Source organism: Botryllus schlosseri, chromosome 11 (genome assembly GCF_051294905.1).
Source record: "Botryllus schlosseri isolate E-star chromosome 11, Bs_hap1, whole genome shotgun sequence".
NCBI lineage: Eukaryota > Metazoa > Chordata > Ascidiacea > Stolidobranchia > Styelidae > Botryllus > Botryllus schlosseri.
In genome coordinates, this window is record NC_137246.1 from 23880555 (window position 1) to 23941502 (window position 60948).

At 41.1% G+C, this 60948-nt stretch overlaps 2 protein-coding genes across 3 annotated transcripts; one reads left to right on the plus strand and one right to left on the minus strand.

The window, feature by feature from the left end:
• Window positions 1-23008: 23008 nt before the first annotated feature.
• LOC145449411 (transmembrane protein 255A-like) lies at window positions 23009-26817 on the plus strand. 2 transcript variants are annotated; one of them, XM_080327767.1, is made up of 7 exons: window positions 23009-23115; window positions 24249-24394; window positions 24488-24550; window positions 25509-25598; window positions 25692-25816; window positions 26308-26464; window positions 26544-26817. In XM_080327767.1, exons 1-7 carry the CDS (start codon window positions 23070-23072, stop codon window positions 26742-26744), a joined length of 828 nt encoding a protein of 275 aa, XP_080183893.1. In that variant the 5' UTR covers window positions 23009-23069; the 3' UTR covers window positions 26745-26817. The 2 variants fall into 2 exon arrangements, with proteins under 2 accessions (XP_080183893.1, XP_080183894.1); XM_080327768.1 differs by lacking the exon at window positions 24488-24550.
• Window positions 26818-27439: 622 nt separating this feature from the next.
• Window positions 27440-58369, minus strand: LOC145449409 (uncharacterized). The gene is made up of 14 exons (XM_080327764.1): window positions 55970-58369; window positions 55543-55646; window positions 49913-50048; window positions 47312-47428; window positions 46938-47148; window positions 41223-41376; window positions 38708-38808; window positions 35630-35768; window positions 33486-33623; window positions 32988-33124; window positions 30794-30971; window positions 29713-30218; window positions 28837-29128; window positions 27440-28529 (listed from the first exon to the last, which is right to left on the minus strand). The coding sequence occupies exons 1-14, from the start codon at window positions 56055-56057 to the stop codon at window positions 28473-28475; spliced, it is 2358 nt and encodes a 785-aa protein (XP_080183890.1). The 5' UTR covers window positions 56058-58369; the 3' UTR covers window positions 27440-28472.
• Window positions 58370-60948: the final 2579 nt, after the last annotated feature.

Sequence of the window (60948 nt, forward strand, 5' to 3'; positions counted from 1 at the left end):
GAAAATGCCGAATTCCGTGAAGAAATGACAACTGCCAAATGTCGTGTTTTTCTCACGAAAGAGGTTCTTCGTTTATTTAGTCTGGTACATTTGTGCGATTTCAGTAACTTTTAACCATGTAGCAGCCGGGAGGTCACGAAATAACAACTTGCAATAGATTACAACGCCCCCTGCTGAAAAGTCCAGGAATGTGCCTAGCTACAAGTCCGCAAGGGAGCAAGCGTAAAATCGAATAAACGTGAAGAGCTAATTACGATAGCTTCACGACGTCAAATAAAGACCTCACACTAACAACGACTGACCACCACTGGCACGAAAATACGACACAGTCATCTGCGCATTTCAAAAGTCATGTATGCAAACCTGCGAAGGACTCATCTAATCAAAATATGCAACACATGTTGCGCCATCTCACGGGTGAAGATTTTCGTTTCGCAGCAACCAGAAGGAGGAGACGCTCTTTACACTGATTGAAACGTACGAAGAACTCATGGAAGTCGAATTTTACTGAACATGCCCGAAGCGATACGCGTTATAAAGTTACAATAAACACAGTCTCACAGGGTTATGTAAATCGAGTTTAGAAGGACAGCGACGTTGAGACATGATAGTAACTTAATTGCCGTCCGAATGGGATGGTTTCTGGATAACGACGCTGTGTAAGTGTGCAATGATATCTGAGACTTCGGACACTTCAAAGTCGAGAGAGATAAGCGATGCTTCGACGAATTGCATCTGTTCGCGCGTTCCTAGTGACATCAGTTCTACTCCTGTTTTACGTACTATCGTACCCGCAACGACAGTTGATATCTGCGTTCCGACCGTCCGCAGAAAAGCGTCAGTTGCCAGGGGATTATGATGCATCGCGTGTTATTATCCCGCAACATCGAGACAAATCCTCGCAATTACGAAGCGGGAAAGAGAAGAGCAGATATATGAAGAATAAGGCAGCTCATGACATTTACGGTGCCTCATGCGGGTGTATGAACAACACAGCTTACTGCCACGCGGACAGACTGAATGTGACACTCAAAAATTATTGCTTATTAAATCCTCGAAGATTCGACTGCGTGGATCTGATCAAGGCCGAATGCAAAAACTACGAGGATGTTTGTGGGCTGGTAGCGCAAACACCAACAGTTCGCAAAGGGATTTTTGACAAAATAGACTGCTACAGTCTGACTGGAAATTGCTTGAAAGATCGGGAAGTGATATGCCAAGAACAACCTTGGATTGCCGGCTGCCATGAACTTTTAAGCAATGACATCATGGTAGCGGTAATTCTGGTCGATAAACTTGGATATACTCAATTTACTTCTTCTGTGATGAAGAAAATTCATAGGATAGACTCCAAAAATATTTTCATATTCACTAATGGTTTGAGCCGATTCAAGAAGGTGATATTGAAACAATGGTATGGTAACGACATTACTGTGATATCGCAAAAAGTCAATACATCACAAAGAATTTTTACTCTCTCACTTCAGCAATTTCTGAAGTCAAGTTATAAAATACTTCTCGTGCTCGACAGCGAGACAGTTATTCAACCGCATTATCAGAACTTCATCTCATCAAACCTAGATGTGGCGAAGTCGGATTTCATATCTCTTTACCATTCTTCAGCGCTGCATGATTTCAAGAAAGACTGTCCCAAATCCAAAAAAGAAGGCCTGTGTCGAGGTCTAACTGTCGATGATATAGGTATCGCATTAACACGCAGCTTTGCAAATGTAGCTTTGCATTACAGCAGGAGCCGCACGCCTGATTCGGCTAGTGTAAATTGGGAGGAAATTCGTCGTAGCAAGGGCATAGTTGGTAAGTACCCTTCCAAGTCGTTGACCATGCGCATTGGACAATCTCAACAAGACGAATTCTATTGCGGGCTCAATGATGTACCGTACAGGTTCGACAGGTGCGCGTTTCCGAGATGGGTAAAAGATGGTATAGAGTTCTATTTTGATCGTTGTACGAATCCAGAGGAAGAGTTCATACCCGGTTATTCTATACCCAAGATAGAGAAAGAAAGACGACTGTGGGTTAAGCCTGCTATTTCTTATACATTATACGGAAGCGAACCCAGATACATCGACGTTGCGTTGCAGAACGCACTCAGGATATTCAGCATATATCCCGGGTGGAAAATGTGGATTTACATGGACGGAACTGTCCCAAACACTGTGACAGACAAACTATGCGAGTATGACATACACATGGTGGATATGAGCCAGTCGGAGATAACGTGCGGTCGAGCATGGCGATTCCTAGTCGCGTCCGAACCAGTGAAAATGTTCGCCGTTCGAGACATCGATTCCTTGCTCATCGAAAGAGGCAAAGCGGCTGTTGACGAGTGGGTTAAATCCGGTCGTAAATTTCATGTAATGAGAGATCACCCGAAGCATTCGAGTTATGCAATCAACGCTGGAATGTGGGGCGGAACTGGAGACGCTTATCCAGGAATGAAGCAGCTGATAGAGTGCATGAAGCTGGATGAAAAGAAATACCAAGACACGCGGATTTTGAATGCGGCAGTGTGGAAAGTCGCAAAAAACTCAGTGTGGGCCCACGATTCGTACCCAAGACCTGATTTTGGAGAATCTCATCCATTTCCAGTTGAAAGGGGACGTAAAAGGGACTTCGTCGGCAGAGTTGTGCCGTACAAGAGAAATAATAGATGACAGCAAAGGTCTAATCGAGTTTGATACTATAGCATGGCCAGCCACTGCCTCATCAAATCTTTATATTTGTTACAACGGACATATCTACATTTCGAGAATTATGTCAACCAATACTGCTATAGAATAAGATGTTAAATTCGAAGACAGGATCCGCCGTCTTCGCAATTATAGTAAGGATTTTTGAAACAAACACATTTTAGCCTAGCTCTTTGCTTCCTTTCGATTGACGTCAATGCCTAGCCCACTTGCATTTTGTCGTGTTCCCCCATCTTCTCAGTTCACTGCGACGGTCTTTGGTGAACGCGTTTTCGGTAGCCATGTGCCAAAATAGTTGTATTCCGCATTAATGGTATAGTCAACATTACCGTGAGTGCGCACACGCAATCTATGGGAGTTCCACCACCGGAACGCTACATGATGTAGATTGCATCGATGAATTATTTGTATCATAATATGACGTATTTCAGTGCCCTTTCAATAACCCCAGACTTGTGATGGACAATCATCATTTTGTCCTGAACAGGCATTACAAAAACACCATGATTTGCTATTCTATTACATTCCTCATATGCTAGATGGATTTAGTAGATCGATCTCCGAGCAATACATAAAAAATTCACGTCGCTATTATTGTATAACTTATACCCAGGGTTGCCATACCGTCCTTATTTCTAAGATTTGTCCTTATTTTGAAGAGCGACGTCTTAGAAAACTCAACTTTCCTTTCTAAGAAATGTCCTTGTTTTCAACTTGCGTCCTTATTTTGTCTTATTTTCAACAACTACAGAAATTCGACCATTTTCCTCTGGTATCTGTGTTGCAATATCTGCAATTGTGACATTAACCTGTAGGCAATAGGAAAGACCGCTATTTCAACTTATATTGATACCCCAAACACAAGAAGTGTGTTATAATGATTAATTGGAGCCATTCGATGAATAATTTTTTCACAAGTCGATCAGTCAGCACCAACGACCATAGACTATAAGTCAGCTGCTGCTAAGGGTACCTTGGAATTTCATCCTGTCAGACACCAGCAATCATTCCTCAACAACGATTGCACATCGCAATTGTTCAAAGCAATATTCCCCGATTCTAACATCGCAAAGAAGTTTGCTTCGACCAGGATCTAGCTAGACTACAGGCAATGTTACTGGAGTTCCTGCTCCATACAGTCAAAAGTGATTTTGACTGAACTTGGTGTGCAGCCTTTTTCCATAATGGTTGACGCCCCTCTAATCACAGCAAGATAAGAAGTTTGGTTTATCACCCTATGGGGGCCCAAGACCAACGTATTTTATTTATTTATTTATTTTTTTTTGGGGGGGGGGGGTAGGGCTGACCAAGTGCTGTTTCGGTCCTGAGTAAAGGTTAACCTAGACCCGAGTGGTCGTGAGATCCATGAAGCACTTTCTAATAACAAGGAGTTGCTGGGGCAGGTTGTTTCTGGCGAAAAGTATGGAAAATGATATCGCACGCCTCGTATAAATACGAAGTATGTATGAAAACGCATTTTAATGCTAATCTAATTTTTCGACTGTCCTTATTTTTGGATCCATGTCGATGGCAACCCTGCTTATACCGGCTAGTACAGCCGCTAGAAGATGGTGATTTTCCAATCTTGCTTGAGAAGATATTCGGGCGACGAACTCGAACTACATAGTTTCCCATGTGGCCATTATAACATCTAACAGCGTTGCTTTGACTTTGTTCTCATTCCCTTCCCATGGACTTATCTTTTTGAGGTGAGTTGTGCAAATGTCCCTGATACAGAAGTTTTTAAAAATTCTGAAAGATTTAACGAATTGCTGACGAAAAACGTCTCATTTCTCCTTTCTGCTATTACCACCCGAGTGTCAACTTCGTGCATGCCGCTGCCGCGACAGAGGAAGTATTACATTGAAGTAAACTGAAGGTGTAGACATGTTTCGGTTTTCATTTTTATTGGATAGTATAAACAAAATCAGCTGTGGCGTTCCGCGAGGGTTTCTCAAGGCAGCAAGTGTTCCGCGGGGCACAAACATCACGGAGCTAGAAGGTGTCGCGCTTCAGAGGAAACGCACGACGAGATCGTAGCTGCCGTAGTGAGTTGATCATGCCGGGGGCTACAAGAGTTACGCCTAGAATAAGCAGAGACTCCAGCGACAGAGTTAATAGTTAATGGAGGGCCTCGGGGAATGTTATTGGGTTGATATCTTCCGGATTGGGTGCCTTGCGCGTTACTAAGCTGCTGTGTAATGAATTTTACGACGTAAATAGATTTCAAAGTTGAGTGTGATGTAATAAGGAATGTATGGAAAAATGGCTTCTCATACAGCTCGGGCATTCACGGTGGCAGCAACGCTAGTTTTTGTTTATCTACTTTCGTACCCTGATAGTCAGTCACTAGTCGCGTTGCGGCCGTCTCCAGACATACGCCAGTTGTTTGAAGAAAATGCTGTATCACGCGACAACCCACAGAAGCAAAACCTGACCTCACAACAACGAGTCAGGAGAGTAAAAAAGGGTCGCACCAACAATAAAGCAGCTCATAAAATTCCCAGGGCCTCGTGCGGTTGCATGAACAATACTGCAGCCTGTCACGCGCAAAGACTGAATGAGACTGTCAGAAATTATTGCTTATTGAATCCTAGAAGATTCGATTGCTTAGATCTGATCAAGGCCGACTGCAAAAATTATGCGGATTCTTGTGGGCTGGTAGCGCGAACACCAGCAGTTCGCAAAGGAATTTTCGACAAGATAGACTGTAACGATCTTACTGGAAACTGCGTGAAAGATCGCGACGTAAGTAGTTATATAGATCGGTCGCAGATCGTAATGGGTTCTTATGGGCGGGGTGGCGAGCTAACGAGAAACCGGGGGTGGCGAACTAACGTTTTCGTCTTATGGCGGGGGTGGCGAACTAACGTTTTCGTCTTATGGCGGGGGTGGCGAACTAACGTTTTCGTCTTATGGCGGGGGTGGCGAACTAACGTTTTCGTCTTATGGGCGGGGTGGCGAGCGGCTGGAAAACCGGGGGTGGCGAGCGGCTTTTATGTCTTATGGCGGGGGTCGCGAACGGCTATTGTGTCTTGTGGTCGCACGGTAACCCTTTTCAGCATAGGGATCGGTCGCAAGCGGCTCTTATGTCTTATCGCGGAGGTGGCATACGGCTATTGCGTCTTATGGTGGGGGTGGCAAGCGGCTATTGTGTCTTGTGGTCGCAGATCTCTGGTGATTCGCTGAATGAACCTTTGTTAATGTGTATATCGTGAATTATTATATATGATGTAGTTTAGTCGTGACAAATGACCGATCGTGTTCTAAGTCTTTCCTCGCTATTGATTCCCACGTAACCTGAATAGCACACCGACTTTCAGATCGGATTATTCGCACCTTCCGTACCGCTGTTTCGCACCTACAGAATAGTCTGCTGTTCACAGTCGCAACAAGAATCACAAGTATACACATTATACATTCGTTGAATTTATTACTCTGAAATCAAACTCTTCACAAAAACACGCACAATCGTATCATTCACTTTTTTATCATCCCCAAAATTATTCAAGTATTCCTTGGCTGAAAATCCTTGTGCTCTTTTTATCAAAAATGCAATAGCATGATCTCCACACACATCCGAAGTTTTACTCTGTAGCTGTTTCCCAGTCACGGAAAATTCATCCGGCTCCAGGAATTCGATTATCTGAGGTTTTAGTGGGCCGAAACCTAGTGAATCATGAAAATGAGTATCGTCATCTCTGTATATACACACCCAGTGAGACCCAGGCAAACTCGACTCGTCGTAATTAATGATGATAGCGAATTTTCCGCTATAGTTGGTTTCTTTGGTAATTGGTCTACTGGATAAGTTCCTAGATACAGACTTCGCGTATCAGGATGGTTATAGAGAATATCATTAATCTCAGACAGAGCCGGCGTAGACGGTGATTCCAATACCAACAACATGCTAACACTCCAAATAGGTGTGAAATAGTTTGCAAAGCCCCGCAATCGCTGACAACATAATGTCTCGGTCATAGCCATCTTTTGCGACTTGGCGCTACAGACATCGGTCGCTCAAGCGTTGAAATTTTCGTAAGCAGTTTGTCACAGAACCGGATTTCACTGGTAAAATTTAATAAGTAACGAATAACAGAACCGTCGCAGCGGGTGATTGGAATACCGACAAATTATCACTTATTTCTGATCCAACCCTAATCCTTTGGGAAGTTGACGCTTATTCAAAAAGGTGTGAAATAATTGTAAAACCCTACGTCACTGACATGACAATGCATCAGACATAGCGATCTAGTTATAGCACGGGTCGGAATCCATTCGCGAGATGTTCTATAGGCAAATTGAGATAATCCGAGACCGAATATTTTGACTTTGGCGTAGTGTGAATTGAAATAGGATTGACAAACATGACTACCATCTTTCCAAGTACCATTTCGATATTATACACACATTGATTTGAAACAAGTAATGGAACATTACAACTCTATTCACGATCCGACTTTCGGTTTGTCAAAGAGACATTTCAACATCTTACCATACTCAAAAGAATTATTCATAATATTAACCGATGTTAAAAATATAGTTTTCACTTACTTGATTATATTACTACAACTTGTAAACTTTATTAATTCATCCTGGTGAACACGAATAGTGTTGCTCGCTTGTAATATTCACATATTGATCTGAATAATAACAACTCATGAGAACCTACAACTTTATTAACGAACTAGTTATTTTTTACGAAACTGGAAATGCAAACTCTATTCGTCTCGACATCTCAACATCTTACAACACTCGAAAGAGTCAATTATGAAAACACTGCCAAGTAAATCCGTTGTACTGTAAAAGCGATTGATAGTTTTCACGACGCGACAACTACAAATCAATGCTTGCGACTTGCGACTAACATTGAGTGTACGAGATTTGAATATACGAAAAATAACCGAGAATTAATTTTTCGCAGATGAATCCGTATACTTTAATGTAAGCTATCATAAGACAAGTAAGTCCTTTACGATGACATTGATTCACAATCCGATATTCTCATTATACACATTTTGAAATCCCATCATACCCATTTTCGAAATCAACTCTTAACGAAAATACGAATAGTCGTGGCAACTCGATTATAATCAAAGTAATTCATGATTATACAGATTGTATTACACCCAACACCAAAACAAAAGGACTTTTTAGTTGATTAAATTCATATCATTCGTCTTCAACTTGTGTCTTTTCTAGATTGCACGGACCAATTCGTTACGAGCGAGTTGCAACCAAAGTTAAGAAATCTTTGTGAAATCTTTGGATGAATATAGCTAACACAATCACTTATCGCTGTTTCAAGTATTTCACAGGTGTGTCGCCTATCTAAAAGTATGCATGCGTTCGATTCCCGTACCGACTGTCGCGGTATTTATGAATTAAGGTAAAGATGAAGCACCAGTGTCGTTGCTGTCGGAATTCGTGACGGCGAATTGAAACATACACGCATTACACAGTGTGAAAATATCACTTTGGATATCGAAGGGTGATTAATACTTAATCCGTCCACACTCTCTATAGAACGCGCTAAATGTAAAATATCGTGAGGTTACACTCTAACACTTTGATCATTACAAAAGCAAATTGGTATATGTTTGCTAGAAGCATCCTGTTCAACTAGAAGTGTCTAGTACACAACACTCGTAATATCAAAGAAATACTTGCTACACTGTAATTCACTTAACGTGTTTTGCATTGTTGTTCATTTGTAGTATTGATTGTTTTTGAACCCCCAAATAATAATTCCCGACATGAAACCAAACCGCTGAAAGTCGTTACCATCACAACGAAACAATTTGTACGATGTTTGTCAAATGCATCCTATAGTTAGGTGTACTAGAATTATTTGTGTAACACATACGCCGACAATGCAATCGAAAATTTTTCCGTTGTCATTCGCTAAAGTAAATGTCATCACAATACTCATCAAGCTGTCATACTCATCATCCAACTTGTAACAGTATCGTTTAACTACCGGGTTGCATCAGTTTGCTATTTTTGTCATTTAGTGACTGCTGAACATACCAAACGATACACATTCACTTACGAAATACTGTGTTGGTCGTAATTTCCATCATCGTGATAATCGAAGTACATTTGTTTCGAATTCGTAACAGCCGACTATGACACGACGATCTTTGGAAAAGTTATGCTTGGAAGATTGGTTGTATATCACGAAAAATAATTACCACTCATATTGATACTGTTATCCCTTGTTCGGTATTTTCAAACGAGTAAAATTTATTACTTGAGTTACTCCGCTTACTATATTCAAATGTAAACACAGCTGTCTTTCAACATCACAAAGACATCGATATAAAGTATACAATCAAACGCAACAAGTTTTACTTTTGTAGGACACTAATTATTATTCCACGCATCTCATTTCATACTAAGTGTATATGAAAGATGTTCATGGTACACGAATATATTCGCTCATGCTACGAACATACGCAATGATTGGTGACGCTTTCACACTATTTCGATTTTTACTGTAACAAAAACAACAACAACAATTTTCACTCTCTTGACTTACGAAAACAACAGACGAACCTTCATTCAATATTTTGTTTTTGTCAACAAGTTACTTTTTCATGAGACCCCCACTACTCTTACAAAAGTACGAAAGATATTTACATCACACAAAGTAATCAACTTTACTCGATATTCTCACATTACGAAACTAAAGAATGGTTGGTTTGACTCTACAAACTGTTTCGTTACCTCAAGACCTTTATTGTCTGAATGGTTGTTCATGTGTCTTAAGAACCGAATAGTTCAACACAGCACTAGTACCAACAGAAACATCAGAGTTGTTTACACAAAAGTTTGTACGTGTACAGTATGCGAATACCATGTGTAAGTCCAGCACAATTGCGGTATCCATCCGAGTTTAGTTAACACAAATTTATTACAACGGAGCCACGTAAACTTTCGTGAAAGAAAAGCATACTCACTTCCAGAGGGTTATTTCAACGCCATAGCAGTACTCCAACAACAAAGTACATATGTTTTCTAGTCACCGTCCTTACATATTTCACATAGATCAATCTACTTTGCTAACGAAAAGTGCTGAGTCACCACATGATTACCCTCACAACAAAACAGCTAGAAGATATTATCATACAAAAATATTCCTAACCCTTTGCGCCCCAGTGACAAATCATACAACAAACATTTTTTGTGAGGTGAATTGCTGTTCAGTGTCAAGTCTACCTGTTGAAACGTACATTAAAACAACACAGTCACAATTCAATTAAAACCACGAATCTATTTTCATTTCCTCGCAAACTGTCACATACAGAAAAATAAATTTAATTTCCCAAAACATACTTGTAACCAATCGCTTTCATTAAACACACAACACTATAATAGTATTTACTTTCTACAACATAGACATTCCGGTGTAGTCAAGAAATATTTTTAATAATCAAAATCATCGACTTCTGTTTACGGTGTTAGTGTGTGCATGTTATACATGTGGGCCCGTGTTAAAATGGACACGACACGACTGACTGTAAGGAGATAGAAGTCTATCGCATAGATTTACATGTGGTCTTCGCTACGGTTTCAAAAAACGAATCATCTCTTTTGCATTGATCTAGACCGAGCAAGTTAGTTAATGACCATGATTGTGTTTGTCATATGTGAATGATAGGGTTACTGTCAAATCTACATACAACAACCTTCTGGTACTCAAAATAACAATTTCATTCTCTCCCTTCGTAGTCATATACCGCCAACTCGGCTTTTTTGTTCATCGACAGCGGCGTTTAACAAGACCAACTACACTGAACCCACGACGTTTACCTATGTAAAATTACCACTTTCACTTGACAGTCCGTCGTTTACCTGGCTAAACATATCATTTTCCTTTGGAGATCTGATGTTTACCCAGAGTAAGAAACCTTTTTCACTTGGAAATCTATTTTTTCCCTGGGTAACAAACCTTTTTCACTTGGAAATATATTTTTTTCTCCGGTTAACAAACCTTTTTCACTTGGAAATATATTTTTTCTCTGGGCAACAAACCTTTTTCCCCGGGTAACAAACCTTTTTCCCTGAGCAACAAGCCATTTTCACTTGGTGATCCGTCGTTTACCTGAGTAAAAATATCATTTTCCTTTGGGGATCTGGCGTTTACCCAGTGTAACAATACATTTTCTCTTGTTCATCTAGCTTTTCCTAGAGTAACAAAACCATTTTCATTTTGAAATCTGACAAACACACCTGACAATTTGATATTTTTGTATATTGTTACAACGGGTAGCGACAAAATATACACCAACAACAACTCCAATACATTTGTGTAATCGCATATTCACTTGTGCTGATGCAGCCCATCAAAATCATCGGTTACCCACATACAATGTGCTGTTGTACATCGACGTGTATATTTTGGAAATCGGACAATAGGCTGCGATAGTTCTGCGATGTCCGGGTTCGTGCTTTGGATTTTCCAGAGTCAAAATGTCTGAATAAAACACCTCCTCGACGACGGTTGGTATGTGGATAACGGTGTTCGGAAAACGGTTGGATTTATGTCACCCATCGCGATAACAATTCCTGGTCGAGTTTTCCACCGGCATGTTTGCTATATTGTGTCTTTATTGGTCAATGTATGTCTCGACATTCAGTTTGAAATCGGAAATGATAAAGTATGTAACCGGATCCGGATATCAACTCTGAATCGATAAACCAATGAACAATATTCAAAGTAAACATGTTACACCTGTGTTTCCACGAAAAAATACCATCCAGACATACGTCGCGCTTGTTTGCCCACACCAGTATACGCGCAAATGGAGGTGTGTGACATTGCATGCAATGTGTTGGTATACAAGCATCGATCCACAGACATTATCATAGCCGGTAGTTTTGATGTAGATCGAATGTCACCCGATAACAATGTCATACCAATAACCCACATTGCAATGACTCTGAGTCAATCTGAAGCATGACATACAGACACACAAACATGGACCCGTAATATGGGTTATTCGCACGATGGTGAAAGTGAACTATACAGCATATATCAATAGAGCGTTCACACTCGAATATGCGAACCACGCACAATCATATACCCTGGTTTTTGTTGGATATGTACGAAACCAATAAATCGATACATTTCTTTTGCCTGGACATCAATAATACAATCGCCATTCAAATACATCGCTCGAATGTGAGGTTCGTCTGGTGTAAAACCCATGTCAAATAACACCAAAGTGTGCCTTCCGTGTTTTATTATTTCCACCGATGCTTCTTGTCTGTGTCGTAACAGTATGGTGCAAGGAGTTGTAAAACGGTAAATTGTAAAACGGATTGACATGACCAACCGAAACGACGTCAATAGCCTTGTGGTGATGACAGTGTCAAAATGCTACCGATACGACGAGACCAACCCGATCTCTTGTGGCGATGACCGTTTCGAAATGTTGCCGGACGAACTGGACCCTTACGATGATGTGTTTTATGATTGTGTGTGTGAAATCGCGAGGTAGTGTTCTATTGTGGTGTACGATTGCAGTCTTCATTCCACAGAAACATACCTTATTGGATCACAGTATCAGTCCGAGATTTTCAGAATCACTGTTCACGATATTTATCTGGAGTCGTTATGTGGGAGTAGCGACATCCTTGCATCGTGACCGAAAGACTGATCACAATCATTTCGAGCACCGTACTTCGATAGTTCACATTGGTGAAACGCTGCAGTCTCAGCGGAAAACTTCGGTCTCGACAACACGATGGATATTGACCCATGTATCCAATTGATCTGGGACGTCTGTCCGGAGATAGGGTCATGACTATCTTGTAATGTTAAAACGCGATAAAACCATCGAGTAAATCAGTGAACGGTGTCTGTATGTCATGCTTCAGATTGACTCAGAGTCATTGCAATGTGGGTTATTGGTATGACATTGTTATCGGGTGACATTCGATCTACATCAAAACTACCGGCTATGATAATGTCTGTGGATCGATGCTTGTATACCAACACATTGCATGCAATGTCACACACCTCCATTTGCGCGTATACTGGTGTGGGCAAACAAGCGCGACGTATGTCTGGATGGTATTTTTTCGTGGAAACACAGGTGTAACATGTTTACTTTGAATATTGTTCATTGGTTTATCGATTCAGAGTTGATATCCGGATCCGGTTACATACTTTATCATTTCCGATTTCAAACTGAATGCCGAGACATACATTGACCAATAAAGACACAATATAGCAAACATGCCGGTGGAAAACTCGACCAGGAATTGTTATCGCGATGGGTGACATAAATCCAACCGTTTTCCGAACACCGTTATCCACATACCAACCGTCGTCGAGGAGGTGTTTTATTCAGACATTTTGACTCTGGAAAATCCAAAGCACGAACCCGGACATCGCAGAACTATCGCAGCCTATTGTCCGATTTCCAAAATATACACGTCGATGTACAACAGCACATTGTATGTGGGTAACCGATGATTTTGATGGGCTGCATCAGCACAAGTGAATATGCGATTACACAAATGTATTGGAGTTGTTGTTGGTGTATATTTTGTCGCTACCCGTTGTAACAATATACAAAAATATCAAATTGTCAGGTGTGTTTGTCAGATTTCAAAATGAAAATGGTTTTGTTACTCTAGGAAAAGCTAGATGAACAAGAGAAAATGTATTGTTACACTGGGTAAACGCCAGATCCCCAAAGGAAAATGATATTTTTACTCAGGTAAACGACGGATCACCAAGTGAAAATGGCTTGTTGCTCAGGGAAAAAGGTTTGTTACCCGGGGAAAAAGGTTTGTTGCCCAGAGAAAAAATATATTTCCAAGTGAAAAAGGTTTGTTAACCGGAGAAAAAAATATATTTCCAAGTGAAAAAGGTTTGTTACCCAGGGAAAAAATAGATTTCCAAGTGAAAAAGGTTTCTTACTCTGGGTAAACATCAGATCTCCAAAGGAAAATGATATGTTTAGCCAGGTAAACGACGGACTGTCAAGTGAAAGTGGTAATTTTACATAGGTAAACGTCGTGGGTTCAGTGTCGTTGGTCTTGTTAAACACCGCTGTCGATGAACAAAAAAGCCGAGTTGGCGGCATATGACTACGAAGGGAGAGAATGAAATTGCTATTTTGAGTGCCAGAAGGTTGTTGTATGTAGATTTGACAGTAACCCTATCATTCGCATATGACAAACTCAATCATGGCCATTAACTAACTTGCTCGGTCTAGATCAATGCAAAAGAGATGATTCGTTTTTTGAAACCGTAGCGAAGACCGCATGTAAATCTATGCGATAGACTTCTATCTCCTTACATTCAGTCGTGTCGTGTCCATTTTAATACGGGCCCCACGTGTATGACATGCACACACTAACACCGTAAACAGAAGTCGATGATTTTGATTAATAAAAATATTTCTTGACTACAAGTATGTTTTGGGAAATTAAAATTTATTTTTCTGTATGTGACGAAATGAAAATAGATTCGTGGTTTCAATTGAATTGTGACTGTGTTGTTTTAATGTACGTTTCAACAGGTAGACTTGACACTGAACAACAATTCACCTCACAAAAATGTTTGTTGTATGATTTGTCACTGGCGCGCAAAGGGTTAGGAATATTTTTGTATGATAATATCTTCTAGCTGTTTTGTTGTGAGGGTAATCATGTGGTGACTCAGCACTTTTCGTTAGTAAAGTAGATTGATTTGTGTGTAAGATGTAAGGATCGTGACTAGAAAACATATGTACTTTGTTGTTGGAGTACTGCTACGGCATTGACATAACCCTCTGGGAGTGAGTATGCTTTTCTTTCACGAAAGTTTACGTGGTTCCGTTGTAATAAATTTGTGTTAACTAAACTCGGATGGATACCGCAATTGTGCTGGACTTACACATGGTATTCGCATACTGTACACATACAAACTTTTGTGTAAACAACTCTGATGTTTCTGTTGGTACTAGTGCTGTGTTGAACTATTCGGTTCTTAAGACACATGAACAACCATTCAGACAATAAAGGTCTTGAGGTAACGAAACAGTTTGTAGAGTCAAACCAACCATTCTTTAGTTTCGTAATGTGAGAATATCGAGTAAAGTTGATTACTTTGTGTGATGTAAATATCTTTCGTACTTTTGTAAGAGTAGTGGGGGTCTCATGAAAAAGTAACTAGTTGACAAAAACAATATATTGAATGAAGGTTCGTCTGTTGTTTTCATAAGTCAAGAGAGTGAAAATTGTTGTTGTTGTTTTTGTTACACTAAATCGAAATAGTGTGAAAGCGTCACCAATCATTGCGTATGTTCGTAGCATGAGCGAATATATTCGTGTATCATGAATATCTTTCATATACGCTTAGTATGAAATGAGATGCGTGGAATAATAATTAGTGTCCTACAAAAGTAAAACTTGTTGTGTTTGCTTGTGTACTTTTTTTATCATTGTTTGTTGTTGAAAGACGGGTGAGTTTACATTTAAATATAGTAAGTGGGACAACTCAAGTAATAAATTTTGCTCGGTTGAAAATCGACTCGTTTGAAAATACCGGTCAATGGAGTAACAGTATCAATATGAGTGGTATATTATTTTTTCGCGAGATGCACCAATCTTCTAAGCATAACTTTTCAAAAAAATTCGCCATGTCATAGAGAAGTAGTCGGTTGTTATGAACTCGAAACAAATGTAATTCGATTATCACGAAGGTGGAAATTACGATCAACACAGTATTTCGTAAGTGAATGTGCATCGTTTGGTATGTTCAGCAGTCGCTAAATGAAAAAAAATAGCAAACTGATGCAACCCGGTAGTTAAACGATACAGTTACAAGTTGGATGTAATCTTGATTTACAGATGGCAGCTTGATGATGTAAAGCTCAGCCACTCAAATGTGTTCATTGCATAGTATTTGACCAAAAATCAAATATCATATGGAGACTTCGGTTTCATTACCAAGCGAGTGAAAATTGTTTTCTGCTGGGTGGATATGATTTTCATTTAGAAAAACGATATAGACCGATTAAGCGATGTTGTTTCATATCCGTCGAGTGAGTAAAATTTCTTTGGAGTTCGGTTTAGCTAGTTAATTATCGGTGCTTCAATCCCGTACAAGTAAGGTCTTTTAGTGACTGAGTATTGTGATGACATTTACTTTGACGAATGACATTAGGAAGATTTTCAATTTCTCTGATTGTGTGTGTGTTTTACAAATAATTCTAACTATAGGACACATTTAATAAACGTCATGCAAATTGTTTTTGTGATGGCAACGACTTTCAGTAGTCTGGTTAGATGACGACAATTATTTCAGGCGATTCAAAATAATTTAATAATCAAGTTGTGGTCGAGCATTACAAAATCTCATATGTCAAATCAATGTGTCGAACCTTATGTTTACATCATTATAATTTTTAATATAACGCCCGCGTTCGATTGTAAGAAATGAATTCTCAACTACGTTGGTCAAACTTTCAAACCTCGTATACTCAAACATATTATGTTAATCTCAAGTTGTGCGCACCGAGTAGTAATTACTTTAGGTTACAGAATAGTAACGACTTTTACAGTTGAATAAAAAAATACGAGTTGGCGGACTATGAATACAACTGAACTTGCTATGGATTTCGGATTGTGGTGATTACTCGCGTAGTCTTGGCTACTTTTCATAAGGATACTGTTGAGTTGGTTGGGGAAGTTACAAACGGATTTACTTGGCGATGTTTTCGTGGTTGACTCTTTGAATATGGTAAGATGTCGAGATGTAATACTATTTCCGTACACTCAATTACAACAAAACATAACCAGCATTCGAATAAGCCGTAAGCTACAAGTGGATTTAAAACTTGATGCTGTTTTGTGGTTAACTCAAGTCAGTGGTCATGTTTGTGTCGATTTCAGGAATGATCATGACGAGTTGATCGGGTTGACCGTACAGAGTTGCTGACATTCCAACATCTTTTACGCTGTAATGTACGGATTTTATTGTGATAAATTATTTCTCGGTTATTATTCAGACATTCAAATCTCGTATACTCAAAATATAATATGTTTATGTCAAGTCGTATATGTGTCGATTAGTAAATAGCTTACTTTGTCTTCAGAATAGTAACGACCTTTACAATTGAATAAAAATTATCGGTCATATGAATACAACCAGGATGAATTAATTCAAATTTGTGAGTTGCAGTGATATAATCAAGTAAGTGAAAACTAGATTTTTAACACTTGGTGATGTTGTGAATAATTCTTTTGAGTATGGTGAGATGTTAAAATGTCGCTTTGACAAACGAAAAGCCGGATCATTACTTGTTTCAAATCAATGTGCGTATAATATTGAAATGAGACTGCGGGAAAGTTGGTAGTCATGTTTGTCAATCTATTTCAATTTAGACTATGTCAAAGTCGAGATATTTCATTTTGGATTACCTCGATTTACCCATAGAACATCTCGCGAATGGATTCCGACGCCACACTATAACATTTTTGATATGAAGGACTCAAGGGTTTTCAATCAACAATACCTAGATTTTTTGGTAATGCTAGAGTTGGCCAAATGATAAGTTGCGTGTTTTTGTTAGGCGTTTGATTTCTCAGTAATAAATACAATTATTGTATGTGCATACTTGTGATTCTTGATTCTTGTTTAGTTACTTGGTATTGATTCTATAGGCGTGAAACAGCGCAATGGAATGTGTGAATAATTCGATGCGACTGAAGTTGGAGTTAGCAATATTCAGGTTACGTTCGAATCAACTGATCGCGGTAAATGGATTTCTCAAAGGCTTAGAGTTGTACCGGATCAACACATTCAAATACGAATCAACTTGGTTTGTGTAGTGAGTTTCATTTCAAGTTGACAAATTGACACATTGATTGAATATTCTCATAATTCTTAGCGTGCAACTAAAGTCAGCCACTATTCGAGAGGCGTGAAACATATAGCGACCACCAGAAAGCGTCAAATTGTTGGTTTTCGAATCACCGTCTACGCCGGTTCTGTGACAAACTAATTACCAAAATATTACCTTGTGAGCGGGTATCAGGGATTGCTATGTCTGAAGCATTATCCGGCGAGTGGTCGTTGGATTTTAAAATGATATCACACCCTTTTGAATAAGCGTTCACTTCACAAAGGATTAGGGTTAGAGCGGAAATAAGTGACAATTTGTCGCTATTCAAGTTACCGACGCTGGCGGTCTGTTGTTCGTTACTTATTAAATCTTACGAGTGAAATCAAGCTCTGTGCCAAACTGCTTACGAAAATTTCACCGCGTGAGTGATCGATGTCTGTAGCACCAAGTCGCGAAAGATGGTTATGTCCGAGATATTATCTTGTCAGCGATCGCGGGGTTTTGCAAACTATTTCACACCTATTTGAAGTGTTAGTTTGTGAATGCGGCTATTGTTGATATTCGAATCGCCGTCTACGCCGGCTCTGGGATAATCTAATTACTCAAACATTACCATGCGAGTAATTCCTAGATTTTGCAAACTATTTTCACGCCTTTTTGTTGAAAGTACGACATTCCGCCCGCAGTCTATACCCGAAAGTACGAATCATCACCGCGTCCATAAGAATAACGATCTATCATTGTCGTACTCGCCGTAATTTGGAATATACACATTAACTAAGGACCAATCACATGACTATTTACTTGATACATATTCAACACGAAGTACGACATGTCAACAACGAAGCCGCGTGTGACCGATCCCTATACTGAAAAGGGTTACCGTGCGACCACAAGACACAATAGCCGCTTGCCACCCCGGGTTTCCCAGCCGCTTGCGACCCCCGCCATAAGAAATAAGAGCCGCTTGCCACCCCCGCCATAAGACGCAATAGCCGCTCGCCACCCCCGCCATAAGACGAAAACGTTAGCTCGCCACCCCCGCCATCAGACGAAAACGTTAGTTCGCCACCCCCGCCATAAGACGAAAACGTTAGTTCGCCACCCCCGCCATAAGACGAAAACGTTAGTTCGCCACCCCCGGTTTCTCGTTAGCTCGCCACCCCGCCCATAAGACGAAAACGTTAGTTCGCCACCCCCGCCATAAGACGAAACGTTAGTTCGCCACCCCCGCCATAAGACGAAAACGTTAGTTCGCCACCCCCGGTTTCTCGTTAGCTCGCCACCCCGCCCATAAGAGCCCATTACGATCTGCGACCGATCTATATAACTACTGACGTATTATGCCAAAATCAGTCGTGGATTGCCGGCTGCAATGACTTTTTAAGCAATGACATCATGGTGGCAGTGATACTGATCGATAAATTTGGATATACGCAATTTACTGCTTCGGTAATAAAGAATATTCATAGAATCGACTCTAAAAACATTTTCATATTCACTAATGGTCTAGGCCGCTTCAAGAAATCAATATTAAGGCAATGGTATGGTACTGATATCACTGTGATATCGAAAAAAGTCAAGCTATCGCAAAGTATTTTTAGCCTCCCACTAAAGCAATTTTTGAAATCCAGTCATAAAATATTGGTCTTGCTGGATAGCGAGACAATAATTCTACCTCAATATCAGGACTTCATCTCATCAAGCCTAGATGTTAAGAAGTCGGATATCGTGTCTCTTTACCATTCTTCAGCCATGCATGATTTCAAGAAAGATTGTCCCAAATCCATAAAAGAAGGCCTGTGTCGAGGTCTAACTGTCGATGATATAGGTATCGCATTAACACGCAGCTTTGCAAATGTAGCGTTGCATTACAACAGAAGCCACGATCCTGATTCAACTAGTAGAAATTGGGAGGAAATTCGTCGTAGCAAAGGCATAATCGGTAAGTACCCATCCAAGTCGTTAACCATGCGCATTGGACAGTCCCATCAAGACAAATTATATTGCGGACTCAATGATGTACCATACAGATTCAACAGGTGCGCGTTTCCAAGTTGGGTAAAAGATGGCATTGAGTTCTACTTCGATCGCTGTACGAATCCGCAGGAAGAGTTCATACCTGGTTATTCTATACCCAAGATAGATGAAGAAAGACGATTGTGGGTTAGGCCTGCTATCTCCTATACATTGTACGGAAGCGAGCCCAGATACAATGACGTTGCGTTGCGGAACGCAGTTAGGATATTCACTGTATATCCAGGATGGAAAATGTGGATTTATATCGAAAACACAGTACCAAAAACTGTAATAGAAAAGCTGTGTGAGTATGACATACACATGGTGGATATGAGCCAATCGGAGATAACGTGCGGCCGTGCCTGGAGATTCCTAATCGCGTCCGAACCGGTGAAAAGGTTTGTCGTGAGAGATATCGATTCCTTACTCATCGCAAGAGGCAAAGCGGCCGTGGACGAGTGGATTCAATCCGGCCGCAAATTCCACGTAATGAGGGACCACGTGAAGCATTCGGGTATCGCAATGAACGCGGGGATGTGGGGCGGAACTGGAGACGCGTATCCCGGAATGAGGGAGCTTATAGAGTGCATGATGCTGGACAAAAGCAAATACCAAGACACTCGGATATTGGTAAGATGGGTGTGGAAAGTCGCCAAGGACTCAGTGTGGGCCCACGATTCGCACCCGCTGCATGACTTCGGGGAGTATCATCAATTTCCCGTCGAAAGACTCGGGAAAGGGGATGTGGTCGGAAGAGTTGTGCCTTACAAGAGGAAAAAGCAATGATTGCAATGACACCTTGTCAATTTGACAGCACTGTGCTGAGATTCCTGATTTAGGAAACTATTTCCACGATATCGCATGGCTGAGCCACTACGGATTGCGTGAACCCATAAAAAGATCTGGTTCGTGTGAACGCGAACCTTTATAAAAGATTCTTTGTTAACACCAACATGAAGACGAACTTATGGCATCATGTGACGTCAGACTGCTAATTCAAACACTGATTTCCAAAGTCAGAGCCTCGAACGAAATTCCAAATACCAGGCTATTAAATACTGTACCAAAAAGATATCTAAATTTACTTGTGATTGTCCGAATTATTTTGCGCTTAGCGCAATCTCGGCTACAGCTGCAGTGCAGTGCACAGTGCACATTTTCATGCTCCTTGACTAAACTTTGTTTCATTGAAAATAATGTATCTTTGTCTCATTACATAGATATGGGTTTAGCTTCCTGCTCAGGGATGGGCCCTTTTCGCATCGAGGCTGTCCTGGGCTGCTTAAATATCCTTCGACTCCAAAATAGGAATAATTTTGTACCATTGGACCCAAGTGTTACTTCGGTTGCAGAAAGCATAGCTAACTCAGCCATGCACTGCGTGGGAAGTTAGGCTCGTGATCTCGCTCTATACATCCCGTTTCCGCGCCAAGCAAGTAATGATAAAGGTAGTGATACAATCTATAATTATTATTAATATTATTAGCAGCCGCGCAAGGCGTGATATTTCATGCAAAATTCTCGTGAATCGAGATAATCCATGGTGATGCACAAGATATATCTTCGTTTACAGGTGAAGTTTCTTCCTTGCTGCCAACCAGCAAGCGACACGAGTTGAAAATTCAATGAATTTTTTGTCAAAAATGTTTAAGGTTATTTTGAAAGTAAAGAAATCCAAGAACAGAACCTACTACTAAGTTCTCTAACTTCTTCTGTGAGCGCGAATTGTTAAATTAAATGGTTCGCATGCATATCGAGAGTATGTATCCCATCCCTAATAACCACCGTTCTGTAATATACTACACAGATCATTGCCATACATGCATAGCTATATCTGTTATAGCAGCGTAAATAGTCCAATTGATACTGCTCTTGCAAGTGTTGTAAGTGTTCCTATATCATGCAAATCGTGTTAGAGGGTTGGAGCCATATGCGAGCTTGATCTTTGCGCGGATACATGCGTATCTTACATTTATATCGACGTTCCTGTTCGTTATTGTTTTCAATTTGCCTGTCTGCTTCGCTCGAGTTCAATACGGTAATTTCGAAAAACTGAGATCTTTCTGTCAACATTTTGCCTTAGTTTTGCTCTGAATGAAAATGCATAGCCCAACGAAAATGTAAGTGACTTTATACTCGATACAGGTTATATTTCTGTTGAGAGCAAGGGAAAGTGATTCAGTCTTGAATATATGAATATTTCAAGCCAGTCTCCTAAACGCATATCGTTGGGTTACTTGCATAAGTTTATCGTTTGTGTCCACATGAAACAGGGCAGTGAATGCATTCATGTTGTACTAGCTTGTTCATTCTTGAAAATGGCTGGCCTGTGATCTGTTGGGACCAAATTCTGTTATAATCACATAAGTTTGTGACAGCTAACTCATCGCTCGCCTTGTCCCACTCAAATTTACGACTTAAACACTTGGGCGTGATATGTATTACATACGGCACATTCGATCGATTGCATCATAACTACACGGCGACTATTTTTTGACCTAAGAACGGAAGATTTTGCATTTTTTTACAATTTTGGTATTTGAATAACTTGTTGGTGGTACAAAATCTGAATACTGCTTTCAAAAGTACGTTCATGATAAACGTTTATTGAAACTCGAAGAACTTGACGCGTGCCACTTACCAAGAGCTACCGGCACTGGTATTAAAAAACTTAATTTTGACAGAATGTTGCCCACAAGTATTAAAATTGGGCATTGTTGTAACTGGGCAACTGTGCTTCTTTTCGTCATTTCTGGTTGGTACTGTGTGCCAATACGAAGTAGCTTGGCCTGAAAAAATCCTCTGACGTAAAAATACCAACTTTCTACGTGAAAAATCTTTGCTTTAGCGTTGTCTCAGACGGCACTGGCTGCCAAGTTCGGTGAACAGCTGTCTAATCTTCAAGCTTTGTAGCTTTTGCAAAGGGATGTCGGCCGCTAGGAAGGCCTCAACCAACTTGCTCTTAAAATCTTTGAACTTGGAATGAAAGACTGTATTGATGTCTTTGCGTCGGTAGTATCCCCTACTGTTAGCAGTGGTTGATGCTTGCTGGCGACCGGTAACTTTCTACTCTAAAACGCCTGTCACAGTTCACGAATTGCGACTGCGCCAGACACAAAACAGTTGGATATTTGGGTGCCTGCGAAACTCTCTCGGAAACACTCGCATATGAATGCCATCAATCGGCCGGCTGTAACGGCAGGCTATAAGCTGTAAAATGCCATATGATAAGTTCTCCGACAGTGCAAACATCTTCGATACCAACGAAATGTAGGTTTTGACTTTGTAAACAATTTTGACAATTTTTTTGACCAAACACTACAATTTTGTGAAAATTTTGATTGTTTTTTGCATAGTCAAAAAAATCGCCCCAGTGCAAGCGAAGAAGGTCTTGTCGTCGTTCTGTGACATCACAATCCAACTAGTACAATAGACAGCGTTATTTCCCGGATATTGATATACTAATCATATTCTAGCGCAATTTGCGAAAATGGAAAGCAGGGCGAATGAACAGCAGGAAGTCGAACTTAACCAAGGTTGGTAGAAATGTTTGATATTTTGATGGTCCTGATCTTGGCCATCTACACAGCATCAATTACGCGAAATAGAGCTACCATATAGAACAGGGGTGGCCAACCTTTTCGGCCAAAGGGCCACATGCACCTGACGAAACATTGCGCGGGTCACTAGCCGCGCGAAACGCGATTTTTTTAAAGTTAATAGGTCAGTATATCGTTACTTGAGTATATTGCGGGTCTGCTGTATATCGCTGAGCTCAGTTTTCAAGGGCAGAACTATTCGGCGCCTGGACATATCGATATCGAAAGCTTCGGCTAACGTGCGTCAATCATTTTGTGCCTAGGTTTCATCGTCGATGGTCTTTCTGCGAGCGCAAACGCAAGATCGCATATTAGGCGACACTTTCTCTCGTAATTGCGAATATAGTTAGACTCAATCTGGTACATAACGCGTTTTTTTTCATTTTCAGGAGGGGGCAAGCAACAAATCGAGTAGCCACATATTGCGCGAAGCGTGTAGAAAATTTTTGGTTGAGATAAATCTACCGAAAAATACTCTGCTTAATTGTAATGTACGAAGATCTACCAAAAATGTGACTGGATGGATGGATCTGCCAATGCGTCGGAACTGATATTTCAATCATCAAGATCCCGAGTGCTGCGGCCAGACTAATTAAATTTTTGGTTGTCCTGGCAAGTTCACAATCTGGGCAATCCATTTTGATAATATTTCGAAAATTACCTCGCGGACCACACAAAACCCTCTCGCTGGCCACGGGTTGGCCGCCCCTGATATAGAATATATCAAACTGCATAATACAAAGTAAATGATATTGATGATATTTGAGTAGAACTAGCGCCACGTTCTTCTGCTCTAATAAGAACAGAATTGTAATCTACGCCAAATGCACTTGATGTAGCAGTGAAATATAAAATTATTAATGAGTATATATTCAAGGAACTCGTTTGACGAAAGTACGCATAAAAACTGTTGAATTGGGGTGAGACTGATCTATAGAAAACAAAGCCTCTTATTGCGTAATATTCACTGTACCTATAAGCATCAGGCCCCAGTTAAGTTTAGCATAATTACTTGAGACTTGACCCCAATGATATAAGGCCAGTGAACTCAATGTATGTTTCGGTTTCAGCCGAACTTCGAGCGAGTCATCGCAAAAACTCGATCAGGAGCGTGGTGGCGGTCACAGTTGTCATGATCATCATATTTTCAGTTGGGCTGCGAGCTTACATAATGGCGAAAAATTCGTCGTCCGGAGCCTTCTGGCCCGCTGTGCCCGTAAGTAATCTAGTACTACATTAGATGCGGGTTGCAGCACTTCTGTGCAAAAAATCGTCAACATTCCAGCATATCCCAAGACCTATCTTTCAGATGCTGCTTGCTATAACCTTCTCGTCCACTGGTCTCTCGCTAAAGTCGATGGGGAAACCTTTGGTGAGTTAGAGCCAGCGGTCTCCAAGCTTTACCAAACAGCTTGTATGGAGTTTCCGATATTTTGTGAATTCCCCTCCTGTAAATGTTATTTGATGGTGACATAACCACGCAACAGGGCAAAATATTATCAACCCAAGTATGAAAGACGTGGAAAGTTCAAATGTGTACATTTTATGCTACCACAAAAAAGATATATACCGTAGTCTAATGTCAGTTCTGGATGACATTAAGGGTTATTTGGTATTTTCTCGACCGTACCTATTTCATTGCACTTTGTGACGATGCTGCGTGTTGATAACGACTTCTTAGATACGTCAATTCAATTTCCTATCGAGGTTTAAAGGCCTCCACAGTAGAATACACTATAGAAACCAGGGATGGTGCGAACGTGAGGTTTACGTTCGGGTTCTGTGCGTTAAACTCCGAAATTTGAAGGTTCACGTTCAACTTCGTCGGTTCTGCACTGTGAACTTTTTTCATGTATTACAATTTTCCACGACAGTATAACATCTTTGGTTAAAATTCTTTCCATTTTAACTTCAGACCACTCTCTGCGAGGCTGTGAAATCATGAAAAGAAACTCGGCACTAAACGAGCATTAACCTTGCCACTTTCAAAAAATTTATTAGCAATGTTAGAAAAGTTTACTCGAAATATTCAGCATTGCGTTTGTGACTCTCTATGCTGTGGCTCACAATCACACAACAACAAGAACGAAATATACTACACGTAGCTATAGTCAGCCAATTGTGCTTGCTCAAGAAGATTGTCATAAAGAACAAATAACTAGAATTCAGTCAATAAAATTTCTTTTGCTGGGCGTCTGATGGAACTTCTGTAGGGCCTACCCAGCTAGCTATATCAGCTCTTGGGAATGAGGCATACTGGCTGAATTGAAAATAGTTAGTGAGTGTATGAAGTGTGTATTTATTCAAGCCTGCTGCTATCTATATTGCAGTTGATCGCCAGCATTGTGGTTCTGTGTGCTGCGGTTATAATGTGCCTAATAGCGGCGATAACGGATGGTATTGCTGCGGAGAATATACACGTGAGTAAACATCCTTTGGTTTGTAAGATTGAATAACGCCGTGCTTGGTGCTTGACAATGCGAATTTACAATTACAATAAAAAATTGTTTCAGCATACGGATTTCAGTCTATGTCATTATTCTACACGAAACGACTACGCTCCGCCGTGTATCGCGAATGAATCCCTTCGGTACACGTCCTATCCGAAAAGATATTGCTTGTGCTGCTACCAGTGGAGGTATTTTCCACGATTTTTGTCGTTGTACTCAGCTAGTTCGATTGTACGCAAACAGTCTCAATCTTTATATATTATGCGTGGAAAGTTCAAGGTCTAATTAGCACCCAGCGCAAAATACGATCATATCATGGGTACTCATGGATGAGAAATGTCCGTGACTCGAAGACCCTAAAGCAGCCTATACCGTCGAAATTCACTGAGCCTCTTACACAATACGCAATTGACAAGGAGAAAATATAATTGAGGCAGTGCCACTGATTTTATTGATCTGTAAAATCTTGAAGCCACTTATCTTTCAGCTTCGCCGCTAAAAGACGGACTTCAAGGTCCGCGAAATATTTTCTCGATATTCTGTTAAAACACGGCTTGAAGTTTATCCCGAGAGCCACTTGATAGTATTAAACCAGACGCATAGCTCCAAGAATTGATTTTATTTATTTCGCCGTGTTCTCTCGAAAGACAGATCACTCTTAAAATTTGATGATTTACAGCAATTCCTACATCTCACAGTCATGGTCAAATGTCGACGGGTGCGATGATATATCAGTAACATTCCAAAACCTTTTATGGACTTCCATGACTTTTAACATATTCGGAATTGTTACCTGCGTGATCGCTTGCTCATTTCTTGGAGGTTACGTAAGTGTGGTGAGTATCATAATCATCTTCTATTCAGGAGTGATGACATGCTACCGCGTCCCCATATCTGCTCACTTTTCATTTCCAGTTAAACTCAGACTCTAAGAGGAGGGGATTCACCATGCCTCCGAACTACGTACAGCAAGCTTTTCCCGGACAGCCGGTAATGATGGGCCAACAAAACTTGCAAAATATGAGCGGCCAATATCCACTGACCCCTATTGTAGCAGCTGCAAGTCCTATGGGCGATTTTAGAACGAGACCAAATTCTCGCCCGTCAGCTCATTAGTCGCACAATTGCGGTATATATTTTGATTTATCTATGCAAAAAGAAAAAATATCTGGAATTTGATTTTCATGAACCATGTTTTGTTGCAGCGCGTTAACCGGATCGTGTGTAAATCGACCTTTGTCGCGAGGAATGGTTAAAACAGGCTCGGCCTTACACTCAGGCCATAGTGTGGTATGGAACGGGAAATTTTCCTATTCCATTAGGCTACCCGCCTCGCTTGTTCCATACCATATTTACATTCTCAATACTTCTACAGTTGCCCAATATTTCAGATGCTAATCTATTTTTGATGAGTGGAAATTATTTTTGAAGACATCAATTTAACAATCCATGGTGCATCAATTCCACTGCCAATCACCGTTGCGCAACTTTGTTCAAAAACATCTCTACCAGGGTGGGTAAATCTGGGTCGAAATTTGTGATTTGAACACAGACCGACATGTGAGGGAACGATTTTTGCAGTATGCAATCGACTTGACGAATACAAAGTCGGATCTTTGCCATGTCGTTGGCAAAACTGTCACAATATGAAGGTGTAAAAAAAATTCCATACCCTTCTTGCTTACACTATACTTTATGACTTATGTATTAGTTAATATATGTACCCTGAATCATATGCCCATGAGCTTGTCAACTGTTTGATACTGATCCTTACGTAGCATGGCTTCACGAACACATCAATGCGACACAACTCAAATTTCGCTTTCTTTATTGGCACTTGTTCGCAAAAATCGGATCATAAAGACATCATTGCCCTGACTCAACGTCGGTGATCAGTAATCAGTAAAAACGCAACCAGTTACAACAGAAAACGGTCGCAAGAGAAAAAACGAAACTACTGAAAAAAAGCGTCGCAGGACGGCGAAAATCTACGGATATCGTTTGGTCTTCGATCATGGCAAGCTTACGACGGCGACAAACTATGATTCGATATCAAAACGACGCAGGAACACGGACAATGTCAACACGCTGAAATAACTGCGTCTTAACTCTGTCGTACGTTACCTGACCAAGTCAGAAAAACCAATTGGCGCGGAAACACAATCAGGAATATTGTATAGGTCTATTCAAGGATTTATGAGGAGTTGACCGAGAAATATTGGGGTAGAGGTACAAATAAGGTATAGCCCTGGCGACACATCGAATTAGTATCATTTAACGTTGAATTCAAACGACTTTGAAGCCTTTCGTTGTCATTTTATAACAGATTAATGGAGCACATCACTGATAATTATCATAATATAACGACGCACCAAAACAGCGCATTTGTCACTAAGGCGTGTCCGAAGTACGGTCGCGATTTTGGCAACATCTCCTCCTCGCGGTAGAATAAGTAATTGCATATGTAAAGCGTCCAGGACGAACAAATCTTCAAAACCTCAAAATATCGCTTCGATTTCACGACAGACATTTCGGCGATTTTCGCGCGTTCAGCAGCGACACATCAAACTGAATCATAATCATGATAATCGCCACGTCATGTCGATAATATCCGCGTCAAAATTGTAGCGCAAATACATCCGATAGTACAAATAGAAAGTATAGGTACGAATCTGTCTGAATAAGGTTAGTCAGTACGTATTGCATCATACGGAGTAAAGACACAGTCTCGAGGCTGGCGGTTTTCCCCAGCGTCTGGATACCAACACGGCCTATTCTGCCGCTCGGGATAAGGATAATTCTCGTCGCAACTTTCAGCCGTGCTCAGACGGCTTCGTTCCCCGTTCAGCATTTGGCGCTGTGCAAGCGCTGTAGCATCATTTTAGAAAATATTTCGAAGTCCTGTAAAACGAAATATATACATTATCATCAATATATATTATTTCCGGTAACTGAGATGGTTACTAGGCGGCCTACCATAACTTGACCCATACTTTCCAGAAATATCGCTTCCATGAACACGCCTAGCCTTGCCCTACTACAATAGGATACATGTTTTGGACACTGTGACACGACCAACTATATTTCACATTGATAAAAAACTGTGTAAAAAGAAGAGTTCTTTTCTGAAAAAATCGAACCTCACTGCTCGATCGTTGTACCAAGTCCGACTTATCACAAAGAAAACAAAATCGAACTCGGGTCTCACCTCGATTTCAGCCAGCACGTCCGGCCTTATCTCGTCTTTCTTCGTATCATGGCTGGGCGACAGAAACTCATCGCTAGACGACGCCCGCGCAGGACATTCCCCGTCCAAATCGCTGCAAGAAGACGCCGACAAACTGCGGAAGTCGTCGCTCAGAGCGCCTTCCACGCTGTCGCAAGAATACAGGGAAGCCTTGCTGCGTCCCATTTCCGTATTTCGGAAGTTGCTGGAACCTTTACGGGATGTATCTCCGGTATATGAAATGTCGCGTTCCATGTCCGTCCCGTGAATGTCCCTACGAACGTTAGAGGATAGTTGACCAACACAAGAATTGAGAGAAATATACATATTGAAGTAAACCCATATCTTTTCGGCCTAAATCATCATCAGCTAGTAGAGAATTGAAGAGAACATTGTACATGACTTGTACAAACTACAACATTTCAAAAATGCGCAACTAGAACTAACAACCTTCAACAATCTGCAACTAGCTAAACAAAACACAACTAGATTCAATCCCGAAACAACTAATTGATTTATATTAAGATAAGATAATAATATGAGATAGGACAATCGGAATCGGATCGGCTTTCTACATTAAAATCAGTACAAGTTTCAAATGAGAGGGGTCTCGATTTTCGACCCCAAAATTCACCCCTGGCTATGCCCCTGTTAGTAGTGATCACTCTGAGCTAGCAACATAACACCGGTGTCACGATTCACCCCAAATGACGACACGTGTTTTCTATTTGTTTGCCAACTAATTTTATTTTAAATGTACAACTAGCAATAGAGCTACTCATAAAATTAATAGTTAGTTGACCGTCAACTAACTAGCCTCACTTCAACATGAATATATTTGTCAATTGTATACTTTACCTCCAAGAGTCTGTCGCAATACACGAATTATTGCTTGCCATCTCTGTCTCGCGGAAGTCCAAATGATTATTACTGGATGCTTTATTGATACATAAATTGTTACGTCCCATGTCTGTCCCGCGGAAGTCCGTGGTTTGGTTAAGGGACATTCTGCTTTCAAACGGGCGAGCGCTTTCACACCGTGGCGTGGAGACGACCGGCAGATCACCCGGGTCGGTCCCGTTCAAGTCCATGCAGGACAGGGATAGTCCAGACGAGGTGGAAGATGAGTCGGACCTGGACACGAGGGCAGGAGATTCGTCGATGGATGTCAAGTGTTCGGTCGTGTACGATGATGACGAGGAAGACACTGTCACAGAGGACTGGCGCCGCGAACGGGCCCTTCCACGTTCAGGGACGTTTCGGTACGGGCTGGACTGGCCGCGTTTTACGATGTCCAGGCACTCTTGCTGGTCCAGTACCATGATTTCAAGGTCGCGTTTGCAGTTGAGGCTGTCCATGATGTCCTGAAAATACGCTTAGGTGTCAAACTCGATTTCGCGTATATCCAGATAAAGTTTCGGATATATTTAATGAAAATAATTGTGATTTTTTAAAAATTTTACCGGCTAACCCAAGAAATTGTTACATTGTCTGAAAAAAACGATGCGCAACGAATTTGACTCAATTCAAACCAGTAGAAACGAAGTTCTGGATGTTTAAAATTTGAGATTTCAAATCTTAATGTTTACAGTGGATAGACTTAGAATAAATATTTAAAGAATTTGCCACCGCAATTACTATTTTTTTCAAATCCAAAATTTTTTACTCTAATAACTTTGCTTGTACTGGTTGGAATTGAGCCAAATTTGTTGTGCATCGTTTTTTCGGACAACCGAGCAATTTTATAGGGTAGCCAGTAAAATTTAAGAAATAATCACGTGATTCGCGTAAGCGGTGTCTTTCAAGAGCCTAGAAGTGGGCCTTGCTACAAGTCGGTAAATACGGAATAAAAATAAAGAGTATCGGCCTGGTGCAAAATGACCAATGTTGTCGAAACGCCATGAATATCAAACGAACAAAGAAACACTCATCGCCATACCTCTTTGCTGGCTTGCTGGTCCCTGATATCATTGTCGATCTCGCCCAGCTCCGACCTCAGCAAGTCCAGCCGGGCCTGCATGCTCTGGATCACGTAGCGGTTGGCGTGTCGCGAGCCGCGTTTCGGCCTCGAGTCCCGCGAGAGCTGGTCGATTTTCAATTGCACCGAATTCCTGCGCCTGGAAATGCGATTTAGCGACCGTTAATTAACCGACTGTCACCCGATAACGGGTCTCGAATGGCGCGCATCTGAAGCGGGAAAGTATTCTGCGCGTAACGGAGCGCGCTACGTTACGCCGTGACGCATTCGACGTATCAAGCACGCGTGTAAACTGACAGCTATTAGGAAATCCTACACGGCTATTTGCTAAAGTTACAATCGAAACGACTGACCAGCGTTACGCCGGTATATCAGCTGTCAGAAATTCGTGATACCTTCACGCAAAACACGCTGTTTACTTCGACTACGAACTGCAGCCCTGTAATTGACAAACATTTATTGGATGACGCCTTGATATTCACGGTTTTGTACATTTAACACCGTTACTGATACAAAGTTCATTTTGTTCACAGAAACCTATAGGAATGTAGTCGATGTGTAGTTGATGTGTAAACTGACGGATCACCTCAAACCAATTATGATCAGGTGGCTCGGATCTAATTGCTTGGATCGTAAAGTGCAGTGTACTGCTGTATTGTCTATTGAACTGCAATACAGGCACGCATGGCAACGGCTGATCGAAGAACCTACGCAAGTGTGTAAAGAACACAAAATTAGGATAAATTAGGATTATCGTCAACGGCCTCGCGCGCAAATCCAGTGACAGCAAATCAGCCTTGCAGCCTAATGAGATCACGCGTCTAGCTTATGCGCCTTGCCTCATGTTCGAAATACAGAAAATGAGCGTATTACAAGAATAAACCTGCCTCAGAATGACACGTGACGGGCGTAATACCAGTTATAAGCGGGTAAATACGGGCCGTCGTTAAGTGTTTTCAGTCGCGCAAAACAAGAAGATCAGGACAAATCATGCGGATTGCAACAGAGGTGACGAGCGATGTCTCGAAAAGAGAAATATCGCGCACGTGACGCGCCGCGCAAATCGCGTGAAAACAGAATGGGTGGCAAAATCGCGTAGATTCACGTAGAGTAGACGGAGTCGGGGGGTCTGTGGTAGAACAGCGGAGGTGGCCAATAAGCAAGTGACCACCTCGTTGCATATTAGCACGCGACACTTGAGCATGCGGGGTTACGGTTAGTTCAGGGGTAATTAAGTCACATGTTATAATGTCCTTTTTCGCTACTTCGCATGCTCAGTCGGGCAACCGCCCCCACAATATTTCAAGTGCAGATTCCGCAAGAATCCACAACATGAGCTACCGAAATTCTTACATCGCAATCGACACGCCACAATTCGCTAGACATTACACTAGGCCTCTACCGATTGATTTCTTTTGGGAGACTCACATTCGAAAATTCAATACTGTGCCTCTGGTAGGTTGGCCGTGGTATTTCGAAACGCAACAGCAGCGCAACGTTGACCGGGATGATTACACGCGCCGCCACCTCACATACCTCCCCAACCTGCAATCAGCCACGGTAGACGCGATCCGCACCACGAATTAAACGTGACGCGCACCAGTTATCAAAACGATCCTACAACGATACATTAATACACAACACAAGGTACTGTAACGCGTGATTATGTATTACGCAACGCTTTTAATTGGTGTGTTCAAAGGCCATTCCTTGCCAGTTTCTCCGCGGCTATTCGATCTGCCTCATTTTCGGCGTCATCATCGATTAATTCTTCAACTATACGCCTACCAACACACCGTCAGTCAGTTCCCAAGCTGCAGTACGCCAGAGGAACTTTGGAGCCGACATCGACCGCGATACGGTTAGCGGTAAAAATGACAGTTCAAGTACGGGACACGATGTTTTCGACAACCGAAATTACACGTCTATACTTTTTATCAACAAGTAGTATCGTATCAATACTTTGTCTCAGAATACTATGCCATATCAGTGTCAACAAATTGGAAACGGTATTTAATTGAGCGCAACTGTCATTATTGACATATTTGTACATGTTTGTCTACCTCGAATCTATCTTACTTGTATGACCTCATAATGCCCAGCCCCGTAGTTGTGAGACTTGTGAGCCGGTTGAATACCACAAAAATCACCCTACCTGTGCAGCTGGGTCAAGGATTTCAATATCCTCATCTGCTGCGTGTCTTTGACCCGTTCGTACTTCTCCATCACTTCGTTTTTGGTCGGCTTCGGGGTGTCCGAATCTCGCAGCGCAGAAAGGTAATACGGCCGACCCTGCGAGAAAAAAGGCTTACCATTACCACCGATTGAGACTTGGAGCTTGGACAATAGATAATTCTGGTCGTATACTTAGACTAATTACAACGAAATGGCGGCAATCCTAGATTTTTGCTTTCTTTCGTTGTAATTCGGAATTTGATTTAATTCCAGTAATTCTAGTCTAATTTAGGCATACATAGCTACAATTTAAAATTCGAATCCAATTTGGAAACGCTGAAAATCTTCCAGAAATACGACTCTGCACCGAGTAGATACATCAAACATTTTCGGCGTGCCAAAAGAACAACAAACTCCGTACATCAAAGCGAACGGGGATATACAAAAGCAACAGCTTAGCGAGACGGCTTACCCGTACCTGGTCAGGAGAGGGCGAAGACATGATGCTGTTGCGTTCCTTTATGATTTCTTTCTGCTGCTCCAATACCTCGCGAAGCAAGTTCTCCTTCTGTAGCTCAAGCTCGAGGTGTTCGCGCCGGGTCAGACGGAATATGCTCTGAAAAACGAGGGCTGGTTATTACCTAGTGACTACAGAAGGGGTGGGCAAGGTTTCTATACCTCGCGGACCGTATTCAACATCTGAATTTATACACGGGCTGCACTATATACAATTGGGGTTATAAACCAATACGCGATATTAGTATTTGATTATTTAGTGATGATATGGAAATAACATGTATGTATATTGAAACCAAACCAAACATTGATTCGATGATAACGTATAGGCGCGTCAGAAACATTGGCGTGATTTTGTAAGCTGGTCGACCTTAATAACAAATTTGTCAAAACTAGGGATGAAAGTCGGTTGTCCGATTCTTAGAACAGCCTGGAAATTTGAATCTCTGAACAGCTGTAGAAATAGTTGGTCATTGGCCAGTCAGCTAATAACAGGCGAAAAGCGAACCCACATGGTCAGACGAAACCGCTGCATTCACCTATTTAACGATCTATCTCACGGTAGCGTATCAAAGACCATCGCTGTTATCTTTCGTTTGTTTCATGTAAATAAGCAAGCGATTCATCAATCAAGCGCAATCACATAAATTCCCACGCCGCTACGACACTGCTTTCGAAAGATTACATTACGTAATCGTAACCAGACCCAGCGCGGCCCGGTCAAATTCTGCAGTCTTCCAGCTCCTTTGATCGCGAGTAGGGCTGGGCAAAATCGAGTACTTGAGTGATTCGATTCTGAATCACGTAATATGCTTCGAGTCGAGTCGAGTAATCGAGTATCACTCATTATGACGTCATACCATAATACGATACGTCAAAGTGCAAATATGTATCTTTTACGCCACCACAAAGAATATAATGCCTGTTATCCTTCTCATAAATGATACTCAGGTATTTTTTCGACCATACCGAATTCATTCCACTTGATGACAATGTTGTTGGATAATCATGATTTCGGAAATGTGCTACGTCCAGCAGCCTTCATAGCTTTTTACGAGATGTTTCGCATGCTACGATATGGCTAATCAAGGTTTCAACGCTTTAACAATGAAAAGTAGTATCAAAACTGTAATTCTCATTGATAAATTAACTTTCAGTGGCGAGAAGCGAATAATTTCAGTACTCGAAAAAATCGTCTTTTACTACTCGACTCGAATCATTAAAATTAATACTCGATTCAGATTCGAGTACTCGAATCATTGTGCCCAGCCCTAATCGCGAGCAACTCAACGTAACCGATACTGCGAAACGCACTTGCCTTTACAAACAACGTTAACTTTGCGCTTGCGCCGATGACACTGATGTATTGTGACAGGCTGAAAAGGGTTTGTTTCCGCGAGCTGATGTATGACAGCGAATAACCGTGGAGTCGGGGTGATGATATATGGCAGTGGTTCTCGACCTTTTTAGCTTGCAGCCCCGTGAAATTTCAAAACAAGAAACTTGCTGCAGTGTTTTTGATATTACGCGCGCTATACACGATTATATCGAATTTTTTGCAAGGCTAAGTCCTGATAAGCTCGTTAACTGGATTTTGACTGTATGTTTATAGGCTTTGGATCGAAAAAAATGCCCCTTTCCTGTTTGATAGTTCTCTATTATACTTAGTTCATTCTCTGGGTTGATCACAACTTCGCAGAAATGTCATTTCTACTAACATATGTATCTCTACTGTAAATAATTTGGGTACTGTGATACGACGAACCGATGTTTCAAGGCTTCCGCGTTGGGTAAACAGCATCGAAACTATAATTACCCTTGATAATACGTTAAGTCTTACCGGAAAAGGAAGTATAATTTCAGTATAAGTATTCGCAAAATCTTCTACCACTACGCGACTCGAATCGTGGCAATTGATGATCATAAAAAGGCTAGCAGTGCGCCTTGCTATAAGTCGGCAGATGCGGAAACATCAAAAGGAATATAAACCTGGTGTAAATGACCATTGTAGCCGAAAAACACCATGAATACTACAAACAACACCAAAAAACACTGAAACCATTGCGACTGAACATAATATCAGCAATATCAACGGAAAATGCTTACTTCAGCCGTATTCCTCCGAGACAGAGACTGCTGCGAGTACGCCGGCGAGATGGTCTGGTTGGGAGTGCTGGCGGTGGACGACAGTTGCGAGGGCGTTTGCGAAGAATTCTTCACGGAATTCATCAGAATATCGCTGTCGCTGTAAGAAACGACAGGTTACCCCGTGTACTAGTAGACAGAGATGTTCGAGCTAATCATCCTTGGTGATCAAAGAAGTAGGACTGAAGTCGTAAATTCGTAAAAATTGAATAAAAAAACATCATTTTAATTAATGACCGGTGTATCGTGTATGCAACTATAGTGGAGTAGACATAGAGATCATAAATTGTAAAAATTATCATTTTTAATATTTCTTCATGGCCCCTGAAAAAAGTTCATGGCCTCAATGGAAAAGGGTTCATGACCGGTAGGCAAAATATATTTGAGAAATCCGAAAAAGTAGAAGTAATTCGTTACATAAGTAACAAGCAGTGATTTACAAGTACGTATTTTAGGCCTGATGTTGTCTAAAAACTGAAATACAAGCAGAATTATCCTAAAATAATAACCACTTGAGAAAACATAGTAACTAGGAAAACCCATGTAACCCACCATCTCGGATTTTCATGAAAATTGCTATGCTTACGAAACTTTTATTTCTGGTCTCAAAAAACCAAATTTGATCAAAATCGGTAAACTAGAACCGGAGATATGACAGTTCAAAAATTGCTATTTTTATGATCGCTCAAGCGGATAAGATGTCAAAAATTTATACATGGGGATTTTGATGTGTCCAATTTTGATCAAATTAAGGTTGAGGGTGACACTTTCGCACTTGGCCGTTTACATCACACTCGGAAACAAGCGAATAGAATATTCAGCGCAGAGCAAAAGCCCTTGTTGACACTATACCAAGTGTCGCGCGCACTGCGCGACACTCCGCGCAATCTTATGCCAACACTTCGCCCAAAAGCTGTACCAACCAATGCCAGATGTGCAGGATTACCGCCGACACCCGGCGACTGTACTATATATCAGCGAATTCACGCGCGCGAGTCAATAATTATTATTGACAATATTCGAACCGCGACCGCGGTGACACCGTATTAATTTGTCGCACCGTAAATCGCTGTTTCAACAACGCGCGCCCCGGTTTAACCCTCGCTACGCGGTAAAACAGTACAAGGGGCGTGTTCATTCGCGGACACGGCCTTCCTCAGTTGATAACCGATTCGATTTCAGTTAAAACAACATTCTATTCACGTCCCGTGCGCGTAGGAATTATGAATTGGAAGGCTGCAATCAAAGACAAACACGGCATTCCTAGATTGCACTACTGAGAAGTTTAATTCGACCACAGAATATACTGGGAATGCACGGCACATTTCCTGAATAGCAGGCTAATTAGCCTACCAATCGCAAATGCATAAGATTACGATGGACTACCTTGTTTGGAATAGTGGTTCTCAACCGGGTTCCCGGGAACCCCAGGGTTCGCTGGAGATCAAGTCACACACACACGACTCATATAGAAAAAGACACATTGATTTGAAGCGTTATAATCATGTTTTAATGGTTTTGTTCTTTTAACAATATTATTGATGCATTAGATGTGTAACGTGATATGTTGCGGTGACACGATTTTTGATATACATCATACATTGTTCTATCCAATTCTCTACTAGTTGCTGACGATTTCCCCTGACGAGTGTCAGCCGAAAATATTCGGGTTTGTTTCAATGTGAATATATTTTTCAATTGCACATTGATATTCTGTACCTACAACATGCTCTTCAAGTAGATTTTTTGTTTGTGTTTGGGCTAAAAGTTCGGGTTGATCGAAGGCTTGTATATTAGGGTAAGTATTCCGCGGGTTATAGTAGCGGTTTAGAAGTGGTTTCCAACCTTTTTGGATATCGGAGCCGCATTTCAAACATCAGAGTACGTATGGAGCCGCATGAAAACATTCGAGAAGGCTACTTCTAACGAAAATTTAAAGGCAGTCAGCTTACCTCTGGATCTCACCATCCAGCTAATTCAAAAGCATGCACAATGCACATAGACTTCTATAGATTCTAATCGGTTACTTAAGCATTGATAGACGCAAATTGGCGAGTGCTATACATTGAAATAAACTGAAAATGCATATCTTTACTACAACATACTATTATGTCGTTATGGGATAGCTTATTATACATTCCAGCACTTAATGCACAAGTGTGCGAGGAATTATACGCTGAGTAATATTGGACTTATTGCAATTTATACTCAACTATGAGCCGTTATTTTGATGTTAGTAAAATTGTGTCGACATTTACACTTCACAGAGACATTATATAAAAGTCTATGACCAGCAGAACTCGATATATATCCTTGTCTAACGGGTATTCATGCGTTTGACGCCATTCTGCAAGAGTTATCTTTCCCGGTTGTCAGGAGCGGCCTTGGACGGCTTTAGTCATAACTAATATCCCTCATTTTAGCATTCATATACAGAAATTGACTACTACTATTCATTGCAACAAGCAATTTTATTTTTATGGCATATTTAAAGGTTAATCAGAGCCGCAAGAACGCTACCTTGGAGCCACGGTTGGTAATCACTGGTTTAGAACCATGATATGATGAAACGGAGACTTTAGAAACACACAGGCCTGTAGCAGAACCACGCAGAGCACGCTACAATCTCCAAAACCCATAAAGTTCAGTATCGTGTCACTATAATCCGACTGTCAAACAAGCCTGTTTGCTATCCAATATTGAAATATCTCTGGTATAATAAGCCGCGCAAACTAGCAGTTTTTGTTTGAAATTGTCGAGTCACAAACGCAGCGGAGCGCGTCGGAACTACATGAGTCACCCCTCAAACACCTTACCCACACAAAGATCATTCGTACCATCGGAACGAAACCCCACAACACACACACTCGTCGCTCATCAAAGCCGATTATTATGAGTCTTAAAAACGTTTTTTGTGGCCACATTTGCCGCATACCGCCCGGCATTCTTGACAGCGTCAAACAAAGATATTATGATGGAGATGACAGATTCGACAATGCCTGGTAAAATAAGCGGGGGATTTTTGCGGTGAAACCTTACCTCGCCTGTGTCGGAGTCGAGCTCGATTCCTTTTTGATCATGCATATCCACTGCATGAAGGTCTTGTGATTGTCGCAGCGGAAATGGTACGTGGGGTGACTCTGGAAGATGAAGATACATTAATAATCATGCTCCCGATACGTTGTAGAATCTTATATTTCGCGGGTTTTCGCCACAGCGTAGAGTGAAAATTTGGTATAATTATAGAATGTAAACGTGGAATGGCAACGACCGATTTTGCAGCTTCGTTCCGCTTCGCTGAAGCTTTACTCAGACTTATTTTACGGCAGCAACTGTATGATTTATGGCAGTCCAAAAGTTGTCTTCCAGAGCGCAGAATTAACTGAATCTGGTATTGATCGAAACCTACTGTCACACTGACTCCGAAAATGTAAATGAAATTATAATCAGGCACTGAACCACTTAGAATTCGCCCTCCGAGTCTGAATTATCGGCATTGTCCGAACAATCGAAGAGCTGCAATGGGTCATTGTTATGGTCATTGTTTTGCGGTCATCCGATTGTTCTGAACAATGGAAATTTTACATGTTGGGGGTCATTTTTCATCAAGTACGGAGCCTGACCGTATTTTGATTGATATTTTCGGAATCAGTGCGACAGTAGCTTTCGATCAATACCAGATTCAGTTAATTCTGCGCTCTGGAAGACAACTTTTGGACTGCCATAAATCATACAGTTGCTGCCGTAAAATAAGTCTGAGTAAAGCTTCAGCGAAGCGGAACGAAGCTGCAAAATCGGTCGTTGCCATTCCACGTCTACATTCTATAATCTATGCTCTTTCTTGTACAGAATTTTACTTTCACGCCGATTCTAATGCGTGAAAACGACTCAAATACGTCAATTCTTATTTAGAGAGACTTTTGAGGTACATAACTTCAATATACAATCGAATAATATATTCATACCGAAATAAACCATGACGTTTTCGACTGACACTCGTCAGGGTTAATCGTCAGCAATTAATAAAGAATTGAAATGAACAATGTACTCTAGTTAATTCTCTACACGGTTCTTGACGATTACCGTAAACGATTATTGGCCGATATTATTCGTGTTTATTTCAATATGAATATGTTTGCCGATTCTTATGAAGATATAATATCTCAGGGGTGTTTTGGATTGTGTTTTCGCGTGCGACCGCAATGAGACGTAAAAAGGTGACATACTAAACAGAAGCCACTCGAACCCTGGGAATATTTCCATAAGGATAGGCGTGTTTGGCTATAGTTTTAACCCATCAGAATTGATGTGAAAGCGCAATCTGTTACCAGAAAATGCAGATAGCGTGATTTGAACACTATAACTATAAGCTACGGTGAAAATTTGGTAAACGAATTTATTCTCCACCCATGTATTTACATTGTAGAGGCGTAAATAACGCGTGCTGGTACAATCAGAAATCAGATAGCTGGTGATGACAAAGTACGCTCGCATGTTACATGTTACGATGCGAAACCTTTGCGTAATTTCGCACGTTGGCGAATATTTCATGTATTATTTTCAACGAGGGCCGCGACGTGCCCGTTAATCATCGTTACCGCTGATGGTACACAAGAATTCGGGTTCATGGAATATAAGTTTTTCTTGGAACGCAATTTCTCAATGCAAGCCGCAGGAATGCGTGTTTAATATCTCAATCCGGACGTGTAGTGCAGCTTGTAAATATTCGAGACAGAATGCATGATGAGATTAGAAGTCAGGAAGTGATTTTGGACACAATGTGAAATTGTCAATGTTTTCGCTGACAATGTCTTTGCAGTGCTGCTATGCGTTATGCGTTAGTGCGGCGTGTGGAGTCGGCATTTTAGGGCTATTGCTGGAGATGGCATTCCACTCGTAAACTCAAAACTTCATATTGAGGACGATTGTGTTAAATCAGTTTGTGGGACCAATTATGCCAGGTTTCACATGTGCTCGGTAAAGAACCATGGAATGGAGGTGTATAAATAAAATAACCATTCATAAATATGAACTTTGAAGAGCTCCTCGGAGGTACAGAGCTTCAATATACAATTGAAAAGATTGTTCATATTGAAATAAACCCGAATATTGTCTGCTGACACTTGTCAGGGGTAATCGTCAGCAACTAGTATGTAGTATAAAGTATATGCTATTTCCAATTCTCAACTACTTGCTGATGATTACCCCTGATGAGTGTCAGCAGACAATTTTCGGGTTTATTTCAATATAAATATAATATTCAAATGGCAGCTTTCAATTTAGGCATTTTAAAACCCGTGCAGCACTTGAACAGTGGGTCAGATATAGATATGGCGGATGGATATGACGCTGTATTTGGATGAGCTTCTGGTCCCTAATTCACCGTGACCGAAACTCACTAAGTAGGACACACCAGGTCCATGTCTCTTATCGGAAAAGCGTGCTTCCCAGAGGCCAAGAATTTGACCAAATACCTAAATGGGAATACCGCTATATGCGGGTCGCATCATCGCAATCATACCTAATACGCCTGCAACATACACATTGTAGCTACCTTCTTTTCCAGTTTGAAAGTGAACTTGGCCCGCTGCACGTCAGAGATATCGGCCGACACCACGTATCCTCGCAGCACCACGGCGTCTTGCGTGAACTCGGACTGCGGAGAGTGGTAGCAAAACAGACAGGAATCGTGCAGAACGCACCAGAGTCTAGAAAGAACAAACGGGCAATCGTTAAAATGCGAAACTAGACTTTTACACGTGCGAACTACCAACCTAGTTAGCACACTGTCAACGAGCTACAGTGTTTTGAGTAGTTCTAGTTCTAATTCTAGATGCCTATTTTGGAAAGTGTGTAGTTCTAGTTGCGCGTTTCGGAGATCCGGCATAGTTTGAGCAGGTCTGGGCGAAACGCCTGTCAAAACAGCTCGGACTAAACACGGCGCTACAGAAGCCAGCCGAACTCAAGTGTCCCTCCAGGCGAGTATGTGAGTTGGTAAAAATGAAGTAAACAACCATATCGCGCGACACATCGGGACTCTTTGAGTCGGCGGCATGCAACAACAACTCAATTAACCACTTGCGAAAATTAGCCTTCTTTTTATCGCGGACCGCATGAGATCACAGACCGATTACTGAGCACTCAAATATTTCAGGAAAATCGGAAAAACTCCGCGATTGCGACGATTCTTTTTGTTGCTCGTACGCAAACTGGTTTCGAAGGAAATTCGCGTCTGTTCAGAGTTAGACAACAATAGAAAATTCTTGACTAAATTTCATTATAATTACAACTGCTGAAAACCCAAAAGAAATACAGCAGATACTAAGTTCGGTTCATCTCAAATCTCAGTTCATTATCATAAGCACGAGAATTGCAAATGTATTGTACATTGTACGTACACAGGGCTGTTCAAAAATATCCCTTTTTCCCGAATCTTGCTGGCTACGTGATTGAATCGTTAGGTTGCCTTGAAAAACGACGCACACCAAATTTGAATTCATTCCAACCAATATTCGCGGGTTTCGTACAGTTTGAAAGTTTTGAATTTGCCCAAAAATGCAAAAAAATCTTTCTTTCATATTTCCCTTCCAACCCCGTGAAATTGTTGCGCTGTCTTCAAAAACGATGCAAAACAAATTTGACTCAATTCCAAGCTGTAGATGTGGGATTATTTCAGTTTTTATTTGATAATTCTGGGATTATCCTTGATCGGTGGATCGGTTGGCTCGTTTCCCACTACACAGGTCTCCTGCAACGTTTTCATGAGAGCCATAAATTAGATTGGAAATAAAATGACAGCAAAGAAACATTTCACAAATTAGATTAGAATCAGACTACTGGCAGTTCACACTAATCAGTATAATTAGGCAAATAGAATTGAAGACCTTCTTGGAGGTACAGAACTTCAATATACAATTGAATAGTATATTCATATTGAAATGAACCCGAATATTTTCGGCTGACACTCGTCAGGGGTAATCGTCAGCAACTAGTAGAGAAATGGAAAGAACATTGTATATCAACAATCGTATCACAAAATATGGCGTCACCAGCATGAAATTTCGTGAATGAGAGAGCGTTCAATGTATTTTGATAAAAGTCGACTTTTATCAAAATAGGCCGTTCACAAGTCCATTTGTGTGCCTTGGAGTCGACTTTTATCAAAATACACCGACCAAAACTCTGTCAACAAAAGGTGTTCGTGTACCACCTAAAAATAGTACATTGAACGCTCTCTAATGCACGAAATTTCATGCTGGTGACGTCATATTTTGTGATACGATTGTTGATATACAATGTTCTTTCCATTTCTCTACTAGTTGCTGACGATTACCCCTGACGAGTGTCAGCCGAAAATATTCGGGTTCATTGCAAATAGAATTATATAGTTGTCGAATCTGTGATAGTATGGGCTAGATTTACTTTATGCTTCACGAATGCTGTGTTAGGCGCAGTTAGCACTCTACGTAAACAACATTGGCGACCACGTCGTAACTGACGTTGACGGATGGTGATTGGAGACGACATCTCACGGCGCAAATGCGTTGTGTAAATGGTAGCTGGCGCCGCGATAACTCAAAACCAAAGTATTGATGCATGGTTGGCTCTGGCCGACACCGTGGTTTTTTCATCGATGGCCGTAATTGAGCGATGGCGCGGCGCGGAGCTCGTAAATTATATCGTTCCGGAGTCTTGTAAAGAGCCGTGAAATCTGCGCGTAACAATTTCGAACGCGTTAAAGACCGGCTTTGCCTTTTGGAAACGTTTCCCCGGGCGAGTGCCGTGTTTGGGCAAATCAAAATCGCGGTTTATGGCCGAAACGTGTGATAGTCATCGATATGGAATGTAACGGACGCCGAAATCCTTGAGAACATGCAAAATATGTTCCCGCGACTATTGGATTACGCGCAAAAGCGTTCCATATCCGCGCGGATCACGACCATTTGATATCAACGCGCGACTTGAGAGTTTCGTACGCGACATATGACTTGGACAATTTATTGAAGTATCCGATTTCTTTGTTGCTAATTTTCCGGTTGAATTGACTGTATTAACCGTGTCTTAAAATCTAATTTGGTTACGTAACGGCAAAGCGGGGTGTAATGACTCCGCTGCGCCGCATCCTACCTATTTCGATCGGTATCGTTCCATGCGTAATAACTATGAGCATTAGAAGTTATTCGTTTCGCGATAGCGTGGGTAATTTCACGGCTAGATAATGTGTTGAATTTACCATCGACGACTATAATCACACATTCCCCGTATTTCGTTTATCGTATTTACACTGCGCAGTTCACAGTAAAACCAACGGCGACTTTATTGATCATCGCTGACACAGCCAGTGGTACACATTTATACGGAGAAATCTTACGACATTGCGAGACGTAATGATTCAATTGTGACTTCGCGTGCAACGACACAAGCGTGTGATTCTCGGGTGTGGACCGCTAACCTCTGTGTTCCTGTCCTGAATAAATCTCGCAAATAGCCTGTACGCAATAAAGGGAAAATGATGAACTACTGCTCAGACCTGACTTAGACAACACGATTTTTTAAGTTGCCTAATTAAAGAAATTAGAACGAGACAAGAACGCTTTAAAGATATTTGCCATTCTCAAAGAACTAGGATTTGATATTAACTGAATTCATATTTTTTGAATTCAATAATTCTAATTCAAGTATAGAGAAATACTGTGTATACCTGAAATTCCAATTCTAGCCTAATTCGGCAAAAAAGTGTGTAGCTATAATTCGAATTCTAGTCTAATTTAGGAAAAAACTGTGTAGCCGCAATTCTAATTATAATCTTATTCGGAAAAGATGAAAATGTTATATGTGTCCGGGTCTGCAGTGTGGTATATACTGATATAACTATAATTTACCACCAAAATATTTCCAATACGCATTGGGTCACCCGTGCGATTGAAATGACCGCAGGTGGCCAGTAACGGAGCCCTTCTACTTATCACAAGCCCACTTTTACTCGGATACAAGTTATGAACACTTTGGCCGTCTGTGTATGAGTGCCAAGGCCAACAATATTCACGTAGAACCCACTCGCGACAGCACTTGAGTCAATCACCAAATGCTTGCTATTCGAGCTACTCACAGTGATGAGCAGTCAACAACAAAGTGTGAGCAATTACGCGTCAACCGTCCAAACGGTAGAAGCGTAAGTTATGTTTACCGAGAGCCATATTTCTTCAACGCTACCATCATTAACGCGAAACCCAACCGCCAAACCCGGTTGAACTACACGCCGGCCACTCTCAAACATCACGTCCAGCTACAAAGTGTTTTGTTGTGACCGTAAACAAGCAAGGTATTACGCAATCTTAAAACGCGCCACCGACGCGGTGGGCCTAATCACACCGGTAGCTTATGGAGATCACGAGTGGGCAAATACTTGTGAATAGCGGCACTGGTCCGTTCCGCGTCTAAAAAGAGGCTGAAAATCGGTGGTCCTGAAAACGCTACAGGATAGCTGTATAGTACGAAACGAAACGAGCTTGGTGTACAGTAGGGCTCTTCAAAAATGACTTTTTTCTCAAATCGTACTGGCTACTGGATAAAATTGTTAGGTAACCTAATTTAAGCCTACACACAAAATTTGGTTCAATTCCAGCCAGTAACCGCTTTGCTACCGGAGAAGAAAGTTTCTATTTATTATATAAAAATAAATGATAATTTTTTTTTAAATTTTTTGTTCACCCCTTGAAAGTGTTAGGCAGTCTATAGAAACGATCCTCACCAAATTTGGTTCAATTCCAACCAGCGGAAGCGGAGTTATTGCCGTCGAAAAATTTTGATTTTAATAAAATAGTATTTACGGTGAGCACAACTATCATAAATAAACAAAGAATCGGTCACCGTAAATACTATTTTATTAAAATCAAAATTTTTCGACGGCAATAACTCCGCTTCCACTGGTTGGAATTGAACCAAATTTGGTGAGCATCGTTTCCATAGACAGCCTAACACTTTCATGGGGTGAGCAGAAAATTTTCAAATTTTTCATTATTTATATTTATATAATAAATAGAAACTTTCTTCTCCGGTAGCAAAGCGGTTACTGGCTGGAATTGAACCCAATTTTGTGTGTAGGCTTAAATTAGGTAACCTAACAATTTTATCAAGTAGCCAGTACGATTGGAGAAAAAAGTCATTTTTGAAGAGCCCTAGTGTACAGGCATTTGCCAGTCTCATGCTCATGACAATGCGTTCTGATTTGCTACGAACTGAAATTGATTATTGTCGTATTTCAGAATCAAGTCATATTTCCACGTTTTTGCTAATTCAAATTGACAAGCTTCTCGGAGGTACAGAACTTCAATATACAATCGAATAGTAAATTCACGATGACACAAACCCGAATATTTTCGGCTGACAATCGTCAGGGGTAATCGTCAGCAAACAGCAGAGAATTGAAAATGACATTGTATATCAACAATCGCATCACCAAACACGACAATTAGTTCCAATGTGAATATACTTTTCATTTAACTAGTTCTAATTCCAATGAAATCCGGTGCAAAACCGCGTATAGCTATAATTGCAATCCTAATATAACTTGGAAAAGCTAAAAATTATCCAACTCTTGGCACGAAGGGAATTTGAATTCGCGTTTTCACGCTCGGCGAACCCCAAAGAATTTCGAGTGTAGCTGCGCGCGGTATCGGCATAGGAATGCCTTGGTATGTGCCATTAGTCCTAGTAGAGATCTTGTGTACACGGCTTGTTTCCAGCATTACGTCATTGGAGATTGCGCAATGCGCCTGCGTTTTCCCGCAATAGAAAACTTCAAGCAGAGAAGCTAAGAGAAGTTAAATAGATAACGGTATGAATTTGAGGTACATCATTATCACGCCGACAACAAAATTATAACTCACGGCTCTGTACTGCGTACGTGGACGACAGAATCGAATGGCGTGGCAATATATTTTCGGCACGGATAAAAAAAAATTACGTTCCAACGTGTCGTAACAGGGACATAATAAGAGGATTGGAAAGAACATTGTAAATCAACAACCGTATCACCATAGAATCACGAGGGCAAAATTTTGTCCAAAATTAGGTTTTTCAGGGTAAAAAAATGTCAAAATTTTGATTCTTTAGGTCAAAATCTTCCGTTTTTTAGTTAAAAAAGCGCCCTACTGATCCCCATTGCTTGTCACGGTAAATCGTGACGTCACTTATAACACTCGCATTAAAACCATGATAATAAGCGTAACAGATACACTGCATCCCCACTAGCAACCACACAACCCACTTTTCCCATTTTTTCTTCCGATTCCGCCTGTCCATATATCCACTCTGCGAGGCGCTGGTCATACTCAACGCTGGAACTTGAAACAAAGTCCTGCTCGGACTCTTCGACCGCAAAGCCGCCGTGCTACCTTTGATCTTCTTGTTGAACGTAAACTGCGAGTGCCAGGACGTGATCCGAGCGGGCGCTTCGGCGGCTAGGCTGTAGTCGGCGGCTGTTACACAGAGAAGGGCTGCGATTATAAGCGCAACAACGTACTGTACTTCTATTCTTTTGCGGAGTAGTCTACCGATTGTACTGCTCAAGCGGAATTTGCCCACTTTCGCCAAGGTGCAGCTGGATTTAAGCGGTTTGTTTCAAACGCGTGATTTACTAACCTTCTCGGTCTGTTTTCTTGGACGCTTTGTGGATATCTCCCGTGGACGGGAACTTCTTCAAAGAAAAGCGTCGTAAACGCCGATTAGACGGACCTTTGTATCCTACCTCGTGCTGAGCTGGAATAGTCAGATAGGTAAAAACCTATTAATGTGGCGTCTAACACTATTATATTACACAACGGCTACGTCGTCATTACAGATAGGCGATTATAATTCAGAGCGAAGCAACACAATCAGACTTGAGCAAACTACTGACTTTTCAAAATGCGCAATTAGAACTAGAACTACTCACATTTCTAGAATTAAAACTAGAACTAGAGCTAACTACCTTTAAATATCTGCAACTAACTAACTAACTAAAACACAACTAAACTTGATTCAAATCCGAAGCAAACCATTCATTTTATTGGATCGGCTTTTGACACGAACATCAGTACAAGTTTGAACGGGAGTGGTTTCGTCGTCCAAAATCATGGGGCCGTTATCGGTTTTGATGGACAGTTCAAGTGTTACTTAGTGCCAATGTTGTGGGTGGATAGAGACATCACGGATATGTCATTTCCACTAATACGCGTGGCTTTTTGCTACATTTTCGTATGCCGCGACACCAGTAATCGACGATTCAAGGCTTCCGCTGTGGAGAATACGAAAGAAACCATTATCTCGTAGATAACTTAACTTTTTAGTGCCAAGGACCGTACAATGTTATACATATACTTCCTGCACTACACAAACAGGCACGATTGCACAATGCACATGCATAAGACAGGAGTACCCGTACAAAAATCGACACTAGACATTGCACTCTTTCTCTCTCACTGTGTGTGTGTGTGTGTGTGTCGTCATCTTACCCTGAAAGAACCAAGTCCGACTCCTTCCCTGACCATTAGAGCAAGTAAAGTCTCTGAATATCGACAGTAGCACGGCGGCTGTTCGCTCACTAAGACACCCTAATTCTGCCTACCCAACACGCAATACAAATCATATGGAAGCACATTTACGACTGTAAAAGTCCGGTGCGTCAATATTGTGACATACGAAGTCCTTTCTTTGGAGCTTAAACGTCATTTGAGCACCTGTTTATTACGCCGTCGGGAAAGTTTAGCTAGCAAACATGTAAGCCCGGATTCAGATAGAATGGTTTGTGCAGTAATTCCGATCGGAAAGATAAAATACTACCATATCATTGAGATTCTACGGCCGATACAGGGAAGATTGCGCATTCCATCGCGGTCGGCGTTCTAATCGGACGCGATCACTACTTTCGGAAGTGGAATTTGCATAAATCTTAAGGAGCGAAGAATTAAGCATTTGCGTAACAGTCCCTTGTATACTGTCATATAGTTCGATAGTATTTTCCACTACGGAAGGCTGTAAACCTCGATAGGTCGTATCGTAGCATACTCAACAAGTGGCACAAAGATATGACGTATTTGAGAAGTCATGATCAACCAACAGGTTGAACTAGGCATGGTCGAAAATATGCCAATTATCTTTCATGTGACGGAACACTGCCATCATATTCTTTGTGGTTGCACAAAAATACATAGTTGAAGTTGAACTGTACACATCATTGATACTGTTGTGACGTCATCATGTCTAATACCGATATATAATCGAACAGCTCGCATATTCGCTTTTGACAAGCCCTACGGACAAACAAGAAACGCTTTTGATAATATCAAGCGGCGGGTCTGCTCTGCAATGATACAATTTGAACCAAAGGCTATTGCTTCAGCTACAAAAAGATAGGCGTCCCTGATGGAACTAATGGATCAGGTCGTTTCGTGACTTGCCCGGACCATCAATCACCCGTTCACCCGGTGAATACCGAATGGTCAGAATTGCTCACTCGCTATAATGACCGTCTCACTACAGCCAATGCAGCACAGCATCACGATGTCCACGTCTAGTCCACACAACAGCAGGCTATATCCCCGTGATCAACGTGTTTAAAGTTAGCAAACGCAAGTCCTAAATCCATTTCGTGAATTCGCATGAAAACATACCCACACTGTAAATCAGTTGTATCAAAAATAGGTTTAATTACCAGATTTCCACCATGTAGTGTAGGATACCGATAAGGCTATCGCACATACTCGTACCAAATTTTATTTCAACCCCATTCTGATGGGTGAAAACGAGTCAATACACCCATACTTATACAGACATATGTCAGGGGTGTATTCATGTGTACCACCTTTTGCACCTTCTTAGGTTGGCACACGAAATAACACAACCCACCCAGGATATATTTTATATATCTCTATAAGAATTGGTGTGTTAGACTCTTTTTCACCCATTGGATTAGGCGTGACGATAAGGTTTTGCACTTGAAAGTGCAGTTTGCCTGATTAAACAATACGCTGTCGTTGAAAATGGCATTAGACATGATTACAAGGAAGGCGCGATTGTATTGTTTATAAAACACCGTTGTATATATTTACGTTGAATACTCCTGTATACATCAAATACGTATTTTTGAATACCGAAAGATATATTTACGTTAAATACTCCTACAGGCATCAAATAAGTTATTTCAAAGTCCAAATCCAAGTCCAAATCCAGGTTCATCAATGCAGACCACGCATGTATATTTACCTTGGGAAGCAAGCAAATTCCCATCGTCCCCAGAGGTGACAAGTTGAGGAGATGATATTTCCATTATGCGGCCGCTGTCGCCGACGTTGTTGACATCGCAGTTATCGTTGTAATCGACGGACTTGCTATTATCGCCCTGAAAGCAAAACACAAAACGTTTGTTTACGAAAGTACCGGGCGAGAGTGTGTAAATTTCACGGGGGATATAATTTGATTCCAAACAAATCTAATGAGCAAGAGAGCACAACCTCTGCGAATAAATAAATTAAACTATGAGTGTACGCGGGTTGAAAAACAGCTATCCTCTCAATTCTCACGGCTGGAGATGACCGCGCAGATACCCCGGCACGCATCCGGACGTATGACAAAAGGCCGTGCCTCGTCAGACCTGTAGCGCGTCTGAAATCAATTTCACCTCCGGAGATGGAGTCACGTATTAATCGTGGATTTCAAAGATTATGATTACTCTAGGCGGAAATATGCAGCGGCCTCGGGGCCGTACACACGGACGCACGCCAAAATACGATGACGCAACGCGCGGTACACATCTTTACAGATAGTAGGCTTGTTTCGGAATGATTATAATTCTGAAATGCCGATACCGCATCAGTATCAGAATTCTAAAACATATTATTGTGTCATGGCTAGGGCGATTATTTTTTGACATGTAGAAAAAAGTCGAAATTTTGTCAAAGTTTACAAACTTAACAAAATTTACTAAGTCCAATTTTTTTTGCAATCTCAATTTTCTTTGTGTGTGCGAACTTTTCATCTTACATTTTAAACCTTTCAGCCTACTTTATACTGTCGTAGACGGCGTATTGTCAATAAATTTCGAATTTTCGTACAACATTGCGTAACTCATCTACTCGAGTTCGCCATAAGTCAAATTCGTGTAAAGAAAAGTTCTTGATGTAAAAGAATGTCACTCTTTTCAATATTTAAAGCATTTTTGTCGATTTTTAGGTCATAAAATAATAGCAATAGCCCCTAGATATTACAGAAGCGCGTTTTTTTTTGAAGAACGGAATAAGTACGCTACACGCACGATATCAATTTTTTCAAAAAGTCTAAATTCTCAACGGGGCATAGTTTGAAGTTGAAGGCGAAAACGAAATACTCAGCCGTCCTTTTTAAACTAATTGAGCTAACAAGTACGCAATGGAATTCATCACTAGTATACGGACACTGCGACACTCAATTCCAATGGTGTTAATGGCCGGTAGGATACTGATGCCTCAAGATTCCGCAAATTTCAGATCAACGTATAATAGCCTATACATCATGAACGAAACTTGAGTCGTCACTGCGAAAACCTAACATATTTCAGATGACTAATTTATTGATAGAATTATAATCTTGGTAGCTTTCACGTCTTATTCAACGTCCACTTAAAAAGTAATAACTTTATCTATTACAAAATTTACAAACTTATTAATATTAAAGCCTACCACGATCATAATTCTATCTACATCGTCCGATATCGGCTCAAGAAAAATATCAAGTTATTGATGTCTTCTCACGCTGACTGCAACGCGCACATGTCATTTGTTTAATGAAAATTGAGCACACTTAGAACGGAACTAATATGCAAAGAAACGGTTTGACCCAAGACGACAAATACTCAAAAACGAATAGCCAATAGCCTAATTTCGACGACTTATATCTAACATTAGATGAACGAAGTTTGAACTTAAACACCATGCGATCAACTCATAATGCCGATATCCAACAGCAGAGACGGCATGAAACGCAGGCCTAGACCAGTTTCAATCCTTTACATACGACGTATTGCAGTAGCAGAAACAAATCAATATTGGTCATTCATTTTAGAGAATTCACCTGATTCATCAGAACACAATATGCGATAATCCAGATTGCGCTTGATGAACTTTGGCTTTATAAGACTTCCTATACCTATTAAAACACATAAATTATCTGTCATTTACGCACATCCGCGCAACTTACAATACACTTCAACCGACTGGAGTTCAACCAGGACACATATCGATGGTGTTGTAATTTTACATTTCGATGTTTGTGACATCACAGATAGTTTAAAAGGTCAATGTGGAGTCATGTACGTAGATTCAGCGTTATAGGTTTCCAGTACCGAATTTCCAGCATTGATTCAGCAAAGTGTGTATTTCTTGTGACGACAATCAAATTGGTCTACGACACGTCGAACAGCATCGTTACGTCAATTTTAGTATTACTGTCAGTATCACAAAACAACTTTTACATCAGAAATATACCAGAGGCAGCTAGAAATTACACTTTAAAAATAGGTGACTCATTATAAGCATTGGAGTCGCGCTATCGCGTTCGAGAGTCATGTTTCTACAGGCCATTAGGTCGAATAATAATTCATTTCATATCTTTTCGCTGCCAAGGCGAAAATCGATTGTTCTCCACGTCACAATGGACAGAGAACGACATCACTAGAGTGGAAACAAGATCCTAATATTGATAAATGAGTGGAGATAAATATATTACTTCAAAAGCCGTTTAATCGCCGCCACGAGATGCGTGCACTTTCCAAGTTCACCCCGCACTTGGCACCCACTTCACGTTGTACTATAGGCACTAGTACTAATAAAACTGCCTCTCCGTCGCTGCAGGTCACATACAAGACAGATTTACGATCCCGAACAACGATTGTCGCGTACCAACACGTCACAAACGTGTCAACTTTGGAAATAACATTACTCCTGTTCTACCAACCGGCCTGATACAAAACGCTGTTGTCGCGCGCTGTGATTTATACCGTACTTTATGCTCGCGCGATCGCATTTGACACACAAGTGACATTCCAATTAGTGCTTGTACATGTTGGAACGAACTGAGAAGCTGCGCTGGTGAAATACAGGCCACAGTTCAATTCAATCATTGTTTTCACACTTTTGTGGGATTCTACATCGTATCGTTTTAGCGTACCTCATATATACATTAGGTAGACTCGGGCGAGAAAAGGCGCACCTAACAAGCGTGCCTAAAGTTTCGGCGAAGAAGCGAGCCTCATTCTTCTGGAAGCATTCGCGATACGCGAACCCTTGACCTCAGTCGGCGTGCGGTGCGTAAATACGTTATGGTTTGCGCTAGACTTGAAAAACTAGACCCAAATAAGATTAGAATTAGAATTATAGATAGACGTTTTTCTAAAATTGGACTAGAATTAGAATTATAGCTACAGTTTTTTTTCCAAATTAGATTAGAATTAGATTAACGGCATTTCGCTCTAATTAGTCTAATTGTTAACTAGAATTATCTAGTTGTCCAAGTCCGCTTCCCGCGTATTATTCCGAGGGTAGTTCACGTGAATGCCGGTTTGAATATCTGATCACTATCGCACAATATGCAGACACCATTTGCCCTCTCTCGCGTTAAAAATACACAGCGGCCTAACGACCAATGATGGAATCGCTGTCAATCTCGAGATAACATCCAATCATTGCCAAGCGTAGCCCGGAGGAGCGTACGATGAAAATATCAAATGATTCATCGGTCCTCGGTCACGAATCTCGATATTGGCGAATATTTCGCTAATCGCACGATCTTAATGTGGCGGAATTTTTGCGCTACGACGACATGACATCATCAAACTGAGTGGATTCCGATACAAATGGCTATAAGACGCGCACGAACAACCAGCAAGTCTTGGATATCTTGTCAATGGCAATCCATGATTTCTCAACAATACTCTCTACGACACGTGATACTATGTGAGAATATACTAAAATTCTAGTTCTTCGTGTTTCATATCACTCATTATGAGGTTACAACAGTATAAATGTGAGAAGTTCAAATGTGTACCTTGATGTGACCACAAGGAGTATAATGCCGGTTCTATATCAAATGAAAGAATGTTTGATGAGCTTCTCGAAGGTACAAGAGTTCAATATACAATTGAATAGTATATTCATATCGAGAAAAATCCGAATATTTTTAGCTGACACTCGTCAGGGGTAATCGTCAGCGACTGGTAGAGAATCGGAAAAATCATTGTATATCAAAAATCGTATCACCAAATATGTATAACAACAAATATTTGGTATTTTTCGACCATACCTATTTCATTGCACTTTGTGACATGACATACTACATGATGACATGCTGAGTCTCCGAATGAGATGAGTCCCATTGTTGGTTCCGATCAAAAATCATGCGACCATACAGAACCAGTATATTACAGTTATTACAATCGTGCGCAAAAAATTCCCATGTAATCTAGTCCGGGCCTGATCGGGGTTACGGGTACGTGGGTCATAAAGCCAATCTGTTATGAGTGAAAATTATCTTTCTTCGAATAAATTGGATGTTTACATTGCCAACAAGCCTGAGTCAACGATTCTCGAACACCTGCGTTTGCGGGACAAAGGACACTCGATCTACACTAAGTTACTGCCAAAACGAGACTCGATAATCGCGGTTAACATGTATCCGAATATAGAGTACTATACATGTACAATTTCCGACTAAATATCAACCTTGCCGCGCGCGAAACGTGAATTTTTCATGCGCGTAATTACATTCGTGATAGAGGCCAATACATTGTCCAGTACAACTACCCGAAAAGATGGTGTGTTATAATAAGGAGTTCTGCATCCGGCGCTACGAAACAGCCTACGACCGAGGATATAATTTCATACAGATGTATACCGGGTTAGAATACGTAGCGTGCATTGTACAGCACGAAGAGCACGTTATCGATTCAATTAAATCATTTTATATTTACAATCAACAGTATGTCATTGAGTATCAAACTCCAGCGAGGTTCAACTAAATAGTCGCGTTCCTGCTCAGCATTTAATCCTGTTAGAAGCGAACCCATACACGTGGAGAGGCGGTAATCCTCGACTGCAAGGTCTTGTTGGTAGGATACAGGATTAGAACTTGTTACAATTCATGTTTATCCAGGAGTTGAAGACCGGTTTGCGTATTGTACATAGTTCTCGGAATCTCTAAGGTGGGGCGACGAGTTGAGAACCGCTACGACATTTCTCACACAGGATTTGTGAGCAAAATAACACACAACTTACTGATCTACACGTAAGACCCAATACTCCAACACAAGGGCCTTTTTACACGGTCTGGGCCCCTGTTGGGCACGAGAAATAAGATCATACTTCACGCCGAGAAAAACTGTAGCTAAACTACTTCACGGTATGATCTTCGAGAAAGGATCAGAGAAACGCCCTTTTCGACAGGTATTAAATCTGATAATCAACACATCGACAAAACAAGACTCAAATTGTTGTATTCCGTTTCTTTGTCTCAAGCTGCCTGTCATTGAGATGTTGCGTTATCACAACTGCCAATTCCACACTAGATTTTACTCACTTCAAGCTCATCATACCAGCAACACAACAGTTTTAACAAAGCACATCGATCGATTGACAAGTTGCTATCGAATCGAACCTAATTTACTGCAGTATCATTGCTGGAGCATCATAAATTGAGTACATGAGGGCATCGCTTGTGTATAATGTACAATATAATCTTCATACACTATGCAATGTATGCATACAATATAATATTACAGTCACTGAGTCAAAATACTACATCAAAACTCGCCCGTCTGGAAGACTTGTTAAATTGTGGATGCATCAAAATAATTCAATAGAACCAACCTGGTTTAGAGCTTCGTCAACAGAGCTGTAACTGGTTTTCCTGCGTCGAAAAGTTCCAAATATCTCGGACGACTGCGACACCGAACTTTTAGGCCCTGCACGACCTACGAATAATATATTATCATCAGGTGATAAATTACTAATGCAGTAAGTCGGATCGAAACAAGTCATGCGTGCTGTGTACAGCTGATTAGGAAGAGTATTACTAATTATCATTCGTCATAAATCCGAGTAATGTAAACATCATAAAATATGGATTAACGTATCTGCATAGTTGGGACAAATATTCAATTTGTATCATCCTAGAAACGGTTGAATATCACCGTTAAGGTATGATAATTCGGTTACATCATCATCACCATTACTGGAGGTTCCTTCGCTATATATCTAAGTGTAGCCTAATTAAAGTAATTGCATTTTCGTATACCTTCGACGCTCTTGCTTCTCGTCACGACTCCGTAAGACTCGACAAAATTGTCGTGGCTAATCTTCCGGACTTTCTTCAGCGTCCTCATCCCGTATTCCGTATTTCTGATCTTCCGACAGTCGTTCACAGTGACAATAACACACTGACGGTTACGTCAACTCGGTCAATTACGAGAAATTAAGCTAAGACACAGACTCATAGGTGGCTGCTTATTGTGAAAACGAAACTATTATTTTAGCGAAACCCGTACGAGAAATTCCAGAGACGTAGTAGATCTGTATCGATCCGCACTCATAACTACTACAAACTCGCAGGCTATAATAAACACTTGCAAACTCCTAGTAAGCCTGTCAAATTCACTGCTTACCAGAGGATACACTAATCTCATCATTCCCGGTACGTCCCTCGTAAGACTATGTAGTCAGAACGAACTAAGCAGTCGTAAGCTATCCGCTAAATCTTCGAAACGTTAGGAAAAAAGTGCATGTCTTCGTTGTCTGATGGCGATCATATTGTCGTTTGAAATTGAAGAGGGAAGTGGTTGGTTCGTATCTGCTTTAAAAATCGCCTCGGGGAAGAGAGGAGTCGGCTGCGAACTCATAGGTCGATAACAATTAAAACAACATGGCGCGAAGGCCTGGATTATTTACTTAACTGCGAGAAACGGGCCGGATTCGGCGTTTTCGCGACTCATAATTCGAAGGGTCAAATCCGTTAGTAATTGGTCGCGTTCTGCCATTGTGTCGCTTACGATCTGCGCTTGATAATGCGGAATCACACGCGACGTAATTCTTATAATAGCCGGATAGAGTTTCCTAAAGCGTTCGTAGGGCGCTGTTATTTCATCCTAAAATTGCTTGAATATACGACAATTCTTGTAAGCGTCCAGCTATAATCGGTACATTTGCGCGGCTGGAGTCAAGCAGGTCGAAACGGTTGAGACAAATTCGAAAACGACTTTGCCAACAAATATCGGCCATAACTTACGCACAAGGCGTATCTATATGTATATTTCGTAGGAATCCATTCGCGATTTTGTGACACTACGTCTGTAGAAGTCCAACACTACACGAGACCTGCAAACTAAAACCCATTTCGGGTTCATTTAGTGAGACACAGTCACATTACATCCTAGTAACGATGATACGTAGTGTTAGCCAACTAGCACTACTCCACTGAAATAGCAAGCATAGTAGGCATTACTGCACTACGATTATAGAAAATATATATTTGTAACGACCTCTGTGATCGATGAAATTCTATCACCAATTGACCAGTGACCACAGTCAGTTCGAATGCTGCAACCCGTGACTTTGAATCGGGGTCATCCACTTCTCTAGTGTCATACAAAAACAGTTACCACATTCAATAGTTAACGTAAACACATCAGCCGTAATAAGTATGTATCTCATGATAGAAAATTACAATTTAGCAGCAAAAACACCGCGCAAATGAGAATATCGGCAGCATATTGAAACAATAATAATTGAATCAGCATATATATTCCGACCTGTTCTACGCCTGAAGTACCGGTAGGTGTTTATTGAAAGACTATTCTAAGCCTGGTCGACTCTTTTCTGTCTTTTCATTGTATCGCATTGTGGTAGTGCTTTGAAACCAATAAATTAATAATATATTGAGCTGATCTGAACTGGACAACGTCACAATCCCGATTGTCGAAGAAAGAATAATCTGAACATGCCGGCGCGTTCTCGTTTGCTATCATTTAATCATTTAGCGATGTAATGTGAACCCGAAAACTACACGACGAAATATCACTGTCGCAGTCTCGCTGCTTTGCTAACAGGTGCGGTGCGTATACTGCTGTGGTAACTCAATATGTAAATTCACTACACTGCTACGCATCACAAGCAAAGGTGTCGAATTGAGGCAAGATATACACACTATCCTCTCAATTACCTCAAAATAACGCTCCTATGTACAGCATAATTCCGGCAAAAGTGGACAGCGCGGCACCCGAAGGTCGTATGTGCCACATAATCACAACGCGATGGAATTCTCCTACGGCGTTTCGAGCACCATTTTCGAGCGAAAATCTCGGCGGGCAACCAGCAATCATCCATTTTTCGTCTATTTCGGGAAACAGAAGTCGAAATTGCGCAGACAAACAACAAAAGTGATACACATGATATTGAAACAGTTACAATGATATCATCCCAACGACTAGAACACAAATATAGCGCATGCAATCCTGCGGGAATTTGAAGAGCTTCTTGGAGGCACAGAACTTCAATATATACAATTGAATAGTATATTCGTATTCAAATACCCGAATATTTTCGGCTTACACTCGCTAGGGGTAATCGTCAGCAACTAGTGTTGATATACAATGTTATTTCCAAGACTCTACTATTTGCTGACAATAACCACTGACGAGTTTCAGCCGAAAATATTCAGGTTTATTTCTATATCAATATACTATTCATTTGTATAATAATATGAATTTGCGGACAATACGAATCGAAGATTATCCTTTACTATCTCAAGCTTTCAACCCACGTAAGTAGCAAGACTGTTTCACACATTTTAACCATATAAAACTTTCCGATAAAGAACTGAAGTCTACTAACAGTCCTGATGCCAATATATCTTCACTAGCCACTCGCGAAACTACGAGACTTTAATAGTCGTGTATCAAACTATACTGCCCCATTGTGTACCAGCGCGAATTGACGGTAACATGTTGAAGTCCCGCATCTGATGTCTCGACTCAAACATAAAGGATCGAAATGAGTCAATCTTCATTTCGAGAACACAAGGGTACGGGCTTCTCGTTGTTTGAGTTACGCAGCACCTCCAGACACGACTCTCGTTTTCACCAACACGGCGACCTACTTTTTCAAACGCAAGTTGATCTTTCTAATGACCGAACGCACTGCTAAAGCTTTCATAATCAAGTTAAGCCATGTGATAAAACCACACAGATATCGGCATTGTTTTGGTTAGAAAGAGTCTTCGCGAGGCAGGGTTTATCTTTCAGCGAATCGGTACGCAATGAGATATTGCTACCACTGTAACCTTCTCACCTGGTTCGATATCTACAGCTATATAGGCTATTCAAACTACTCAAAATGTGTGAATCGCTAGTATTCGGAAGTATGAATCGATTTGGCTATCGCCCAGCTTATTTGTGTATAGATGGCAATTGGAAAATCGGGTGTCCGGTCAATACCGAGAAAACCATTACCGAGAACGCCATTACCGATAATGGACACCACCGAGAATGGACATTACCGATAATGGACACCACCGAGAATGGACATTACCGAGAATACAATATATGCAATGTAGATGTGTTATGCATATGCTCGTTACTCAGATCGTGTGAGTGCATCACGGCTTTGCCACATTCGGCATCGATGCTTAGGTATAAAGTTCTCGACAACGTCCGTCCCAGTAAGCTATATTCTTGACATTGGCCATTCTCGGTAATGTCAATTCTCGGTGGTGTCCATTATCGGTGATGACCATTCTCGGTAATGTCCATTCGGCAATGTGTAGCTCTAATTCTAATTCTAATCTAATAGGAAAAGCTGAAAATTTTCTAGTTCAACTTCGACGCGAATACAACTGAAACAATGTCTGCGAATCGGAAAGAAATTGATAGCGCTAGATACAAGCAAGTTAATATATATGGAATACGGGACGTATTATGATAGATTCGAAGGAGTGGTTTTAAATGTTACCATATTCGACACATCGACACCCGTAACTGACTAAAACGGTGTTAAATTAATTGATCCGTATATTATAGCCCTCGTTTCCCGATGAAGCAAGCCCACGAAACAAAACCACAAATGTAGTAATTGTTGCGTCAAAAAGGTACAATTGAGCCCACTTGCTCACGTGACGTAAGGAAAGTTAGCTGATTGCCAAATCCCATTGCTGGTCTGTTTAGGTCGGCTCTCAAACTATGGCGCGATTGAAAGCAAGAAGCGGACTTTACGACTTTATGCACTGTATGCTTTGATCTAGTCACATCCTATCTGCAACCTTAAGTATCAACTGACAGTGTGTTCTTTTTTTACTCTAAATAGCTAGTTCGTGGTACAGAACTTGAATATAGCTTTCAATACAATCCAATGCTGTGACGCCGAGAGAATTTGTTGATGTCAGTAGACCCCAAACAAGGTTTACGGTAAACCCTCGCGAGCTGTGAAGGGTGGGAACTGGGAATGGCTGCTGCTCTATCAATCAACGATAGCTATTTATACGGCAGCTAGATCACAATTGTTCAATGCACAGTGCACAAGCACACTATATGCAAACTCTGATATGACTCAGCCTCCAGTAGAAAATAACAGCCAATGTTAATGGCGTAATTTGACACCGACCTATGAATGGATCATGACATGGTATAATGCCACAGTAAGCAAACTTGGCTACCGTTACGGAGTTTTTAGGGGGCGTTACCGCGAAATCCCCGAATTAGTGCGGCTAAAACAATGGCACCGTCGAGCGCATACAAGATACGATAGCTATGTCGACTTCAATTTGCGCAATGGAATAATCCGATTACATATTTCAGAGTGTTGAAGAGCCAACACAAAGAACTGTTTTGATTGCAGGCAGACAGTGTGTCGAAAGGAAATATTGAAGTAGATGGATAAGTGGGAATGCATTTTCTCTGCAGTGTTTTCTTTGCAATAAATATGACATAACGATTACATCATAGGTTAAGAAGCCATACCTGAAGTGACGTGTTGCAGATATACCGCGTGGGGCCAATTGGCATATGGCAGTTGGGACCTCCTATGGCTGCACCGCAGGCTTGATATGTGTGACATGTTCTGCCTTGGTTCACAGCAACACTGCATGTCAAAATAGCAGTTTCAACTGACACTGCATCGCACTCATTGCAACGTATCCACACCACAAACATCCCTGAGCCTGAGGCATATCTAACTGACGGGACTGTTACAATTTAGATAAATCCATTGTATATTTCTCAATCACTA

What these genes read in the sequence shown, in the direction of transcription:
- LOC145449411 (XM_080327767.1), top strand. Translation starts at nt 23,070, where the DNA reads ATGGAAAGCAGGGCGAATGAACAGCAGGAAGTCGAACTTAACCAAG. An exon ending in CCTTCTGGCCCGCTGTGCCC is followed by an intron (nt 24,395 to 24,487) that starts GTAAGTAATCTA and finishes CCTATCTTTCAG; the next exon opens with ATGCTGCTTGCTATAACCTT. An exon ending in AGTCGATGGGGAAACCTTTG is followed by an intron (nt 24,551 to 25,508) that starts GTGAGTTAGAGC and finishes TCTATATTGCAG; the next exon opens with TTGATCGCCAGCATTGTGGT.
- LOC145449409 (XM_080327764.1), bottom strand. Translation starts at nt 56,057, where the DNA reads ATGAGGACGCTGAAGAAAGTCCGGAAGATTAGCCACGACAATTTTGTC. An exon ending in CTCGGAGGAATACGGCTGAA is followed by an intron (nt 33,624 to 35,629) that starts GTAAGCATTTTC and finishes CTCGTTTTTCAG; the next exon opens with AGCATATTCCGTCTGACCCG. An exon ending in ATTGCGACAGACTCTTGGAG is followed by an intron (nt 29,129 to 29,712) that starts GTAAAGTATACA and finishes TAACGTTCGTAG; the next exon opens with GGACATTCACGGGACGGACA.